Source organism: Macaca mulatta, chromosome 14 (assembly GCF_049350105.2).
Source record: "Macaca mulatta isolate MMU2019108-1 chromosome 14, T2T-MMU8v2.0, whole genome shotgun sequence".
In the NCBI taxonomy this organism is placed as follows: domain Eukaryota; kingdom Metazoa; phylum Chordata; class Mammalia; order Primates; family Cercopithecidae; genus Macaca; species Macaca mulatta.
This window is the reverse complement of record NC_133419.1, coordinates 47,680,593-47,745,128: the sequence shown is the minus strand read 5'-3', so window position 1 is coordinate 47,745,128 and position 64,536 is coordinate 47,680,593. Positions and strand designations below refer to the sequence as shown.

The following is a 64,536-nucleotide window of genomic DNA, read 5'->3' as shown; positions in this document are numbered from 1 at the left end:
TCTATGACGACCCGTGTTTCGACTCCCCGGACCTGCGCTTCTTCGAAGACCTGGACCCGCGCCTGATGCACGTGGGCGCGCTCCTGAAACCCGAAGAGCACTCGCACTTCCCCGCGGCGGTGCACCCGGCCCAGGGCGCGCGTGAGGACGAACATGTGCGCGCGCCCAGCGGGCACCACCAGGCGGGCCGCTGCCTACTGTGGGCCTGCAAGGCGTGCAAGCGCAAGACCACCAACGCCGACCGCCGCAAGGCCGCCACCATGCGCGAGCGGCGCCGCCTGAGCAAAGTAAATGAGGCCTTTGAGACGCTGAAGCGCTGCACGTCTAGCAACCCGAACCAGCGGTTGCCCAAGGTGGAGATCCTGCGCAACGCCATCCGCTATATCGAGGGCCTGCAGGCTTTGCTGCGCGACCAGGACGCCGCGCCCCCTGGCGCCGCCGCCGCCTTCTATGCGCCCGGCCCGCTGCCCCCAGGCCGCGGCGGCGAGCACTACAGTGGCGACTCCGACGCGTCCAGCCCGCGCTCCAACTGCTCCGACGGCATGGTAAGGCCGGGACCCCAGGAAGTGAGGAAGTTAGGGCGGCGCTCCGAATATCTGGGATGTGCTTCCAAGGGCGGGGAGCTAGCCTTGCGGGAGGTTTAGTACAGGATCCTTTCCAAGCGAGAGGACCCCCGTGTAATGGGCAGCTGTCACTGGGGTAGCCTAATTGTTTTGGAAGCGTGCGGGCGTGCGTTCGAGCCACCCCGTTGGGGGCGCGATTAGAACACTGCAGCGCGGACATGAAGCTCTTTTTCTGTATTTTTCCCTACTTCCAAAATGTAAATTTGCGCCCCTTGGTGACTGTCCGCCCTTGGTTTGGCCCTGCATGTTGCAGACCTCATCTCCTACCCACCCGTAATCACCCCCAACCAGGACAGGTCTGGGCCCGGAACTCGAGGCTGGGGCTAGAGTTAGGGAGGGGGCGGCTACAGGGATTGGTGTTCGGGCCCCGCGCCGTCCCGCGGGCCTGACTCAGTCGCCCTTGCTGTTTGCAGATGGACTACAGCGGCCCCCCGAGCGGCGCCCGGCGGCGGAACTGCTACGAAGGCGCCTACTACAGCGAGGCGCCCAGCGGTAGGTATTCCGGGCTTCGCCCTGCTCGCTCCTCCTCCCCATGGCCTTCATGGAGCTATCCTGGCCTCTCTCTATCTAGGACGCCCCCACCCCAACTCACACACGCCTATGTCCCGGGAGGTGGTGCAGGCGATGAAATACTAAGCAAGTAGCTCCTTCTTTCGATTGTCCCGGACTCTGACAAGTCCTCAGTTTCCAATCTGTCTCAAAGTACTGGACCCAGGGGTGGGAGGCTTGTCGCGGCCGCACCCCTGCTTACTAACCGAGCCCTCCCCGCGCAGAACCCAGGCCCGGGAAGAGTGCGGCGGTGTCGAGCCTAGACTGCCTGTCCAGCATCGTGGAGCGCATCTCCACCGAGAGCCCTGCGGCGCCCGCGCTCCTGCTGGCCGACGTGTCTCCGGAGTCGCCTCCGAGCGGGCAAGAGGCTGCAGCCCCCAGCGAGGAAGAGAGCGGCGACCCCACCCAGTCCCCGGACACCGCCCCGCAGTGCCCTGCGGGTGCGAACCCCAACCCGATCTACCAGGTGCTCTGAGGGGCGGGTGGCCGCCCACCCGCCCGAGGGATGGTGCCCCTAGGGTCCCTCGCACCCAAAAGATTGAACTTAAATGCCCCCTCCCAACAGCGCTTTAAAAGCGACCCCTCTTGAGGTGGGAGAGGCGGGAGAACTGAAGTTTCCGCCTTCTGCCACCCAGGGCAAGGACTCAGCGCGGTTTTTTCCACGCAGCACCCTTCCCGGAGATCCATTGTGATGGCCGCTCCGTGTTCCTCGGTGGGCCAGAGCTGAACCTTGAGGGGCCAAGTTCAGCTTTCTCGCGCCCTCCCCCATGGGGGTGAAACCCTCCCAGACCTAAGCCCTGCACCGGGATGCACCGGTAATTTGGGGGGCGTGAGGCCCAGGTGCACTCCTGTCCCAAATGTAGCAGGTGTAACCGTAACCCACTCCCAACCCGTTCCCCGGTTCAGGACCACTTTTTATAATACTTTTGTAATCTATTACTGTAAATAAGAGTTGCTTTGCCAGAGCAGGAGCCCCTGGGGCTGTATTTATCTCTGAGGCATGGTGTGTGGTGCTACAGGGAATTTGTACGTTTATACCGCAGGCGGGCGAGCCGCGGGCGCTCGCTCAGGTGTTCAAAATAAAGGCGCTAATTTATACTGCGGTGGCTCCAGCTTTCCCTGGGCATGGGAGTGGGATCCGGAGGAAAATCCGCAAACTGGGCCAGCTGTGCCTCAGCGACCCCTGTAGGCAGCAGGCGGATTGCAAGGAGGAAGCCTGCTGCCTGGGGAAGGAAGGAGGGGTGCAAATTTGTCCAATACGTGGGGAAGTTCCTCTGACCTTGACTACCTCACCACACACTTCCGTGGCTCTTATGGAAGGGTACACAGGTTGATATGAGTATTTTTTAAACCCATGTCTGAGCTCGCCTCCCAGAGATTCTGATTTAATGTTTCTGCCCCAGATACCCAGGGCCAGGTACTGGTATTTTTTTCAAAAGCTCCCCAGGTGATTCTGAAGTTCATTCAAGGCTGAGAATCATCCCCTCCATATACAGTGAGTGAACCCAGGTGTGATAACCAGAAGAACCACAGGAAGGTTGTGGCCCAGGCATCACTTGGGGGCCTCCTGGGTATAGAAGATGTGATAGGGTGCCCACAGCATTCTGAGGAAAAGCTAAATGAGTGTAGAGATGTGCTGTAAGCTCTCTGGCACTTACAGGCCATTAGTAATAGGTGTAAATGCAAAGAGGCAACATAGAAGGCCAGACAGGCGCAGACACCTCTACCCAGCACCCAGAGCACCCCTGCTCTATTAGATTCCATAGGACGACAGGAGCCCGGATCCTGTGAGCAGAGCGTCATGTGGGCCAGCCTCATCACAGGTGGCACAGGTACTCTTCATCAGGCTATAACTCTCTGAGAGCAGAGGAGGGGGCATTTATTTAGCCTGGGTGTTGGGGAGGGCTTTCTGGAGGAGTTGTCATTTGAGCTCTCTCTTGAGAAACAAGAGTAGACAATGCACTCACAATGCACGCACGGCGCGCACACACACACACATACACACACACAGGTACCTGTGCTTTCCCTTGGGTCCAAGGCCCCTGAGGGATGATCTGGCAAGGGTTCTTCCCCATTCACATACCACCTCCCCACTCCCAACACATGTGTGCCATCAGTACCTCAGGACCTCCTACATCCCACCCACAGATGCTCTTCCTGAAAACCCTACAGGCCCACTTTCAAGGGCTTTGTTTGCCAAGTAGGGGGCCCTCAGGAATGCACACAAGATGTGATGCCAGAAGGAATATCCTCATCACCTGTCTGAGGATCCATTCTCTGCTCTCCCCAACACAAGGTTCCTGGGGAGGTGCCCAGAGCTGTTCTGTTACTAATGATCCTCCACTTGTCTTCTGGCCACTTCCTCACATGTCCCTTGGAATTCTTTATACTCTTTTGAGACCCCCTGGGGTCCATTCATGAATTCATTGATTCCACAGATGCCAGGTCTTGTGCTGGGTGAAAACAGAGACCGTTGGATGCAGCTCCCGCCCTTAGGAAGCACACAAACATTTGGGAAGGATGGGACCCTTTTAGCAGCTGGTTACATCCTGATGAATTAAGTGCTGTACTGGAGGTGCACGTAGCAGGGGAACACCATAGAAGCAAAGGGGAAGGTTTCCTAACTAGTCTGGGGGAGATATAGACAAACAGGTAAACTTTAATGAGAATCTTGAAGGAGTTGGTCATGAAAGAGGAGCCAACAAAGGGGGCTACAAGCTGAGGAAACAGCAGGTGCAAAGATCCAGGGGTGAGAGAAAGAAGACTGCCTTTGTGGAACTGCAGATGCTCATGGGGAGGGGCCAGAGGAAGATGGAATGGCAGAGGCAGGACCACAATGGACCTCATCTGGACTTCATCTTGAGGGCAGTAGGGAGCCACACAGGAATCTAAACAGGGGAAGGATACAAATAATTCTGTATTTTAAAAAGGCCAGTTTGGGCTGGCAGAATAGGTAGGAGAGAACACGACTTGAGACAGGGAGGTCTTTCAGGAAGTCACTGGAGTTGCTTACAGGAGGTATGACATATCCTGAACTGGCCTGGGCCAAATAATGTGTTGGTGTTCAGGGTACAGCAGAGAACATTGAAGGCACAGTCTCTACCTTCATACAGCTTAAAATCCACTGGGGAAGTAGCCATGAGATGAAGAACCAAGTGAATAAACACATGTTATAAATGATGAGAAACACCATAAGGAAAGGCAACAGGTGTAAGCAGAGGTGGTAATGCCGAGTGAGAAGGCAAGCAGGTCGACAGAGGAGGCAGAATTTCTGCACCAAGGGAAGCAATTCTATACATGAAGAGGGTCCCAGGATCCTAGAGGGCATCCATGTATAATTAGAAGAAAGTACCCCTTCTTTCCTGGGACATTGCCCTGCACCAGGGATCATGACTAGGCAGGCAGAGAGCTGGCTGGACTTCAGCCCCTACTCACCTCCTCAGCTGGGTACACTTGTGTAGTAACAACCTGCGCAACTTCACAGCGCCTTGTGTGTGGAGGCCCTAGAAAGTGAAGAGGAAGGAGGAGCCTTGGATGACTCCAGGCTCTGGTTTGCTTCAGACGTGAGGCCATGGTTTGCTTCTAAATAAGTGGTGGTGCCGTTACACAGATAGGGACCTTAGGAGAAGAAGCAGGTATAGCAACACATCTATTGTAGAATACTTTAGGACAGAAACCTCATTCAAACTAGCCTAAACCCCACAAAAGGGTGTGTTGGAAGCTCATGGGGCAGCTCATACCTGGAGTTAGAGCTATAAGCACCACAGCATCTATGGACTTTGGGAGCTAGAGCTCCTCTCACACTTCTAGGCTGCCCACTTCGTGTCTCTGCTTGGCTTCACTTTCTCCTAGTCCATATTGGTTTTCTCCAGAAACTCATGGGTTACCATGGATCTTACCATTAAACCCAGTTAGAAAATTCCCAGGCTTGGCACAGTGGCTCACGCCTGTAGTCCCAGCACTTTGGGAGGCTGAGGCAGGTAGATCACGAGGTCAGGAGTTCGAGACCAGCCTGGCCAACTTGGTAAAACCCCGTCTCTACTAAAAATATAAAAACTAGCCAGGTATGGTGACGCACGCCTGTAATCCCAGCTACTTGGGAGGCTGAGGCAGGAGAACTGCTTGAACCCGGGAGGTGGAGGTTGCAGTGAGCTGAGATCACACCATTGCACTCCAGCTCTGGGCAACAGAGCAAGACTCCATCTTGGGGGAAAAAAAGAAAAGAAAATTCCCAGGGAAGAAGTCCAATTAGACCAGCTTAGGTCATGAGCCAGGATTTGAACCCAGGCAGAGGGCTCCAGAGACTGTACTCTTGGCTCCCTTGCTCTGTGTCTTCTGCAGAGGATGTCAGAAGAGAGGAACTGAGAAAAGTCAGGCAGGAAGGGAGCAGCTGGAGATTGGGTCACACCACCGAGGATAGGGTTTGAGGTCCCCTCTTAGCCTGTCCCTTACCTCAGTCCCCTCTAGGGGGGACAACTGGCTGAGCCTGACTTCACTTGCAGTGTAGATGCAACATCCTTTGCTCATGGAGCCGTTTTACCTGCGTTGGATCTGAGGAAGCACCAGGGCCATGCTCTCCACAGAGACATATGTATATGTCTTTACACATATGTGCTCATACAAAAGCACATGTGTACCCAGAGCACACCACCAGAGGCTGATAGACTGTGAAGACAATAAAGTTTAAGCTTCAGTTCCCCTCTCTCATATGAGCCCCTTCTAAGGTCCTGGGGGAAACCCTAGAAATATGTCTATATAGTGTAGCTACTTTTTAAATTTGCCCAAGTAAATCACTTTTAACAATTGGTTATGACCATTGTCTCTTTCTATTCTGACCCTTGTGTTGGGTAGCATTTATGGGGATGTTGGGATCAGTCCTATCTAAAGGTATAAATTTCATTTGGGTTTAGTGGAATACATTTTAAATAAATGAAATATAAAACTAAGCAATAATGATGAACAATGATATAAAATTAAATGATTCTGACATTGAGAAGACAATTAGAACCACAAAATTTATCTAGATCATACCAAAAAGTGGTTTATTAAAAGAAGAGAATTTTCTAATAGACATATGGAAAAGACTCTTGCATGGTTTAATAATTCCACCAGTGAATAATGGTAAATTACATGAACACATTGGGAAAATATTTAAATTTTTTGCTGATCTGTTACAAACTACTGGCATCCAGAAAGATAGCATAAAATTCATAATATGCCACTATAACAAGACCTCAACATCATCAACACAATTTTTAATGAAACTTGTCAATTAAAAAATATTTAAAATTAGTCACCACACAAGAAAACTCAAAATGCCTTAAGTTTTTACAGCCCACAGATGAAAGAAACTTGATTGAGGTTTCCTCAAATTTGACATCAATTCTAAAAATGTACATGACATTTCCAATAGACTTGTGAGCCTGAAAGAAATTTCCTTAAATTATCAATGGTACAAAACAAGTTTTGATCAACCATGTTGAAGGAAAGACTGAATAATCTCTTTATTCTCTGTATAGAAAATGATATTATAAAACCATTGTCACATGAAGAAGCAATCAAAGAATGTGCAGCCGGATGCGGGTGGAAAGAGGTAGGCAAGACTGAAAAAGGCAAGAAAAAGGAGCAAGAGGTGGAAGGTAGATGGAATGAGGAAACGAGGAGGAAGATAAAAGCAAAGATGATGATGTGATAATGATGAAAAACAAGTTGGTCCTAGCTCCGTTTTTTTTTTTTTCCCCTCTCATCTATAAGGCATTTGAAACACCCGCACTGCACACAAGTCACTCCTATTTAAAAACATTCAATGAGAGGCTGTGCAATATTTGTTTTTACATTGCACAGGGTCACTTTTGTGCAGTTAATAACTTATTTTTTCAGAGAACATGTGACAGTGGGTTTTAATTCATGTGGAACTTTCCCAGCAACAGGGGGAAGTGAGTCCCATGATATGTCAATGGCTACATAATTCCCTGGGATCTAGGCCTGGCTGTGTCATTGACCAGCTCTAAGATCTTGGGAATGGGACTTAATCCACCTGGACTTTGGCATTTACTCTGGAGTAAATTAGTAAATGTAAAAGGTATGTCTCAGTTTTGAAATTATTTCATAATTTGCTTAAAGCATTTCAAAGAAAGAAGAGATTATGAAGTAGATCTCTTACAGATAAGGGAACTGGGACCACAACAAACTGAGAAGCTTATTCTCAGCACAGACAACTCAATTATAGCCTCCTGGTTAACTGGTCCTTCTTTCTTTTACTTTTCCAAATTTTTAAATTAAGATATAATTCACAACCACAAAATTCATCCTTTTAAAATGCATAGTTCAATGGTTTGTACTATATGCACAAGGCTGTGCAACCATCACCACTATCTAATCTCAAAGCATGTTCATCACCCCCAAAAGAAACCCATATGCATTAGCCATCACTCTTCACTATCCCCTTCTTCCTGCCTGCCCCTGGCAACCACTAACCTACTTTCTGTCTCTATGGATTTGCCTATTTGGGATATTTCAGATGAATGGGATCATGTATAAAATTCATAATATGCCACTGTAACTAGACCTCAACACTTAACATCAACATCATGTTTTCAAGCTTCATCTATCTTTTTTTTATTTTTTGAGACAGAGTTTTCCCTCCTGCCCACCTCTGCCTCCCAAAGTGCTAGGATACAGGTGTGAGCCACTGCTGGAGTGCAGTGGCATGATCTTGACTCACTGCAACCTTCACCTCCTGGGTTGAAGTGATTCTTCTGCCTCAGCCTCCCAAGTAACTGGGATTACAGGCACCCACTACCACGCTCAGCTAATTTTTGTATTTTTAGTAGAGACGGGGTTTCATCATGTTAGCCAGACTGGTCTTAAACTCCTGACCTCAGGTGATCCACCCACCTCAGCCTCCCAAAGTGCTGGGATTACAGGTGTGAGCCACTGCACCCGGCCAGTTCATCTATCTTACAGCATGTAGCATACTTCATTCCTTTTTATGCTGAATAATAGTGTATTATATGGATATACCACACTTTTTAAATTCATTCATCAGTTGATGGTCACATGGGTTATTTCTACTTCTTAGCTATTAGGAATAATGCTGCTATGAACATTCAAGTACAAGTGTCTGGGTAAATGCATGCCTTCAATTTTCTTGGGTATGTATCTAAAAGCAGAATTGCTAGCTGTATCACTCCATGTTTAAATTTTTGAGGAACTGTCAAACTTTTTCCCAAAGCCGCTGCACCATTTTATATTCCCATCAGCAACATATAGGGGTTCCAATTTCTCCACATCTTTGACAACATTCTGTTATCTTTTTTATTAGAAGTAGCCTAGTGGGTGTGAAGTGGGTTTTGAGTTGCATTTCTCTAATTACATGTCGAGCATGTTTTCATGTACATATTGAGTATTTGTATATCTTATTTGGAGAAGTGTCCATTCAAATTCTTTGCCCATTTTGAACTTAGGTTGTCTTTTCGCTGTTGAGCGATACGGTTTGGCTCTGTGTCCCCATCAAGATCTCACCTAAAATTGTAATCCCCATAATCCCCATGTGTCAAGTGCAGGACCAGGTGGAGGTAATTGGATCATTGGGAGTGGTTTCCCCCATGCTGTTCTCATGATAGTGAGTTCTCAATGAGATCTGATGGTTTTATAAGTGTCTGATGTTTCCCCTGCTTGCACTCACTACATGCTGCCACCCTGTGAAGAAGGTGCCTGCCTTCTGCCATGATTCTAAGTTTCCCGAGGCCTCCCCAGCAATGCAGAACTGTGAGTCAATTAAATCTTTCTTTTATAAATTACCGAGTCTTGGGTATTTCTTCACAGCAGTGTGAGAATGGACTAATACATTGAGTTATGAGAGTTCCTTATATAATCTAGATATCAGACTCTTACCAGATATAGGATTTGCAATTATATCTCCCATTCTGCGAATTCTTTTCACTTCCTTTGAAGCACAAAAGTTTATTTTATTTTGATGAGATCCAAGTTATCTACTGTTCCCTTTTTTTCTTTTTTTGTTGTGTTTTTGACATCATATCTAAGAAACCATTACTTACTTCAAGTCCTTCTAAGAGTTTTATGATTTTGGTCATAACATTGAGGAATTTCATCCATTTTTAATTTTTCATATGGTGTGAGGATGGGATCCAAATTCATTCTTTTGCATATGAATATCCAGTTGTTTTAGCATCATTTATTGAAATGACGATTCTTTCTCCATTGAATTGTCTTGGCACTCTTGTCAAAAATTAATTGACCATAAATGTATGAGTTTATTTCTGTACTCTCAGTTCTATTCCATTGATCTATCTATCTGTCTTTATGCCAATACCACACAGTCTTGATTATTGTAGTGTGGTAGGTAGTTTTGAAATTGGGAAGTGTGAGTCCTCCAGCTTTATGCTCCTTCTTCAATATTGTTGTGAGTTTTCTGGGCCCCTTGCATTTCATAATGTATCTTTAAGTAGTCCTGTGCAGGAGGTGATTTCAGTAGCTACTAACTGTGCCTGGTACCATCTGGGACCTATAAATTAGCATAGAAATTTAAAGCAGGGTCTTGTTAGTACACAGAAAAAAATAGTTACATTGGAGGGAAGGTGATGATTTTTTAAATTTCCAGTCATATTTGATGCAGCTCGTGTAAAATAAATGTTGCATTAACTAAATATTATATTGTAATTGCAAAAAGAGTTGCAACTGTTTTGTTGGCAAACTGAATGCTTCCAAATAAGTGTAACTTATTTTAAATCATTATATAGGTGTGTTCGTGCAGTTAATAAAAATATGAAGCTTTTTTCTGTATTTTTTTTTTTGAGATGGAGTCTCGCTCTGTTGCCCAGGCTGGAGTGTAGTGGCACGATCTTGGCTCCTGTCTCAGCCTCCCGAGTAGCTGGAACTACTGGTGCCCGCCACCACGCCCAGCTAATTTTTTTGTTTTTTTAGTAGAGACGGGGTTTCACCGTGTTAGCCAGGATGGTCTTAATCTCCTGACCTCGTGATCTGCCCACCTCGGCCTCCCAAAGTGCTGGGATTACAGGCATGAGCCACCGTGCCTGGCCCTGTATTTTTAATATTTCTAGTACATGTCAGTTTTTAAAAAATTTATATTTGGTCTTGAATCCTTTTCTAAGTCTAAATAAATATTCACTTTTGTACCCAACTTTGTATTCTTTTTTGCTTTCTTTTTTAAAAGAATCACCCCCAAAACTTCCAGGCTTCAGGCCCTACACACCCTGGACCCACCTCTGCATACTGATCATGCCCACCTGTAGGTTGACATATCCACAGGTGTATGCACAGGAGAACTTGCCAGGCTCTCCCTATCAGAGGAGCTACAGAGGGAAGACCTTTAGGGTAGTCATGAGTCTCCAGCTGCTTCTGGGAGGAGAACTCAGTGTCCTCTGCACAGTCCTACTGTGAACATGCTTGCAGGAGGGCCTGCACCCACACAGCCTCCCTACCCATATGCATGCCTGACCATGTTCACCACAGCCATTATCTCATCTCACCCTTCCCAGCCTCCCTCCCACAGCCTGCAGGGAGAGGCATCCAGGCCCAGGGGCAGGGGTGCTGATGCTCTGCCCCCAGGGCCACACTGACACCCTAAGGGGCATTGCTGAAGGATGGTAGGAGCCCATGAGGGAGAGGGAGTGTGAGGGCTGGTCACAGAGGGATGAGAGTTGGGCTAGGGAGCCTGAAGGAAGGGAGAAAAGGGAAGAAGAGGAGATGAGGTACCATGTCATTTAATCCTCATCAAATATTGGTCCCCTTATGGATAATGAGGAAATAGAAGCCTAGAGAGGGAATGGGACTAGGCAACACAGCTAGTAAGCAGCAAAAATGGGATTTGTAACCAAGTCTGTCTACATCAGTGGTTCTCTGGACCGGAAGAGATTTTTACCTCCCAGGGGACATTTGGCAGTGTCTGTAGACCTTTTTGGTGATCGAGGCTGGGAAAGAGGCTTCTACCGACACCTAGTGGACAGAGGCCTGCTAAATATCCTGCAATGCACAGTACAGCACCCCACCCCAACTCTGGCAAAGGATTACATCTGATCCAAGATGTCAACAGTGCAGAAGTTGAAAAACCCTGGTCTAGACACCTTCCAAGAGTATTCTTCACCTTGGCCCCTTTCTGGACTTCCCCTGGCCTAAGCTATCTTGGAGCCCCTGCCCCAAAGTTTCCAAGAAGGAACAGCTGTATACCTCGCTGCAGTCCAGCCCAGGTTACCAGGGTCACTGTTCAAGTTACAGATCTGTAGCCAGGGTCACCGATTTCCCACTACGGGATCTCTGGTTTCAATCTTCCCTGACCATTGGAGGGAGGCGGTATGTTCTGGGGAGGGGATGCCTGCCACCCCCATCGCTTACCATCAGAGCAGGGCTACTACCCTTGAAGCCTTCTGGGTCAATACCCAGCTTAGGTTTGTTTCCAGCCATGGCCACAAGATGGCACCCCAGCCCACCAGGAGAGCTGAGGCTCTGGGCCTGGGAGAGCAGCATGGAGGATGTGCCAACCTGGACAAAAGCCTAGGGGCTGGACTTGGGCCAGTTCCAGAGCTTAGCAGGACCAGATCTAAGGCCTGCACGTGCCAGGTGGGAAAACATAGGCCAAACTTGGCTTCAGAACTCCCTTCACCATTTTTTTCAGTCCACTCCCAACACCAGCTCATATTCTAGCCTTTCCTACATGAAACTTACTGGAGCCCAGCAATCCCTTCTTGGGCCTGAACAAGAGAAATTCTAGAACTGAGGTGTTAAGGATACAGGAGTTATTATTATTACTCCAATACAACAGTAAAAAAAATGGAGGCACAGAGAAATTGAGTAACTTGCCCGAGGTCACAGCTAGTCAGTAGTGGAGCTGGGATTTGAACCCAGGCAGTCTGGTGTTAAAGTCTGTGCTCTTAGCCACTGAACATACCACCCCACCAGTAATTCACTGCTCCCACCCCCACCAGCCCCAGCTACCAAAGACCCTCTGGCACCAGACCACAAGCTTTCTTCTGCAAGGGAGGGGTAAATGGCTGCAAATAGGAGGCACTGCTCCAGAGTGGAAAAGGAGTGAGGTTTTCAGTCTAGCTGGGGGTCTGTGGTTAGTATTTGTGGGTGAGAAGCTAGGGATTGGTTAGTAATTCCTCCTTTTACTTCCCCCCACACCCTCTACTTCTGTTTTCTGGTTTTTGTTTTTTGTTGATTTCTTCTGTGTTGTCTTCTTGGTTTTCCTAGGCTGTCTGCAAATGCTAGCATTCTTCCAGTGTGAAGGGGAAGTGAGAGAGAAAAGTTTGATGTCCTGTTCAGGATACACAAGGGGGGCCATTCTTTGGGGCCTGGGCTGGGGGTGTGTTATCAGGGATCAAAGTGGGAATCCTAAAGTGGAACAGTGTGGGGCACCTTGGAAACAGCTACCCTCTCCTGCGGGGGAGCTCCTGTGTCTGAGTTTTCTCTGCTTATCTCTTGGGGGATTTTAGGGTGTAATGGGCTTTAGGGTGCAATGAATACCCTTTCACATTCCTTCTGCCTCCAACTCTGGCCTACCTCCCTCTTTCTAACACACCGTCCAGAGCCCCTAATCTCCCAACCGTCCACCTACCAGGAGCCCCTTGTTTCTCTCTGTCTCTCTGTGACCCTCCTCAACTGCCTGGGTCACACTGCAGCCCTCCTTAGTATTCGCCATGGGGTAGTGATGGAGCCCTGCACCAATTCCCTAGAAGACCCTGGGTAAGTCCCTTCTCCTGACTTGGTCTCCATTAGGGGCTCCATACTCCCACAGTCTCTGCCACTTGGGTTCTAGGATCCCAGCCTCTCTCCTAGCCTTTCTCAAATCATCTGGAACTAAGTGAGGATCTACTGTGTTCTGGGCACTCTGGAGGGAAGCAAACAAAAAGCCCTGGAGGAGCTGATGGTCTTTTTATGGAGATCAGATGAGCTATGGAGAAGATCAGGAGCCATACTCTGATCCCATGTGGTTCTGCAGGTGAGGAAAGAGGTGAAGTCCTGGAACCCTATGGCTGGTAGAATCTCAGAAGGTTTCTTGGGTGAGAAGAGGAGCTGGACATCTGGCTAGAAAGAAAGGAAGGTTTGGAGAGGCTGCTTTCTTGTCTCTCCTCATCTTGACTTCTCCCAGCTGTGTGTGTGTGTGTGTGTGTGTGTGTGTGTGTGTGTGTGTGTGTGTGTCTGCCTCTGTGTCCACCTTTTTCCCTTCCTTCTGGATTCTCCATGTATATTTCATCTTCTACCAATGTTGGGACAGAATTTTCTGAGAACCCATATTTTGGGGATCTGAATATGGGCCAGGCTGGTCCACACCAGGCCAGGCTTCCTTGTGGTTAGGAGATGGGAACTCACACTGGTCAGGGTGAAAGGGACAATCAAAAACACTCTCATCCCTGCATTACTCTGAGATTGAAGGGGAAACAGCTCCTATTTAGAGGAATCACACAGATCAATATCTGGAAGGAGGAGGTGCCATGCAGGCCCCAAACTCCAACCCTCTCTTTGTCTCCACCCAACTCTGCCTGTGTTTCTGACTTAATTTGCCTCTCTGTCTCTCCCCTTGTCCTATTACCATCTGTCAATCCTTGCCCTGCCCCTCTCCACTCCTCCAAGTCTTTTACCCACCACACACAGATTTTCCTGTGGCTAGATTGGGATTCCCCTGACCAAGTAAGGAGAGCGATGTCTGTGGCACAGCTTTGTCCCCAGGCTCACGACAGCATCTGTGGGTCAGGGTAGAGGGACAGCTGTCTGCACAGTTAGAAAGTGCCAGCAGGTAATCAGAGCCTTGTATCTTCTTAATTAAATCGCCCTTTGCCCAGCCATCCTGTGTTCGATTGGTTTGAGCTGGGATCAATAAGCCTCTTTCCCAGCCCAGCCACCCCTGGAGCTGGGCCTGACCTCCCCAGTCATGCCTAGGCCCGCCTGGCCACCTCCCCAGAAGGTTGGGAGCTTCTCGAGGCCAGAGGCTGGGTCTGATACATCTCTTGTGTCCTTGTGCCTGGGATGGATCATGAAACAAGTAAGGAGTAAAGGAGTGATTGCTCTACTGAGTAAACTGAGGCACTAGCAGCAGGCATGGGCCAGGAAGGCTTTGAGGTTCAAACTGAAACTCCCACCCCCAGGACCAACTGTGAAGCTGGAGGAATCACACAAGCAGCTGCTCCCACCCAGCCCTCAGACATAACACCAGCTCCTCCCTCCCAGCCCCCAGACATAATCACCAAGGGCAGCTGAAGCCCTAGGAAGTGCAGGGTGGGGGTGTCAGTGCTCAGGGAAACTACGAGCAGTTGCTGCTTCTGACCTCCGAGGGCAGAAGGCCCTTTTCATAAGGGGTCTCCACCTAGGGATCCAGGGTTAGTGTGGGAGAGTCAGCGAGCTTGGATGGATGTGGCATTCATGGGAGACTCCCTCTGTCTGAAGCTGGAAAGGGCCCAGGGTCAGTAAGGAGTCCAAAGGGGTTAATAGGGGTCCAGGACTGATTGTTAGTGGAGGGCGTAGAGGATAACGTGGTGTGTGTGTGTGTGTGTGTGTGTGTCTTGGGGTCCATGCAAGATATTACCCATGGAAGGAACATGGAGCCTCCAGGTTCCGCGGGAAGGGTCGGTATTAGAGGATTCCTTGGAGCGGTCAGCACTGGTCCGGGCCAGGGTGTCTCTGATGACAAAACTCCGGAGAGCTTTGTCTCACCAGGGATCAGATGGTCCCTGGTTTGGAAGGCGAGGGGAGGGTGCCAACGCCCTTCTCACCTCAGTCTGACCCGGGGGCGCGGGCCCAGACGTCTCTCGGAGCCCCCGCCGCTGGAGTGGCGTTCCCCGAGGGCGGGGCGTGGGCGGGTCCCCCGGGAGCAGCAGGAGCCTCGCGGGGCGGGCGCCCCCAGCGCCGAGGTTGAGGGAGGCCGGGCTTGGTGCGGGGCTGGGAGGGGGGCGCGGAATCAGGGCTTTTTAGGACCCAGCGCGGCGCCTTCCTCCGGGGGCGAGTGCGGCTGCGCGCGCCGTGTGCCCGTGTCCGGAGAGCGGCGGGCTGGACGCGGACCGCGCGAGCAAGCAGGCGACGGGCGAGCAGCTAGCGGAGCAGCAGCCCCGGCGGCAGCAGCGTCGCGGCGGCGGCGGCGGCCGCTCCGCGCCTCGCCTTACCGGCCTCGCCGGCCTCACCTCGCCGCGCCCGGACCCGCCACCCCCGCCTCCCCGCCCGACCTCCGCAGCCCCCCGTCTCGGCCGGCAGCGCCCACCGCCTGCCCGAAGCGAGGAGCGGAGTGCGGGGCGCAGAGGCACCGGAGCCAGTGCCGGCCGGCCCCGCAAACCAAACCTAGCCGGGAGAACCCCCGCCTGGCCCCGCGCAGCTCCGCGACCGCCGGGAGCTGTCCCTTCAGCACCGCCGCGGGAGCCCGAGTCCCAGCGCAGCCCAGCGGAGCCCCAGCTGGAGCCCGGGCGCACCGAGAGCAGCGCTCGGCGTTAGCCGCACGAGAAACACCCCGGGTGCCCCTGCCCAGGGGGCCCGCCATCTCCAGGAGGCGGGGAGAAAGAACGAGGAGGGCGGGCGGGCAGGCGGGCCCGCCGCCGGGGGGAGCAGGCAGCCAAGCAAGGAGAGAGGGAGGGGGCCGGAGCCCGCCCTGCGTCCCGAGCTGCAGCCCGGCCACGCAGGGAGGAAGGCAGGCGGCATCCATCTCCCCCGCGCCGAGAGCGCGCCGCGGCGACCACCGCACAGAGGAGCGCGAATTTCCCGGCCCGGTCTCCTCCCCTCCCCCTCCCGGGGGCTGGCCTCTAGTCCGGCCCTGGGAGCGGCTGACCTTCCCCCCAAAAGCTTTGTGCCTATTTCTCCATTTTCCCGCGGAGATGGGAACGGGAGACCGGCCCCCCAACCCTCTTTCCCCTCCTCCGGGGGCTCACCGCTGAGCCCGCCCCCCTCCCTCTTTCTCCCTCCCTCTCTCCCTCCCTTTCTCCCTCCCTTCTTTCCTCCTTTGCCTCCTCCGCTGCCGGACCAGCTCCCTCCCACATCTGGCGCCTAGAGACCCCTGGGATCCCGCACACTCCCCTGGACCGGCACCCAACAGAAAGCGCCCAGAGAGGCTTGGCTCGCTCGTTGGGGTGGCCAGAGCCGCGGACCTCTGTTCCCCCCGACGGCTGGGGGGAGGGGGGAAGAGGCCGCGCGCCCCCCTCCCCGGCGCCAACTCCCCCTGGCGGCCGCTCCCATGGGTGTCGCTGGGCCGCGCCATGCCTAAGGGGGCGCCGCGATGGGCCAAGGGGACGAGAGCGAGCGCATCGTGATCAACGTGGGCGGCACGCGCCACCAGACGTACCGCTCGACCCTGCGCACGCTGCCCGGCACGCGGCTCGCCTGGCTGGCGGAGCCCGACGCCCACAGCCACTTCGACTATGACCCGCGTGCAGACGAGTTCTTCTTCGACCGCCACCCCGGCGTCTTCGCGCACATCCTGAACTACTACCGCACGGGCAAGCTGCACTGCCCGGCCGACGTGTGCGGGCCGCTCTACGAGGAGGAGCTGGCCTTCTGGGGCATCGACGAGACCGACGTGGAGCCCTGCTGCTGGATGACGTACCGCCAGCACCGCGACGCCGAGGAGGCGCTGGACAGCTTCGGCGGCGCGCCCCTGGACAACAGCGCCGACGACGCGGACGCCGAGGGCCCCGGAGACTCGGGCGACGGCGAGGACGAGCTGGAGATGACCAAGCGCCTGGCGCTCAGTGACTCCCCCGATGGCCGGCCTGGCGGCTTTTGGCGCCGCTGGCAGCCGCGCATCTGGGCGCTCTTCGAGGACCCTTACTCGTCCCGCTACGCGCGGGTAAGTGACAACTTACCCATCAGAAGAGCGGGGCGGGAAGGCAGCTTCTTGTGCCTCCCCGCGGGCAGGGGTGGACCGCAGAACTGGCGCCTAGGGAGTTCAGAATCGAAAGGGGGTGTGTGCGCATGTGTGCACATACCAGGGTAAGAGAGAAAGGGTGTCTGCCGGGGTTCTGGTTTTCTATGTATGTCAGTCTGTGTGTTGCCAAGTTTAATATGTATGAGTATGAATGGGTGTGTTTGTGTGTATGAGTAGATTGTGTGTGCATATTTATGTAAGTGTGGTGGAGTGTATTTGGGTGGGTAAAGTGTGGAGTGGGAATGAGTGAGCATGTGTGTATGTTTGAGTGTGCATGAGCGATTGCCCGTGCACATTTGTTTCTTTGCAGAGGTGCACTGTCAAAGTATGAACTGCCCTCGAGATTTTAGTGTGGGGAGGGAAGCTGGGAGCCCTTCCTCCTGTCCAGGTAAAGGGGCATCTGGAGCCAGCCATGGTCCCCCAAAAAGGCCTGAGGCCTGCTGGGCAGCTTGAGACAGCCGCCCCCTCCTCAGGGAGCAGCCTCCGGCAATTTTGAGGAGGTGGTCAAGAGGGCATCTCATGGCTAATCTCCATGGCTTGGAAGTTGGTGGAGGGCTGGGCTGTAGGGTAGGGGTGGTCCCTCTGAGCCCCTGATCCTGAGATCATAGCCTGTCCTTCCTCCTTGTCGAAAGGGGAGGGTGTTGGAGTGGGTCACTGGGCTTATGCCAGTGCTTCCTCTGGGACATCCGGTGGTGGGGAGAGGGAGTCCTTAAGGGGGAACCTATAAGGAGAAGGTGTGTGAGAGGTGGGTGTGTCTTCATGGGCCACTCCCCTTTAGCCATACCCGCTTATTTCCAGGAAAAAAAGACACGCTGCTACTGACCTTGGTCCCTCAGATGGCCTCTCTGGATCAGTTTCCTCATCTGTAAAATGGGGGAGGGGGCCTGGTGAACTCTCAAGGGCCTTGCTGCTGGACCATAAGTGACTGAGCCCAAAACGAGGAACTGGTAGAAGCCACCCACCCTGGAAGAGGCACTCCCAGCCTTCACTGGGCTCTGTCCTTAGAGGCCTAAAGAGAGACTCTAAGGCCTGTAGGGGAAGGGTAGAGTGGAGAAGTTAAAGGAGAGCCCCTCCTGCATCCGTGAGCTGCCCTCACCCCCTACCAGGCAAAGCACTGCCTCTGCCCTGCTGTCTTTTACTTCCCATCTCTCCCCTCCTGCCCACTGGAGCCTAAGCCAGAGCCAGGGGAGAGGGCTAAGAAGCTGCAGAGGAGAGTGGAAGGGGGAGACTTGGGGGGCCCTCAAGTGCCCATGGGCAGAGAAAATCTATGTTTAGGCACAGACCTGGTAGATCTGTTAACTGAGATCAAACACAGTATGGCATGTGGGGGGTGGATAGTGGGTCAGTCTGATACCCTGAATTCTAGAACGACTATGTTTATAAGGGGAGGCAATAGGGAGAGAGCCCGGCCCGTGTTTTGCCACTGAGAACCCTGACCAAGGTCACCCAGGGAGCAAGAGGCCAAGAAGGACTAGAACTCAATTCTCCTGGGACCCTATCCTCCCCTGGGCTGGCTACCAGCTCCTGCCTTTCCCCAGAGTGGACTGGGACCCTCAGAGGGCTTCCCTCCCCTTCCCTTTCCTGTCAGAGGCCACCACAGCTAGAGGGTTATGTAACTGGAGGCTGTGGCTGAGCTGTGGGGAGGGGCTGGAGGAGGGGGATGGGAGGTTGAACCAGTGCATGTTGGGGTGGGGGTGGGCAGAGGCCTGGGTTACAGCAGCTGCCCATTCAGCCCACAGTTGACCTTGGACAGCAGCTCCCCCACCAACTTTGGCCCCAGAAGCAAGGGTTAGGCCCAATCTCCTGACTCCCAAGCAAGAGCTGGGTCTCCCAGCCCCACCCCTTGCACTCAGTGTTGGGGCTCTGATCAGTGTCCCGAGTTTCAGGGCAGGCAGGGGGCAGTGGGGCATGTTCCAATCCCCTCCCTTGGCCCTCTTCTCCCACTGGACATTTCTAGGCTGCGGGTGGCCTTCACCCAAGGCAGACAAATGGGCCAGCTAGTGTGGTTTGAGGTTCTATTGGTGTGCAAAACCATGCAGAAAAGTCTTGAAAAAAATCTATGAAGTGAATACTCATTGAAGAGCGGACTCTGAGGGAAAAGAGTGGGCGCCTGGTGGTCGGGGCGAGGCGGTACTGGGATAGGAGTTGGTGCTGGTGGGTGCTCCCCTTCAGCCTGTCTGAGCCACCTTCTCTCCCCAGTGGCCTCCGAGGAAGGTTGTGGTCCCTTCCAGCTCCCTTGGGGAACAGTTGAGGACGCTGAGGCCCGTAGGGAGAGGGACCTGCCCAAGGGCACTCAGGAGCTGAGGAGGGCAAAGCGGGATTAGAACCCCGGCTTCCTGCCTGCCGCCCGGCTGGCCTAGCTGCATTGCGCTGCCTCTCTGCGGCTCATCTGCGCAGAGACCAGCCGCCTGCCCGCCCTCCTCCCCCTCCGTCTTTGCTCTGCCGCCTCTGCTGTCACCTTTGTTTACCCCTCCCCCGCGCCTCCTCACACAGGCGGGTCGGGACTCAAGTCGTTATTCTAGATTTAGACCAGCACGTTGTGTGTGATATTGCATATGTGTATGAAGGAAAGGCTGTATGTGTGAGACAGGCTCTGTGTAAAAGAGATTGTGTGTGAGAGACTTGTGTGTGTGAGAATAAAAATGTGAGACTCAGGGTGTGTGTGTATGTGTGTGTGTGTGGTGAGACTGTGACTCAGTGTGAGCTTCCTGAGTCCTTGTGTCAGGGGTTGTGTGTGTGAGAGAGGTGGATTCTGTGTTTTGGATGGACTGTGCGTGTGTGAGAATGAGACTGTGTGGGAGAGAGTGTGTATAAGGAAGAGAGCCTGCATGTGTAAGAGAGATGCTGTGTGTGAGGTTTGAGGAGTGCATGAGAGTCGAGGTGAGCGTGTCTGCATGAGTGTGTGGCTGTGTGTGGCAAGTGTGAAACTGCATATGTGGAGCTCGTGTGTGAGGCTGTGTGTGTGTGTGTACGTGTGTACACATAAGGCAGGAGGCTGTGTGGGGTGGGGGTCCCTGTGTGTGACACACTGTGTGTATGTGAGGGCGTGTATAAGACAGAGCCTGTGAGATCATGTGTGTGACAGTGTGTGTGGCGTGTGTGTGAGACCCCACGTGTGTGTCAGTGTGCTGTGTATATGTGAGAGAAAGGTCCTGTGCATCCCGGGTGTGTGTGTGCTTGAGGAAGATGAGATTCCACAGCTGCCTCCTGCCCACTGCCTCAGTCTCTGGGACTCTGGAGTGGCCTCATTGAGGGCATTTCCTATCCTCAATAGAGATGCTGTTCTGCCCAGGCCACTGTCAGTGTGTGGGATGGGTGGTGAGGTCACCTTTCCCTGAGGAGCTGCCACCTACCCTGGGCCTTGGTGCTGGCCCTGGAGATAGGGGCTGCGTAGTCGGGGTGGGAGGGCCCATCTGAGTTCCCGAGGGGCAACAGTGCTGGCTGGGGAAGCTGCTCCCCTGGTCCCCTCTCCTGTGCTCTGGGCACCAGCCTGAGGAGATGAGGGGTCGGGGGGACGAGCTGGGACGGGATGAGCTCCACGTGTGTTCTGGGGTGGGAGGTGGTGCCCCTGACACACACAGGACAATGATGATGATGGTACAGTTTGGAAAGGCTATGAAGGGACTTCCTGGGGCCATGAGAATAAGAACTGCCCCAGAGGAGGTGATGCTGGGGCAAGCTTTGAGGGGCAGGGAGGAATTAACCAGGCAGAGGGCAGGGGGTCATAGAGGTGTGAGAGCAGGCAGGGGAGTGTTGGGGCTGCCTGGTTTGAAACCTGTCCTCCTGTCTTCCTTGGGGGCCAGCTCAGGTCTGAGGCTCTCAGCTTTAGTCTCCGATTTGCATGTCATCATCAGGGACATTGTTGTGTCCCATCAGGGCCAGTGGTGGTCCTTGTGCTGCAGGCCAGAGTGTCCTCTGTGTGTGTGTGTGTGTGTGTGTGTGTGTTAACATCTGTTCCTGAGTCACTTGACCTTCCAAATGCCAAAATAGTGCCAATGGCCCCCAAGCTGGGGAGGCCCCACCTCCATCCACCCAGCTGCCTGCCTCTCCTCTGACCCTTGTCCTGTGTCTGTCTCTCTGTCCCGTCACTGCCTCTTTGGAACTTGATAAAAACTGGTTCCCCATCAGCTCCCTGGGAAGGGAATTTACCTGGTGGCAGGAATGAAACCCCCAGCGAGAGGCTTCTCTTCCTCCCTTGGGTCCCAGCTGACACAGGGCTCTTGGAGTCGTGGCTTGGCATGCGGAGGGCTGGGGGACAGAGCTGTTATCAGGGGATTCTAGGCAGTGCACCCCCTTACCTCAGAGCCCACTCCCCCAGGCCAGGGCCCCACTTGGAGTCATGGTACCATATGAAGGACACCCATGAGCAGTGGAGAAGGGGCTGGGTGTGCTCCCCTCCCAGCCTCCCCAAGGGCCCTCCACCACAGTGTGCCCCTGCTTCCCATGATCCTTGTGCGGGGGTCCTCAGGTCTTTGAATGGTTCCTCCAGCTTCCCCCGACCCCATCCCAGTAGTGACAATCATAAACCAAGCGCCTTCTGGTCAGAGCCCTGCAGCCCCTTCACCGCTAAATGGAAATAATGATAGAACCGACCTCACAGGGTTGGTGTGAAGATAACTGAGATAATAATGCTTGGATAGCCCCAAGCCACAGGGTCTGGCATACAGTAAGTGCTCAATAAATGTTGGCTATTATTATTACTACTGTTGGTTGTATTATCATTTCCCCTCCTGTAGACTCTCTCTTCTCCCTCCACCTCCATGTTCACCATCCTGGCTCAAGCTGCCATGGTTCCCCTCAGGCCCACCTCCCCAGCAGCCCCCAAGCTGCTCTCCCACCTCCAGCCCCTGGCTGCTCAAGTTTATCCTCCACCTGGCAACCACAGGGGTCTTTTCAACTCACAGACCTGTCAGATCACCCGAGCCTGCTTAGAACCCTTCAGTGCTTCGCCGGCCCATAGCCCATACCGTGGCCTCTCAGGCCCTGCCTGTCCCTCCAGTCTCCTCTGGCCTGACTGTCCCCATCGCTTACCAAGCCCCAACTACCCAGCCTCATTTCAGCTTCTTGCATGTGCCAGGTTCCCCTGCCTCGGGGCCTTTGCACATACCCTGCCCTCTGGAGCACTCTTTCCTCTGGCTCACCCCTCTTTAACCCCCACACCCCACCTCAAACAGCAGCTCCTCAGTGATGCCTTCCCGGGCCCCCAGGCTGAGTTGAAGTCAGAACCAGGGCCCTTCCTGGGAGAGAAGCTCTCTGATTTGTAATAAAATGTTCATTAGCATCCTTGCTTGATTTGGGCTCATCTCTCCTCTATACTGTAAGCCTCTGGCATACTCTGTAGAATAGGAGCCGTTATTATGACAGATGAGGAAATTGAGGCCCAGAGAGGAGTGTGCTACCTGAGGCCCCTTGTGAGCGGGTTAGCTGAGGGCTGGCTCGGAAACTCCTGTCTCCTGACTACTGGCTCACTGGTGCTTCGTGTCACATTGCCTCAGTGCGTTTGAAGTCTGTACTCCTTGACTCTGAGCAGGAGGCCTGGCCTCTGCCAGAAGCTTTGGAGGGGATTGGCTGGAGTCTCTCAAGGAGCAAGGTGGGGGTTGTCTCAGAGGTGGGGGAGGGGGTTCATCAGGGGCTCATTCCAGGGTCCACTGCCCGGGCTGGGGATCTCAAGGCCTCCACGACAGCTGAATATAGTGCCTCTGGCTATTCTGAGAGGTCTCATGACCAGGGGATTCGCTCTGGACCAAAAGGTCAGGGCCTTGAGCCACTGCCTCCCATCAGCTGCGGGCCCAGCCTGGCCACCACCCCAGCCGGAGCTCCTCACTGCTAGATGCAAGCTTAGAGGAGAAGGAGGGCCTGACAGGCTGCAGGGGTGCTTTGCTGTCCAGTCCTTGTTCAGGGGAACCATTTGGGTGGTAGGGACCACTTCACATATGCTTGGGACTATTGCAGGGAATGGGCGCACCCGGGCTACCTCTAGTCAATATTTTCATCCAGTGAAAATAAACAGGCTCAGAGAGGAAAAGCTACTTGCTCAAGACCACACAGGGAATCAGTGAGACTCAAACTCACAGCCTAGGCCTCTGGTCCTAGGGCCTGACCATCTGAATTTCTTTTGGCTCTCAGTTTTACAAGAACACCAAACCCCACCTGGACATGCTGTTCTTCTCTTATCTACTCCCATTAATTTCCTTCCTGGGAAGGTGGAATAAACAGATACCTGCACTCCAAGGACACAGTACAGCTGATTGAGACCTTCTCAGATCAGCCAACCCAGACTTGACCCAAATCCTTAGGATTCCCAAGCAGGATTTTCCAGAACCCCCTTCCTTTCTCGAATCACACAGTGTCACACACTGTCTTAAGGATTTGATTTATATATCCTCATTTATTAATAATTCTCCCAAGACTTGCAAGACTGCACTATACTGCCACACTAATGACACAGACAAGGCTGCAGAGGCTCAATGAAGTTAAATAACTTACCCAAGGTCACTTAGCTCATGAGCAGTGGAGCCAGCAGTTGGACCTCAGTCTGTCTGACCCTGGTGCTCTACCTGTAACCATTACACAGCACTGCCTCCTGTCCATGTTCCAGGGATGCTGAGGCCTGTGACTTGCTGTGCCCCAGGCTTGAATTTCCGTCTGGGTCTCTCCCTCCTGACCAACCACTCTTTCCCAACAACCTATCCAGAACCTGTCAGCAAGTTCCGGCCCCTGGGTAATGGCAAGTGAGGGCCCTGCCTGGCCAGGCCATGGGGCTAAGAGGGTGCTCTATCAGTCCCAAGGAAGAAGGTTTCGTGACAATGCCTCAGTTGTCCTCCCACTCCCATCCATGCAGGCCCTGGGACTCCATATGGCCTGAAGAGAAATGGCAGGAGGATTGGGAGGATCAGAAGCTCCCTGTGCAGGGTGACACATGGTGGGAACGCTGGCTGCCCCTCAGCTCGGCACTCCGAGGCCTTCTGCCCTAGAACCCAGCCATTGCTCCTGCAGCTCCCTTCCGCCAGCCTCCTCCATGGTCCTCATCGGCAGCCCTCATTTTAACCTCTGGGGCTTTGGTCATCTATTCCCCTCACTTCGGCTTTGGTCATCTATTCCCCTCACTTCGGTGTCCTCCCTGCTTTTTGCTGAATGTGAAAATCCATCCCTCAAGGTTCCTCACACTTAGCCCGGCTGCTCCTGCCCTCGCTGACCTCATTTTTTTGGGAGTGAGGGGTATGGTTGGGCACTGAGTCACCCAGTTTGTGAGATTTGAGCTGGTGGTGTGTGGGTCAGTTCTGGAGACTGGGGGCTGGGGACAGGCAGGCCCTCAGGATTAGGGACCAGCCCAGGTGTGTGGAGAGATGAGAGCACAGACAAGACCCAGGTTGCAGGCATCAGACACCTGGTTTAGAGAGGAATCTAGCCAGGCCTCGAAACCAACTGGGCTACCTTGAGCAAGTGCTGTCACCCCTTCGTCCTGCCGCCCCTTCGTCCTGCAGTTTTTCCAGCTGTAAAATACAGAGGTCGTTTTAAGTGACCGCTAAGGCTCTTCCCAACTCTGACATTCTGGGAGTCCAAGAATTCTAGGCTTCAGCTTCCCAGAGGAGCTGGGGGAACCAAACAAGTCCTGCCCTATTTCTCCTTCCCTCTCCCAGCCCAGCTCCTCCCCAGGACTCGTGTGAGCAATCCTGACAAAGGTCCTGGCCTAAAGCAGGCAGGAGCCCAAGGGGAGGGGGTCTAAAAAGCTTCCTCCTACATTCATTCAGCCTGCCTCATCCTGTCCTCAGTCATTCATTCAAGGCATAGTGATCACGCCCCTGCCTGACGGGCTCCCCAGCCCTCTGGCAGGCACAGACCTGGGGAGGTCACCTCTTTTGGGGGTGCTTGCTCAGGCCTATGGACAGCACCTGTTGCCTACTTCTCCAGGCCCTTCTCTTGGCTTCCTGCCCTCAGGGAGCTGCAGAAACGCCCACTCAGAGCTACTGTGTGCCAGGCTGTGGGGTCTGGAGCAGGGGCGATGGGGCCAACTTCTATGGTGTAGGGCTGCTGTGGGGAGGGGTGCAGGGGATGGGTGCCATGCTGGAGGGGCCAGGGCTAAGTAAGGGTGTTTGTGATGGCTGCTATGGGGGATGGAGGGATGGCTGCTGGAGGACTCCCACCCATGCCTGACCCTCAGAATTACCTGGGATGCTTAAAGTTCGTACTTCTGGGAAACTCGATTCTTAGATTGGGGAGGGGGAGAATGTTCCCTTCACCCCTCAGCACAGCTGAGGTCACTGCTGAGTGAGGGTGCATCGCTGCAGTGGGGCCTGAGAGGTGTGGGCTCCTTCCACTCAAGGTGTGGTCCTCTGACCAACAGCAACACCATATGGACACTTGTTAGACATGAAGCCTTTCAGGCCTCACCGCCAGCCCTGAAACCGATTCAGAATCTGCATTTTCACTCCCCAGATGATTCATGCACTCTGGAGTCTGAGAAGTGCTGATGCAGGCAGCGGCTCCAGTCGAGGGCCAGCCTCAGGACACAGAGGGCTAGATGGGTGTGTGCGGGTTGGCAGAGTGTCACAAGCAAGCCAGTCCTTCCTGAGGCCAAGGCTTCGATGGCAGGGGGACTGGGCCTGGGGTGAGGCCCCATCACAGCCATGGCCACCGCATCCATCCAGTGGCTCTCACTGGTAGACCTTGGGAGTCATCCTGGACTCCTCTCTCTCTCAGACATCAACCAACCCTGTTGTCTTCATGTTTCAAATACACTCGGAATCCGACTGCATCGCACCCCTCCATGGCTACCTCCTGGTGGAAGCCCCTGCCTTCTCTTGCCTGAGTTCTTCTCTCAGCCCCGGCTGCCCCTGCCCCGCCCTTCTCTCAGGGCAGCCAGGGCCAGCCTGGCAAAGTGCTATTCAACAAAGTCAGCCCTCTGCTCCATCTCACGCTGGGGTCTGGGCTTCCTCAGAGGGTTCAGGGTTCACTTGAGTGCCCCACACCCAGCATCTCCCTCTGCTGTCTGCTTCTCTCTCCCTCCCTCCCCCAGCCTCCATGGCTTTCTTCCCCAGCGCTGCCCATGCTTCTGCCTCAGGACCTGTGCTGTGCTGGTCCCTCCACCTGGCATGCTTTTCCCTTGGGTATCAGCTTTCACACCCCCTCCAGGTCTATACTCAGACATCATCAGTCCAGACGACACTCCTCTGGCCCCTTGCCCACTTCGTGCTTTGCTCTTTTCTCCTTGGCATTTACCACCATTTAATGTACTATATAGTTTACTTGTTTGCCTTGTTTATTGTCTGTTTCCCCACTAGACTATACAGTCCGTGAGGGTAGGGATTTTTGTCTCTTTCTCCAATTGCTCTATCTCTAGAAGCTAGAGTAGGGCCTGGTATATAGTGGGTGCTAAATAGATATTTACTGAAAGAAAGAATAAGCAAATGGGGTTCAACGCCGAGGGTAGACATGGGTACCCTGCATTTGAGCCTGTTCCTAGCTGAGCCTTCCTTTCTGGCCTCACGTGGGAGCACAATCCTTCCATCCCCTGAGCCTGGAGCAGCGATGAACAGGCAAAGGCTGGGGCAGCACTAGTAGGGGGTCCAAACCCCAGTCCAAACCCCAGCAGGGGCCCACTTGCTGCTGTCACCACACAGGCCCAGATGAAGCTCTTCACAGCTTAACCCTCTGTCTTTTCAAACTCCTTCTCTGCGCTGCATCAGCCCAGCCACCATCCACAACCACAGCTTCAAGGCCACAAAGCTGTTTTCCAAAACTGACATGCACAAGTTCCCAGGTCCCGCTTGGTCCAGCCCAACCCCTGAGTCTGACTTCTCCTGGACTCTGTTCCTCCCGAAGGCCAGCCAGGCTCTTTTCCTACCTCTCCTTCCCCATCTCCTTCCATGTCTTCCCTTCCCTGTCCCCTCCTTGTCCCCTTTCCTCTGTAGCTGTGCTTGTGGAAAGTTCTAGGCATTAGTCACTGGTTTTCAAAATGAACTTCTCCCCTCCAAAGTCTAGGATAGTTTCTGTCCCAAATCCCCGGCTTTGGGTCTGCTTCTGCGTTCAGTAGAAAGTGTATGGACTTTGCATCTCCCCACCCCGCACTGCTTCCTAGCTACATAATTTTGGGAGTATGACCTGGAGCCCCTTTCTCTGCTAAGAGCATAGCCCCTTGAACCATGAGGCCTTCGATCGAATCCCAGCCCCACTGCCTTCCAGCTGTGTGACCTTGGATAAGTTTCCTAACCTGTCTGTGCCTCCAAAGAGGGATATTAATAGCACCTGACTCATAGGGAAGTTGGGAGGACCGAATGTGTTAAGCCTTTAGCCCAGAACCCAGAACATAGTAAGTGCTTAATTGTTGTGCATTCCATCATCTTTTTACCAGCTTTCGGCCCTGCGAGATTCAAATCGTCACCTGTTACCCACCTGTTTCCTTCTTTTAGCACCTGGCTCTACTGCCAAATGCTTCTCCTAGGGGTCACCTCACCAACTGTGGCCCCTGGGGCCCCTTCTTCCAGTCTGTCTCCCAGGGGCAGACTTCAGAGGTGTCACCCTGGGAGTCAGGCATGGATTCTCGCTTGGTTCTCCTGAGCTCCCTGTGTGTCCTGGGCAGGTCACAGCCCCTGTGAGCCTCAGTCTCCCCATCTGTGGTCATGGGCCGCTTGTCCCTGCTCTTCCTCGATCCACAGGTGTGGCAGGGTATGAGAGAGAGGATGATGGAACTTCCGCCTATCAGGGGAGAGGGAGGGAGGGCTGCTGACATCAGGCCTTGGTTGGGAGCCAAGCACAGGGACCTCAGATGCCGACAAGTGTGCCAGTGTGGTAGGGCTGGCGGGCGGAGGCCATGCTTTACAGCTCAGGTCATTGGAACATCTCCTCTTTAAAGGGGCTGCTCAGGCACAGGGAGAAACCTGGGGGCTAAGGCTGGGGGCTCCTGTTGGGTGCCCATGGGTGGTGCCCACTCTGAAGCTGGGCTGCTCCGCCAGGCCGACGCCAGCCTGGGTGGGGATGAGCTAATATTAGCTGGGGCAGCCCCAGACAGCTGAGCTCAGGGGGGCTCAGGAGCCAGCCTCGCTGGGTCAGGCTCAGATGCTGCCTCAGTGTGAGCCATGGCAGCAAAATGAAGCTTTCTCTCAAGCCTCTGCAGGGCGTTGGATGCCCCTTCCACCCTGGCCAGCCCCAGCCCTTCCCTGTTGGCCTGGCAGCCTGGCTGTGGCACCCCTGCTCACGATGCCACTCACCTCACCTCTTCCTTCCCCAGTGCAGCACAGAAAGTATACAACTCCTCTCCCTACACTCCCACTTTGCACATAAACACAGTCCGTGAGCCATTTCCCTGCCAGGGGCTGCTGTCAGCACCAATTCATCCATCCAGCCAACAAGTGTTTGTTGAGCATCTACTATGTGACAGGTGCTGCTTCAGAAGCTGGGAATAGGGCAAAGAACAAAACCACCAAAAATCCCTGCCCTCAAGTTCTTATATTCTAGCTGGACAGGATGTGACAGAGGCAGGAGCCCAGGGCGCGCTGGAGTGGGCAGTTTTAACTTGTGTGGCAGGGAAGGCCTCACTGTGAGCACGGGTCATATTTCAGCAAAGATTGAAGAAGGTAAGGAAGGAGGCCACATGACATCTGGGGAGCAGAGGAAGTGAGATGTGCAAAAGCCCTGAGCAGCTGTGTGCCCAGGGTTCAAGGTGCAACGAGGAGGCGTAGCTGGGCTGGGCTCAGAGCCAAAGGACAGTGGTATATCAGAAGGGGTGGTGCTTGTTCCACACAGACAGAAAGATGGAGAAAATGGACTCTGGGGACTCCAAAGAAGGGAGGCTAGGAGGGGGATGACAGTTGAAAAATTACCTACTGGGTGCAATTCCAATATTTGAGTGATAGGCACACTGGGCGCCCCCATACCCACCAGTATGCATGTAATGCCCATGTGGCAAACAAGCACATGTACCCCTTAAATCTAAAATAAAATAATTTTAAAAAGAAAGAAAAATCCACCCCTAAAACGTGCAAAGAAAGAGTCGAGCTACCCAGAACCCCACTGGCTCCTGACAGTGGGGTCTGCTCCTGCCGGGGCCTGCCTCATGGGTTCCCTGAGTGTTCCAGCCCAGGGCAAGGCCGAGCTCAGTTCGCACTGCCCTCTGCTCCCCTCCTGCAGCCACAGGGGCCTGCACAGGGTGGGCCTGCACGGAGGAGGCTCCTGCCTGGCCGTAATGAGGGGCCTCGGTCCTCTTCCTGAAGGCCAGTGGTACCCAGCAGGAGATGGTGGTTCCCATACATGGTTGCCACCATGCTGGAGGACAGGCAGTTCTCTGAGCTGGGTGTGGGGCTGGAGAGAAGTTGGTGAGAGAGCCAGAGGGTCAGGGGCCCTGCCGGGGAGAGACCATGTGAGCTCTTTCCAGTCACACAGGCCTCCGTGGTGCTCACAGCGTTCTCACTGCAGGTGTGCCAGGAGAAGATGGCTAGTGGCATGGGCACAGGCCACATTGGAGCCAGACTGCCATTGGAGCCAATCCTGGGTCTGCTAGTTCTTAGCTGTGTGACCTTAGTAAGTCTCAGTCACCTCAGCTATAAAGAGGGGAGAACGAGAGTCCCTACTTCAAAGGGCTGCTGTGAGAAGGCAATGAGAGAAGTCACAGAAGGCCTCCGGCTCACTGCACTGCGCGCATTGGTGCGCACGTGATGCCCAGGATCACTCACACCTCTTGCAGATGAGGCATCTTTGTAGGATGCTCTGCAGACACTCGCCTCACCCCACCTGGGAGGGTCTGAGAATATGAATCTAATGCCTGACAAGGGGGCTGCCATACCTAGGGAGGCTTCGATGGGGACCAAGCCCTGCCAGGTGGCTCCCTGGGGACCTTCTCTGCCCACATAGGTGGTGGGGCAGAAGAACATGACTTCCTTGGGCCTTATCACCAGAGCAAGGTAGTGAACACGCCTCAGGCCACAGCCACCCGCCAGGGCCGGTGTCTCGCCACTTAGAGATGAATGTTTGATGCTCAGCCTCAGGGGCTCTCTGAGCAGCAGTGAGGAACACGGCCACCTGCTGGGCCACCTGGAGCGAGAGCTGGAGCCCTGGGTTAAGGGGAGAGGGCTGGGCCCTGTAAACCCACGTGTGTGGCTGTCATCTGCTGAGGGCCAGTGCTATGCAGTGAGCTCCCTGCAAGCTGCCGTGGGTGGTTCTGCCCCGACCCCTGTTCAGCCCCCACACCTGGAGCAGTCTTGCCTTTTTGGGCTCAGCTTCTTCATCTATAAAGTGTGCATAATGGCATCACCAGCCTCTCAGGGGTGTTAGGAGAATCCGTCAGACCAGAGGCAGAAAGAACATTAGGGAGAAAATACAGTTCTCAGTGCCACGTGCAGGAAGAGGCCACCATCTCAAGTGCAAGATGAGTGTAGGGAGGGGACAGGCTAGAGGAGAGGGTACAGGCCTTTGGGCCTTGCCAGGCCTGGGTTCTGATCCTTCCTCTGCCTCAGTGTGGACTGAGGCGGGTGGTGTCTGGCTGAGCCTTAGTTTCCTCGTGTGTAAAATGGGATGATAGTTTGTACTTCACAGGCTGTGGTGGGTCTCAGAGGGGCAAAGGCCCCAGCACCGTGCCTGGCACATGGGAGACACTTGCCAAGGGCTGAATCTGGTGACCTGGGGTGCCACTGTCAGCCGGTCGTGGGTTTGGATTTTCCAGGGTATAAGGAGGCCCTGGCTGAGCCACAGAGGCAGGGAGGGAGGCTGTAGAAGCCTCAGCCGGTTGCTCCACAACCTCAGGGCCAGAAGCCACCGTCACCAATGATATATTTAGAGGCACAAAGGTCAGAAATACCAGGCGCTGGCTTCCCTTCTAGGCGGCAGGAATCGTATCTCCCGAGGCCTGGCTGTCACCAAGCAGATATTTTTTTCCTGTCTGGCAGTCTGAAGATTGGAGTAAAAGCCTGGAATTTAGGAATCACAGTGGTTTGTGCCGGCTTGCTGAGACTTTCCATGTCCCCAGCCCTTTCCAAAGCCTGTGGTGCGACCCTTGGGAGCCCCACCCGCCCTGCTATTCCAGATCACCCGGGGCCCCAGTGTGCATGATCCATTCCCAACGTGCTCCGGCTCCCTGCCCCTCTGCCTTTGCTTATTCCGTTGCCTCCACTGAGAATGCCCACTCCTCCTCCTCTGCATTTCTGAAATGGATGCATCCTGCTAGGCCAGCTCTGATGGCTCCTCCTTTAGAGAGCCTTTCCTGACACCCTCTACCTCCTGGAAGAGCCCGCTCTGCCCTTCATGCTTCCAGAAAACCTTTTCTGTCTGACTTAAGGCCCTTGATCCACTGACCTATGGTTCTGTGTCTCTCAGACTCAACCACAACCTCTTGGAGGACAAGGGTCAGCTTAGGCAATAGTAGTGCCTGTTATATAATAGGGAATCAATTGATCTTTGCTAAAGCTGTGTGCCCCACACCAACCCTGTGAGGTGGAAGGGTTAGATAGTATACCCCTCTTATTGATGAGGGAAAAATGACTCCCAGAGAGATTCATTTATTTGTCCAAGACCATCCAGTTAGCAAGTGGTAGAAGAAGGATTCAATCCCAGGTCCTCTTTTGAAAATAAATCAAGAAGTTCAGCTAGAGCCATGCCAGTGTTCCTCCTGGCTCTAGTATGCTGTGGTTCTCTGGTTAAAAATGAGGTAGTGGGAGGGACAGATGAGTAATGGACGAATGGATGAAAGAATGGATAAAAAGATGGATATGTGGATGGATACAGGTGAATGGATGGAAGGAGGGACATATGAATTGAAGCAGACACAGCTGGGTGACTCAGTGGATGGGTAAACAAATGGATGAGAAGGATGGATGGAGGACCATGGATATGTTTCTCCTTGCATGCCTTCAAAGCAGATGTCCCACCTCTCACGGGATGAACGTATCCTGGGCAATGGGACTCGGAAGCATGGACTTCAGGGTAGTAGGCTGGGTGGAATGACCCAGCACATGTGTGCAGAAAGTGGGATTGCCAGATGCAGGAGGTGGGATGGTTTGTGGAGTTTGTGGAGTGAGAGAGCTGGGAGCTGGGGACAGAGACTGGGCTGAGAGACTGGCCCACTCTCAAAGGTGAGAGTCCCTGATGGCAGAGAAACAGGACCAGGCTGGAAAGAGTTCCAGGCAGAGCCATGTGGCTGGCAAGCCCTCAGGACCTGTGGTTTTCCAGACCTTCCTCTGGCCGAAGCCTGAAGGGCAGTTAGTGAGTGGGAGATTGCCCTTTGAACCCCAGGTTGTAGGAGACAGTCTGTGGTTTCAGTCTGCTCCAGAGTAGGGAGGTCTGTCTTCCTCCTCAGGTCCCCAGCCTTGGTGAGTGAGAACCTCTGATAGCTCAGGCAGGGTGTGTTCAAGGAGGCAGTGCAGCTTCACCAGCTGCAGAGTGGGTGCTGAGGAGGGGGCCCTCCTGAGGCCGCAGAAGACCCTGGCTCAGGTATACCAGGATCGACCATCTTCCCACTGCTTTTTGCTATCAACCCCCAGACATTAGCCATGAACTCCAAGCCTTTAGTTCTAGTTGCCTAATGGACCAGTGGAGGGACCACAGGCGTAGGTGGCCAGTGTTGATCTTGGTGGAGCCTGGATGCTTAAATGCTTCTGGCCTGGAGCAGATTCTTCCAGCCGGAGATGTCTCTCCATTTGCACAAGGCACAGCACTGTGAGCTCCAGGCTCCTTCCAAAGCCCTGATCTAGCATTCCCCAGCACCAAGCTGCACCCCCCTACACACATACACTGGCCCGGCGATCTCCCTGGGAAACCAGGTCCCAATGAGAGTGCCTGGTGTGCCGCTAACTGCTCATTACAGTCACGGCTGCAGCTAAGTATAGCTCCAGCACACACAAGACTAAGACAACAAGGGAACGTCTTCCCATAAAAAAAGCTCCACATGCAAACACACAGACATCTGCACACACAGGCTCCCCACCCTCATGCAAACCCATGGCCTTGCACACACATGAATACATACTTGCACCAATGCAAAGCTTTATCACTTATTTACTCGTTAATTCAATACATGTTTGTTAGGGGGCCAGTAGAGTGGTTAAGTGCATGTGTTCTGGTGTCGGACAAAATTGGGTTTCAAATTCTACCTCCCTCACTTCCTAGTTGTATGACCATGAGCAACTTAACCTCTCTGAGCCTCAGTTTCCTTCTTTATAAAATTGGGGCGGTGGCCACAGTGTGGACCAGTGTGGACCAGTGGTGTAAAGGTAAATGAGATGGGGGCATGTCAGAGCGCTTAGAATAGGCCTGGCTCAGAATGTGTCAGTACGTGGTAGCTGCTTTCATCATTACTGTTGGGTACCTACTGTGTGCCCAGTTCTGCACTCTTATTTCTGGAGATGGTTGTGGAAAGTAGTGCCTGGTGCATAATAGGCATTCAGTAGATATTTGATGATGGAATGAATGAACAAATGAAAGAAAGCTGCATAGATGGGTGGCTGGAGGTCCTCAGAGCTTTCTTCTCTCAGGAGGAATTCACCCTCCCTTGACTTGCATGCAGGCTGTGTCTCTGATAAGATCTAGATGTTCTTGTGGGTAACACAGGGATTCCAGAGATAGAACAGGAACCCGAAAGTGTCTGGGACACCCCTCATTTTGCAGATGGGGAAATGGCAGTGCAGAGAGGCAACAGGGAGCAGGCATTGCCCCATGCCAGTCAGCAGTCAGTGGCCGGAGCCCAGGGCTGCCACCTTGAGCCATCCTAGCACAGTGGCCTAGCATAGCAGGCGGTGCCTGGTCAAGCTGCAGCCCCTGAGCCCTAGGCAGCTGGAGTCTGGAGCCTGGAGACTGCTCAGGCTGCTCAAGTCCTGGTCCCGGCTTGGGCAGACAGGAATCATGCAGTCACGCATCAGTCAGATCCCTGGCTAAGCTGTCAGTCAGGCTGGGGCCTCTGGCCGGCACCAGGCAGGGTTCCATCTGCCAGAGAAGGGGCTTGGGTCTAGCCTGGGTACAAAACCAGCTTCAGGATTTGAAGGTCCTGTCACTGTTCCCGACCTTTGAATAAACCAGCCGCTAAACTGCCTGGGCCATCTCCTCCCATTGCGCCTCTTCAAAAAGAAACTGACATTTCCTGGTGCTTTTTTAAGCCCAGGCTGGCTGGGCCAGGCCCCGGCGTGGGGGGTGGGGAGGGGGCGGGTGGCAATGGGAGTCACACAGCCTGAGTCTCTCCTCACCTTGAGTGATCTCAAGACGCTGGGAATAGACATGGTCTCATCTCCTCACCATGTGTCCCAGATTCCAATTCCGATGCCCAGATTCCAGATTCGCCACTCCAGTGCCCGCATCCAGGTTTTGAATTCCACAATCCAGTGCCAGTTCTGCCCTGTAGACAAGACTCAGGCTGTTGGACTCCATCATGAGCACCTTCAGCTGGCCTGCCTGCTGGGAGGGAAGCATGTATCTATCCCTCTCTGGAAAGGAACTCTGTGACCTTGTGCGTACTCTCCATGAATGACATGCGTCACTCATGTTCATGGCTGGTGGGGATTCAGGTCTTTGTTCGCTGACTGTGCCCATTGTCAAGGAGCTGAAAGTGATTGTGCCTGCTGCCAGTGTAGACATGAGTCTGCTTTCAATGAATGCACTCATTGCCAGTGTAGATACGGATCTGCTCTCAATCACTGTGCCCACTGCCAGTGTAATAAACACTCTTTGCAAAGATCAAGGATGCCTGTTGCCAATGAGAGCATAGCTGAATGATTAGTGATCATGTCTGTGGCTAGCTGAGTCACAGATTGGTGGATGGAGATTATCTTTTTACCAGTGTAGATCTGCTATTAGTGCGGTCAGTGCCCATGGAAATGCAACTCTGAAATCAACGATTGTGTACATTGCCAGTGTAGACGCAGATGTGATATCATTGAATCAATGACTGCCCATGTTGACAAGGGGCAGCAAGCACCAGCCGGGGCTCACTTCTGAAGGAGGCTGCAGGGAGTAAACTATTGTGCCCATTATGCAACTAGAGGGAGTGAGGCGAGTGGACACAGGACCCATATCCATGACCTTCTTTCCACAGAGGAAAGCTGTGCTCGTGCTCCCCATTTCCTGGGGAAGGGGCCTCCTTTCCCCTGCTAGTTGGAGTATTTGGCTGGGCCTTCGAGGCAGGGCCACCCTGACCCTCAGATTCAGCCACCTCATGGACCTTACATTCTAGAGGGGGAAGAGAGTCAAACAACAAACATGAACACCAAGTAAATTAGATAGTGTCAATGCCAACACAAAACCAACTGGATACTTACAACAGAGACCTGATTTCAAATCCTGCTGCCACTTCTGAGCTATGTGGGATTTTCTTGCACGTCTTAACCACTCTAAACATCAATTTTCTTATTTTCTTGTATGTAAATTATACCTTGATAGAGCTGAGGAAAGATAGCATGTTAGATGATCTGTGCTGGGGGGAACAGCAGATTAAGGAAAACCAGATTTTCCTTACTGGAAGTGTTGGTTGAGACTTGAAATAGGGTGGTCAGAAGCACGCTACTGGGGTGCCATGAGGCAGTGAAGGGATAAGCCACAGGGGCACCTGGGGAAAGGCATTATAGGCAGAAGGAACAGCCTGTGCAAGAGCATGGAGGCAGGCGTCTGTCTGGCATATTTGAGGACCATGTTTGAGGAGGTAGATATGAAGGCGATGGTAGTAGGAAGAAGTTTGGGGAGATAGTGGATGACCAGATCAAGTCGGATCTGCAAGTCATTGAGAAGACCTTTGCTTCTCCTCTGAGAGAAATAGGGCACCAGTGCAGGATTCTGAGCAGAGAAATGACACAGTTAGATGCATGTTTTAAAAGCTGTGTTGAAAACAGTCCTAGCGCACCAGGAATGTTGGAGCCTGTTAGACTAGTTAAGAGACTGGTCTATCACCATGCCCCTGGGGGAAAGGATGATGGCTGGGACATGGGTGGTCAAAGCAGTGATGGGAAGGGCTCAGATGCTGGGTCTATTTTTCAAGCAGAGCCACCAGGATTTCCTTACAGATTAAATGTGAGATGTGACAGAAAGAGATGTGTCAAGGATGACTCCAAGGTTTTTGGCAAGAATGTCCTGGAAGGATGGAGACACTCTCTCATGAGATGGAGAGGCTGCAGGGGGTGGGGGTGGCACAGGAGTTCAGTTGACGTGTTGAGTTTGAAAGAGCTGGTAGAATTCCATCTGGAGACACCAGGGAGTTGGATGCTGGAGTCCTGAGTTCAGGGGAAGGGCTGGGCTGGAGATAAGCCTTTGAGAGTGTGCTGTTTATGGGTATTTGAATGATGGTGGACTTTAAGTCATAAAACTGGGTTAACCACTAAGGATGTGAGTGTAGATGAAGAAGAGGAGCAAGGACTGAGCTCCAGGGTGCCCCGATAGTTAGAGACTGCGAAGAGGAGTTGGCAAAGGACACCAAGAGGGAGCAGCCAGAGAGGTAGGAAGAAAATCCAGAGGCTGTGCGGTCCCATGAAGTACAAGAAGAAGGAGGGAGGGATCAGTGGCATCAGATGCTGCTGGTGAGTCAGGAACATGAGACCTGAGCAGCGCTCCCCTTCTCTCTGCCTAGAATGTGCTTCCTTGCACCTTGCACTTCCGTAGTTGATTCTTATCCATCCTTCCAACCTCTGCACAGTTGTCACTTCCTCCTGGAAGCCACTCTAACCTCAAGACTTGTTGTTAAAGGCTCACCAAATGCCTCTGCGTTCCCCTTGATGCCCCTGTCACCTCACATAGGTACATATTTGCTTGTATGGTTAATTGATAAATGTCAATGTCCCCCTATCCTACTCCTCCCCCCAGAAAATGTGGCTGTTTTTGCTCACCCTGTACCAAGTACCCTGTATAGGCCTGGAGTAAGATGTAAATATTCGTTGGAGGGATGCAGGTGGGCAGTCAACTGTGGTCCCACCTGGGTTGTGTTCATTACCCTCCCTGAGCCATTTTTATTCCCTTCCCTCTAAACACACACACACACACACACACACACACACACACACACACACACACGCATGCATGTACATACCTACTGGGAGTCAGGACCCTTGACTCAATACAAACACACAAGTGGGCATAGGAGGGAAATTTCCTAGTGAATTCCAAGTGGACTCCATTCCTAGCTCCTCCATGGAGGTTGGAGCCTCCATTTTCTCATCTACCAAATGGAAGCCATCAAGACTGTCCTGCTGATGGCCCAGTTGGTGTGTGTGTGTGTGTGTGTGTGTGTGTGTGTGTGTGTGTGTGTGTATGTTGCACATATAAGATCCAAAACATGAAGATATGCTATAAACTGAAGAGGGCTGTGCCTATTGTCATCATAATGGGAAGATAAACATCTTTCTCCCAGGACTACCTGGGGGATGATGTGAGAAAGATTTGTAAATGGAAGTAATAAGAGCATAGTGGTTTTGGAGTCAGAGAGACCTGGTTTCAAAGCCCTCCTAACACTTTCGAGCTATGTGAGAGATTTTTGCACATCTTAACCACTCTGAACCTCAGTTTTTTAATCTGCAAAATGGAGAAAATGATGGCTTCCTTAGAGAAGCTTTTAAAGATAAATGAGATAATGTTTGTAAAGTGCTTGACCTCTGGTGAGCATGCTATTATTACTGTATAGCAGAGGACAGAGAAGCTCAACAAATGTAAATACTCCTATGGCCAAGGTGGTTATGAAGATTAAAAAGGGTAAAATGTGCCATCCATTTAGCCACACACAGTGGGTGATGAACAAAAGCAGACTCTGAAGCAAGTCAGGGGAGATGGTGCAAGGAAGAGAGGGTGAAGGAAGCCTGAGGAAGCCTGGCCTGCAGGAAAGATGTCTCAGGGGCATGTCCTGAGGCTTATCTGCAGGTATAGGCAGGGCCATCACAGGAAGGAAGAGGAGCAGGTGTCTTCTGGTGACCCCAGAGGGCAGACCTGTGATTGCCTGGAAAATGAGACAGGAGGTTGACTTACATGAGAAATAAATGCATGTCTCTCAGACCGGTTCAAAGACAGAATTAATGGCCTCGTGAGCTTCCCATCACTGTTGGTGACCAACAGAGACATCCGGTTCAGGGTCACTGCAGATGAGATCATTGAACTGCCCCCTTGAGAGGCCTATACAGGCATACCTCGGTGATATTGTGGGCTTAGTTCCAGACCGCAGCAATAAAGTAAATATCGCAATAAAGCAAGTCACATATTTTTTGGTTTCTCAGAGCAGATAAAAGTTACATTTATACTATACTGTACACTATTAATTGTGCAATAGCATTATGTCTAAAAAATGTACACATCTTAATTTTTTAAAAAAATACTTTATTGCTTTAAAATGCTAACAATCATATGAGCCTTCAGTGAGTCATAATCTTTTTGCTGGTAGAGGGTCTTGCCTCAGTGTTGATGGCTGCTGACTGATCAGCGTGGTGATTGCTGAAGGTTGGGTGGACATAGCAATTTTGTAAAGTAAGACAACAAAGAAGTTTGCTGCATCAATTGACTCTCCTCTTCACAAAAGATTTCTCTGTAGCATGTGATGCTGTTTGACAGCATTCCATCCACAGTAGAACTTCTTTCAAAACTGAAGTCAGTCCTCTCAAACCCTGCTGCTGCTTTATCAGCTGAGTTTATGGAATATTCTAAATCCTTTGTTGTCATTTTAACAATGTTTATAGCATCTTCACCAGGAATATATTCCATCTCAAGAAACCACTTTCTTTGCTTATCCATAAGAAGCAACTCCTCATCTGTTCAAGTTTGATCATGAGATTGCAGCAATTCAGTCACATCTGCAGGCTCTACTTCTAATTCTAGCTCTCTTGCTATTTTCACCACATCTGCAGTGACTTCCTCCACTGGAGTCTTGAACCCATTAAAGTCATTCATGAGAAGTGGAATCAACTCCTTTCAAACTCCTGTTAATGTTGCTATTTTGACCTCCTCCCATGAATCACAAATGTTCTTAGTGACATCTAGAATGGTAAATTCTTTCCAGAAGGTTTCAATTGACTTTGCACAGATTGATCAGAGGAATCACTATCTATGGAAGCTATAGTCTTATGAATGTATTTCTTAAAGAATATGACTTGAAAGTCAAAATGACTCCTTGGTCCATGGGCTTCAGAATGGATATTGAGTTAGCTGGCAGGAGAACAACATTCATCTCCTTGTACATCTCTATCAGAGCTCTCAGGTGCATTGTCAAAGAGCAATAAAATATTTTGAAAGGAATCATTTTTTTCTGAACAGTAGGTCTCAACAGTGGGCTTAAAATATTCAGTAAACCATACTCTAAACAGGTGTGCTATCATCCAGGCTTTGTTGTTCCATTTCTAGAGCACAGGCAGAGTAGATTTAGTCTGATTCTTAAGGGCTCTGGGACTTTCAGAATCATGAGTATTGGTTTCAACTTAAAATCACCAGCTGCATTAGCCCTTAACCAGAGAGTCAGCCTGTCCTTTGAAGCTTTGAAGCCAGGCATTGACTTCTTCTCTCTAGCTATGAAAACCCTCGATGGCATCTTGTTCCAATAGAAGGCTGTTTAATCTGCATTGAAAAATCTATTGTTTGGCGTAGCCACTTTCATCAGTGATCTTAGCTAGATCTTCTGGATAACTTGCTGCAGCTTCTCCTTCTCTATCAGCATTTGCTGCTTCACCTTGCACTTTTATGTTATGGAGAGAGCTACTTTCCTCAAACCTCATGAACCAACTTCTGCTAGCTTCAGACTTTTCTTCTGCAGCTTTCTCACCTCTCTTAGCCTTCCTAGAATTGAAGAGAGTTAGAGCCTTGCTCTGGATTAGGCTGTGGCTTAAGGGAATGCTGTGGCTGGTTTCATCTTCTATCCAGATCACTCAAACTTTCTATCAGTAGTAAGGCTGTTTTGCTTTCTTATCATTCATGTGTCCACTGGAGTAGCACTTTCAATTTCCTTTTAGAACTTTTCCTTTGCATTATTCAAACTTGGCTGACTGTTTGATGCAAGAGGCCTAGCTTTTGGCCTGTCTCAGCTTTCGACATGCCTTCCTCACTAAGCATAATCATTTCTAGCTTTTGATTTAAAGTGAGAGACATGAAACTCTTCCTTTCACTAGACCACTTAGAGACCATTGTAGGGTTATTAATTTGCCTAACTGCAATATATTGTGTCTCAGGGAATAGAGAGGCCTGAGGAGAGAGAGAGAGATGAGAGAATGGCCAGTCAGAACACAGATAACATTTATCAATTAAGTTTGCCATCTTATACAGGTGTGATTTGTGGTGCCCCAAAACAATTACAATAGTAGCATCAGAGATGAATGATCACAGGTCACCATAACAGATATAATAATAATGACAATTGGAAACATTGCTAGAATAACCAAAATATGACACAGAGACACAAAGTGAGCATATGCTGTTGGAAAAATAGCACGGGTTGCCATAAACTTGAATTTGAAAAAAAATTGCAATATCTGTGAAATGCAATAAAGCAAAACGCAGTCAAACGAGGCATGTCTGCATATCCTATATGGAGCGCCTTCCTACTCACTGCCTAATCTGGGAATCTTATTCACGTATTTCTTATTCCAATCTGTGGCTTTCTCAAAAAAATGTTTGAGGCACCTAAGACACACCTACAACAGAACCCTTAAAAATAAAGAAGAAAAAATACATGTAGTATAATGAAGAAAAGAAATAGCTATACCCCAAACCCAGGTACAGGATTCTCCTAGAATTGAGCACTAAATTTAGCCGAGCTCCCTGGCAGTCATAGCAAAAGAGAAAATGTGAAGGGTTTTATGACTCATCATTTACTAACAGAAATGCAGACAGGCGTACTAGGAGACACCTGCTTGTTCTAAGCCCTGAAACACAAGAGGAATTTCCCACGTGGGATCCTGGTATTCCTCCAAGTCTAAGATGCTAATGGGAGAAGGTGAGAGGAGACCCCCATTAGCCTCTGTGTTTATTTACTGTCTGCTCTGCAGGAGGAACTCTCAGTCCACAGGAGCAGGTGCGATATGGGCTCCCGATTGGTCCTTCTGGGGGCCAACACTCAGGCTTCCTGGCCTGTGGGACTGCAGGGGGCACTGTGGAACAGCACACCACACTCCCTAAGGCCTCCCCTAGGGCCCTCTGTACCTGCTGGTGGCCAAGAAAGGTCAGAGTCGCCAGATCCGGCTACAAGGGCACTTCCATGCCACCTTGCGCAGTGGGGCCTGTGCACGCGCCGCCTGCTGCTTAGGGGGCTTATGAAAGGCGATGAAGTCCATTGCTCCCGAGGACAGAGAGACTGATCCAGTGCTGAGACCTCAGGCAAGATTCTATCCCTCTGAATCGCAGCTCCTCATCTAGAGAGTGACGTGATAACACCGCACTGGGCTGGCATGGGGTTTAAACGGGACAGTGCATGGAAAGCCCTGGAAGCAGGGCCTGCCCAAGACTCAGGAACCTGTTGTCATCTCTCTTCTTGTTACCAGAGTTAGGCGGGAAAGTAGGCAGCTCTGGCTTGAGCCCCACTCATCCTGCGACCTTGGGTGTCCTTTCCCTCCTGAGCCCTGAGGCAGGCAGGGGTCCACGTGGAAAACCCTGCAAGCATGGGGACAGGAAGTCCCCCTCACCTCGAGGACCGTGTCTCTCACTGACTGGAGGCCACAGTACTGGGTCTTGGACACACTTGGCCTCGTCCACAGGAAGCTGGCTGTGCGCCGCACCGGCGGTTCCCACCAGGCTGTCCTTGGCTCCTGGTCCCATAACAGGCAAGTGGTAGCAGAAGCATAAAGATTTAGAGAGAAAGGCCTAAAACCGAACACATTTCTCCCTTTAACTATTGCTCTGCTCACCTTCCCACCTCCCTCACCTCTTGGTAATTTGTGAAAAACAAAAACAAAATTCTGTGTTTGGATATTTGATGTTTGTGCAGGGCCGCCTCTACCAGCTCCCAGAATGCCAGTGTGCAAGGGAGCCAGCAGTCTTGGGATTTTGCCCTGGATCTGGGGAAGTCCTAGGCACCTGGCCTTTTCCTCCACACCCCTCAATGTTGTCTTACTTCCTGGGGTGTGTTATTACAGTCCCCATTTTAAGAATGATGGAATTGCATCTTCAAGAGGTTACTAGCCCATAGTCTTATGGTTCGTGGCTGAGCTGGGATTCAAACTCAGGCCTCTGAAGCCAAGTCCAGGCCTCCCTTCCTTCCACCATGCCGCCTACTTCCCAGCACCTACAGTGGTCCATTATGCATCAGACCTACCTAGCATGTGGGTCTCATCTGGTCCCATGGATCCGAAATGTGAGGATTGGCTGGTGGCATCGGAGCCACCTGGGGCACAAATTAAAGGTGAATTTCTGTTCCCACCCGTAACTACTGAGCCAGAGTCTCTGGGCTCTGTGCTTGGATCTCCCCTCAGTCACTCTCCCCAGAACTCTCCCTCCCCTGCCATCCTGCCCATCACACCAGCCTCTGCCCACTCCTGCCTCTTTTGTTCCCCACCAACCACCTCCAGGGAAGGGTTCTTACTCCCAGCTCTCCTTACCACCCTTCCGGGGGCATGGGTTTAGCCCCCACCAGGGCCTCCTTGTTGCTAAATCCAGAGATAGCTCCACCAGCCCCATCCCATGGGATCCCTCTGAGGCTGTCTCCTCAGGGTGACCCTCCCCCCTTTTACTGCAGGACAAGGGTTGGCCATCACTGGACATTGGTCACCTGCTGCTGGACCAAGCTCAGCCTCACTCACATTGCATGGGCTGAGCATGGGAAGGGACAGGTCTCTGAAGGACAATAGTGGCGTTTTGTGCCTTAAACTCCCAGGCACCTCTCAGCTTAGCAGTTCCCATTCCATGACTAGAAGATTCTAGGCTTTTCTACATCAGAGACACTTTGATCCTAAACCTTTGGACAGGACCAGGGCGGGAGGGTCCACCGGAGCTTCAAGGCGAGAGGCTCTGTGTGGGGGCTCAGCGGTGTGTCTGAACACTTCCTTCTTGCTCTCTGTGTATTATTTCAACTCACTGTTACAACCACTGGGAGGCAGACAATGAAGGCTCGGAAAGGGACAGTGACTTGACTACGGTCACCTGGTTGAGTCAGGCCTAAAATGCAGGCGGGTGTGACGTCACGGTCCTGCCGTTTCTGCTCCAGCCACTGCCTCCTCTGATGGGACTCCAGCTGCATTGACTGGATCTCGAAGGCAGGTGAGCCTGAGGGATCAGAGGGGCCTGGAGGGCTGGAGGGATACTGCCTGAGCCAAGACTTGATGAGGAAATTGCCACACTGGAGCCCAGTGCTGATGCTCCTGGAGAATGTGGTTCCCTCTCTGGTCCTGCTGAGCACTCTGCACCCCTGGGCTACTCCCTCCCCGCGCTGCGCCTCTGTCTCTCCATTCCCACCCACCAGGCAGCTTTTGCAACCTCCTCTGAAGACCTCCTCCATCAGTGCTCTGGGCTTCTAATGACCAGGTTTCCACAAGCCCAAGGTGCCACCGATGTAAGACATGTGTGGATACAGGAAGAAATACCATTTCAGGATGTGTGCATTTTATGTGTTTCAACTTTCAAAACAAAGATATGCATCTTGGGATGAAAGTACCATGGGAACCCCTGCCACCTCAGGATGGGCCAGCCCAGCTGTTGTGGGGGCTCTTTCTGGATATGACCCAGGACTATGGTCCAGAGAATGAATTCAGTGACGGGGGCATTGTCTCTTTGGCTGTCTGCGCTCCCTGAGGCCGGGGCGCTGCCTTTTCTGGCCGAGGCTCTTCCCTTTCTCAGATTGAATCCTGGGATGGAAAGTGTCAGTGTGGAGATGCAGGGGACTCCTGAGCTGGGCTGGCTCAGCCCCCCACTCTGCCTATCACCTTCCTCCGGGTCCAGGACAGTCCCAGGGAAAGGGGCACACCCCTGGGGTAATGAAGGAGTGACCATCTCTGGCATGGAAAATGGTCAGGGCCTTGGGTTGAGTCTCGGCTCAGAGAACACGTGCCCAGAGTGCCCAGCCAGACCCTGGTTCCCTGGGAGATGGCCCAGACACGCACATGCACACACTGACACCCATGCACAGCACCCCCCAGCACACTCCCCACACATGCAATGCACACACCCACACCCACGCACAGACCCCCACACCACCCCACACACGCAACACACGCCCACACCCACAGACCCACACACACCACCCCACATATGCACATATACACACCCACACACACACACCCCCACACCACACCACACGCAATACACATCCACACCCACAGACCCCCACACACCACTCCACATATGCACATATACACACCCACACACACCCCCACACCACCCCACGCACACAATACACACACCCACTCACAAACCCCCACACACCACACATGCAATACACACACAGACCCCCAGCCCCCCCCACATGCACATATACACACCCACACCTACACACACCCCCACACCACCCCACACACGCAATACACACCCACTCACAAACCCCCACACCACAGCACACATGCAATACACACACACAGACCCCCACACACATGCACATATACACACCCACAACAGACCCCCACACACCACCCCACACACACAATACACACCCACACACCGATCCCACACACCACCCCACACACACAATACACACCCACACACCGATCCCCACACACCAACCCACACATGCTCATATACACCCACACACACCCCCACACCACACACATGCACATGTACACACCCACATCCACACACAAACCCCCACACCACACCACACACACAATACACACACACAGACCCCCACACACCACCCCACACACATGCACATATACACGCCCACACACACCCCCACACAGCACCTCACACATGCACATGCACACACCTACACTTGCGTAGCCCCGCACACGCCACCCCACATGTCTCCATAGATACACATACACACCCCACAAACCACATATAGCCCCATATACACACACACAACACAAACCACACATAGCCGTGTAGACACACATATACATACACACCACACATCACACACCACACATAGTCCCATACACACACACACCACCCCACACACGTCTCCATACAAACACACATACCACACCATAGCACCATACACGCACACACATAAACACACATGACAAACCACACAAAGCTCCATACACACACTCACACATACCACTCCATACCTGCCTCCATACACACAGGCAAACACTCCATATGTGTTCCCCACACACCCCATACATGTCCACATACAAACACACCCCATGTATGTCCACACACATACACATGAATCACATACAGCACATGTAGCGACCATTTACACAAAACTTGTGCACAGGCCTAGAGTCAGGTCATGTAGACAGGACACACCTATCCCACACTGCCACTGCCCACCTCCCTAACACTCCCCGCAGTGCAGACTTCCCCAAGCAGGCTGCCACACAGCCGTGTTCCTAGAACATGCTCACATACACTCTACTCACACCCTCCACGGAGCACCCTGGGGAGCTCCTCCCGTCCACTGCCCCCTGTGCCAGTGCAGCATCTGACACCCGACACCGCGCTCAGGGGCCAGGCCTCCTGGGCCTGATGGTGCAGGCATTTATTGACAGAACAAAAAAGAGACTGGACCCCTAACCATCCCATTTCCTCCCTGCCCTCCCTCCCAGCCCCCAGCTGGCCCAGCACACTGTGGGCATTCCCAGCCCGCGGAAGTCCAGATGAGGCTAATTCAGTTTCTAAACCCAACTCAACTGACAATTTATTTAGGACAATTGGCCATCCCGCCTGCTCTGCATCACTGACTCCGCATGGATTAACTCAAAGGCTGCACACCCCCGCTGGGCAGATTTAATTAGGCGGAAAAACTGACCTGAAGCCTCTGGGGGCCTGGGGCCTGGATGTCAGCCAGGGCTCCCCTGATTAGTTATCACATGCCCCCAGTGCCTGCAGCCCTACCCTGCCTCAGAATCCTCAGAGAGGACCAATCCAACCCTCACTGTACCCATGATGAAACTGAGGCCCAGAGAGGGGAAGGAACTCGCCAAGGTCACACAGCAAGTGAGCAGCTGCACCGGAATGTTGGTCCCTGCACCACATTACAGCCATCGCCTTGTTCCTGAAACGCCAGACTGCATGAACACAGCTCCCCAAGGCGAACCCCTGAACAGCTCTGATCCGAAAGGCAAGCACAATTTTCTAAAGATGACTGTGGCATAAATAATTCATAAATGAAAGTCATGGCACATATTGGTCATTTTAATAGATAGTAAATTGCCTTTCTGATTTATGGTTTCAGGGGTGGGGTTATGATAAAAATAACGTGGTGATTTATAAAACATTTTCTTAAGTCAACAGATCGTTAGTAGGTTTGTCTGACTTTACAGCCAACAGCTTCACCACCCTGGTTACCATAGAAATGGGATGCCTTGCTCTGTTGCCATGGCGACCACTTTCTAGAACACAATTGGTGGGTCTCTCATGGTTTGTGATTTCGTTTTGGGGGAAAAAAAAACGCCAGAAACTACCAGCTTGGGTTTATGCCGCATTGTCAGACGATCTCGCCTGTGTTGTCTTGAAATTCTACAGGGTGGCAACTGCCATGGCCAGGCTGGGTGACAGTTGCCCGAGGACTGCCCAGCAGAGCTCCCTCTGTGCCCCCTGTCAGACCAGCAGCCCAGGAGAGACTGGCCTCCCTGCAGGCCTGGATCCTGGGTGTGGTGGGACTCAGCTGCTGCAGGCATGGCATGTAGAAGGGAGACAAAGTCTGGCAGGTCACACAAAATCAGGATGCCCACGGGTGACAGGCACAGCCTAGGGTCGGGAAATCCGGGAGATGGCAGCCTGAGCAAGGAAGGCAGAGGAGGCAGAGGCAAGGTGGGCTGGAGCTGCCTGTCCTGTGGCAGGGGAACAGACACTGAGTCAGTTACACCTGGGGTCAGGAGAGAGAGGTCTGCAGGGAGCTGCCGGGGCACAGCCGGGGCCTGCATGTGCTCACAGTGCATATGCTGTGCTGTTATCTCTGCTGCATCGTCTGTGTGTGCCGAGTGTGTATGCACGAGTGGTGCGTGTGTGCGCCTTGCGGTGCAGCACCCGAGTGTTTCTGGTGGCGTGTGGCGATGTGTCTTTGCAAGTGCTATCTGGGCTCCTGTGTTTACTGTGTGGTGGGGACATTGTTGTAGTTTGTGTGCCATGTGCACAGTGTCTGTGCTTAGGTAGTGGATGAGACGTTTGCTTTGGGTCACTGTGTGTATTTGTGGTCTGTGGGTGACTCTTCCATGTCTCTAGGTGGCTTGGATTGGGAAGCAGATAGCTCATGTGGGAAGCAGCCCCCTACTCCTGCCTGTGACCCTACAGCCCCCGGGGATGACAGCCCAGGGTTGCCACATAGGCTTTTCTGAGGCTTACTAGGCAGAGGGTCCCTCTGCTGTTGACATTATACCTTGCTAGACAGGGGCAGTGTCCCCACCCAAGGGGCTGCTCTTGCCCTAGTTGCTAGCAGATTCTGGGCAATGAGGCCTAAGAAGCATTTAGATGTGGCTGGCTCCAGTCTTTGGATCCAGGTAACCCTGCTCTATCACTGGGCATAGGCACAACCTGCTCTTAGGGATTCTGGGCTGTGCCTGTTAAGCTCCTAGACAGAGCCATTTAGACACAATCGGGGGCAGCTCTCCAGTGGGTGGGGCTGCAATTTTAGCTCTAGGAGCTTTGGCGACTCTGGAGGCAAGAGCTTAGGTTCTAGAGCTCAATACACTTGGGAGGCCTAGTCGGGTGAATCACCTGAGATCAGGGGTTCGAGACCAGCCTGGCCAACATGATGAAACCCCATCTCTACTAAAAAACACACACACAAAAAATTAGCCAGGCGTGGTGGCGGGCACCTGTAGTCCCATCTACTCAGGAGGCTGAGGTGGAGAATCGCTTGAACCCAGGAGGCAGAGGTTGCAGTGAGCTGAGATTGCACCATTACACTCCAGCCTGGGTGACAGAATGAGACTCTGTCTTTAAAAAAAAAAAAAAAAAATAGCCGGGTGTGGTGGTGCAAGCTTATAATCCCAGCTACTTGGGAGGCTGAGGCGGGAACCCAGGAGGCGGAGGTTGCAGTGAGCCAAACATGCCACTGCACTCCAGCCTGTGTGACAGAGCAGGACTCCATCTCAAAAACAAAAACAAAAGAAAAACACCTGGGTCCAAGTCTCAGCCTCATCACGAGTGTTAAAACCTTGGCTTAGTCCCCGAACCTCCCTGTACCTGCATTTCCTCCTTGACACAATGGGGATATGACCCTGTCTCACCAAGATGGTGTGAGGACTGAAGGCGCATAGTAGGTCCTCAAGCTTTGGGAGCTTTTTCCTCTCTCCTTCCTATGCACAGCCAGCCCTGGAGAATGGACACAAGGGACCTCGGGCTTCGTTGCTCTTGCTCCAGCTGTGCCTGTGGCTGACCTCCTACTGGTTGAGACTTAGGAGGACACTGGGGTCTGAGCAAGCTGGGGCATCTTCCCCCGCAACCCTCTAGGGGTCCCTTGGGATTTGATGTTGCTGGGGCTCTGCCTGTAACAGAGAAGATCAGGCCTCACAGTAGCAGAGGACAGGAAGGCAGGCGCCCAGGGAGCCTGAGCAGGGCGAGAGGCCTGGCCTCCACCTCTACTGACTCTCTGGGGAAGGGGTCTTTGCACCTGGACCTGGCTTTTGCTGCCTGCTCCCCATCCTCCACTCCTTGGGCACTGGGGCCCAGAGAGGAAAGAATCTAGACAGGCTGTCCATTGATCCCTGAGAAACAAATACTTTTTACCCTAATCTTATAAGGCCTGTGTTTTCCGATAGGGATCTGAACTGAGAGAAGCACTTGAGATGAGAGCTCTGAGGCCTGTGGGGGCGCCTGGGAGTTACCAAGCTCCTGGGACATCAGTGCCCTCTCTGGGCTGTTCCCGTGAGCCTCCCCAGGCACTAAAGAGCTGGAGTTGGAGATGGGCTTGCTGCCTCCCTAGGGTGCATTTAGAGATTCCTGGGGATTCCCTTCAGTTGCTGCCTCCTGTGGGCCACGGCTGTGAAGGGGAGCCTCAACTCAGGGGAAGGTCCACTTAGTAGGGCCCTGAAGGATGAATGGGATATTTCCAGACAGAGACTGACAGGAGCACTCTCCAGCAGAAGGAACAGCAGGTACAAAACCATGGAGGTGGGGAGACACTCTATGGTCAGAAATGGCAGAGGTGTGCACATGGCAAGAATGTTGGGTGCAGGCAGGGAGAGGACCCTGGGAAATTAAATGAGGCCAGGGCGTGGAGAGCCTCATGTGCCAGCCTGGGAAATTTGGGCTTTCTTTGTGGGCTGCATGGGCAGAGCTGGGATTCCAGTTGACAGCATCCTCTGGTAGCCAAGACTGAAGTCTAAAACATGCTTTGATGGCAGTGACCCTGCCCGGAGAGCGTCCCATATGAACAGAGGGTACAGTGGAGAATGGATGTCGGGGGGCGGTTTGGGAAGGGGATGTCCTGGCTGATAGGGCAGTGAGGAGGGGAGGTGCCTCCGGCCTCCAGCCAGGATTGAGAGCCAAGTGAGCAATGGGCCCTGCCTCTTGGCACCGTTCGGTCACCCACAGTGTGCTTGTTCCTCTCCTCCCATACAAAGGCCAGGGCAGGGGGTGCAGCTGGGGGGGGCCTGCCCTGCCCTCAGGGAGTCTCTGGGCTGTGAACACCAACCTCCAGGATGGGGCCTTCTAGGGGGACTCTGAAGCCAGATACCCAGCAGACCAGGATGTGTGTTTTAGCTCCAAGAGCCTTGGCGACTCTGGTGATGGAGAGAGCTCTGGAGCTCATTAAACTTGCAGCCAGAGTGGTGGCCTCTTCCTGTTGCTTCCACGTTGCTTTCCTGGTCTACCTCTGCGGTGCCCAGGTCTGGTCTTTCTGGATCTGGAAGTCATGGCTTTAAACCTCTACCCTGCCTCTCTCAAGTGCACACAAATTACTCTGACCTTTTTCCAGTCTCCTCTAGTTCATAAGGCTGAGGATTCAGCTTTTCAGTCCACTGCATTGTACTTGTCTCTGAACGTATCCTTCACCTGAGCTAGGTAGGGAGCTCCCTGAGGCTGGATTGAGGCCTTATTCAACTCTGCCAGGCAGAACTTGGTGCCTTGTGAGGAATGGATGGATGGGTGCATGGATGGATGGAAGGGAGGGAGGGAGGGAGGGACACAGGAAAGAGGGAGGGAGAGAAAGAAAAACAAAAAAGGAGGGAAGGGAAAAAGAATGAATGGATGTATAGAAGGAAAGAAGGGAGGGAGGGAGAGAGAAAAGAAGGGAGGGAGGATGAGTGGATGGATGAGTGCATGAATGGATTTAAGAAAGGATGAATGGATGCAGGGAAGGAGAGAGGAAAGGAGGAAGGGAGAATGACGCGCTGGTGAAAGAAAGGAGGGATAGGCCAGGTGGGGTGGTTCTTGCCTGTAATCCCAGCACTTGGGGCAGTCAAGGCAGGAGGCTTGCCCGAAGCCAGGAGTTCAAAACCAGCCTGGACAACATAGAGAGACCCTATCTCTACAAAATATAAATAAATAAACAAACAAATAAACAAACAAATAAATAAATAAAATTTAAAAACAGAAAGGAGGGACAGATGGATGGAAGGAAGAAGGCATATGGACCACACTTGATAGTGGCTCAGGAGACAGTTTTCTGAAAATTGCACAATGCTCTGAACCAACAGGACTAATAGTGTCCCCTTGGCATAGCTTAGGCAGATCTCTTCCTGTTTCTAGGCCTCAGCTCCCCATTCGTAGCACGTGGTGTCTACAGACTGCTCTCACTCCGTCATTCTGCGATGCCAGCTTTGTCGCTTCCCTTTGCTCCCAACTTCCCCCAACACAGAATGTGGTTTGGAAGGTCCACATACTTCTTGGTTCCCAGATCCCTGCCAGGTTGAGTGTCAGGCCCTGTGACCATGGTTAATCCAAACAAGACTGTTCTGGGACTTCCAGGGCACCCCCCTGGGTCGGGGAGGGGCATCACTGCAAACAAGGAGGCCCCTAGAGGCAGCATAGCTGCCTCCTGCTGCTGACACAGGGTGCAACCTCGGCCCTCCTCCAAGTGATCTATGAGGGCAGGTCAGAGAACAAAGGTGTCACCCCTTACAGACTATAGCCCAGAGCTGCCTCCTGGAGATGGCACTGCTTTGGCCATGGCTAGGTAGGGAGAAGGGGAACCCAGAGGAGTGGGGTACAGTGAGGACATGCAGGCGGGAGTGACTATCTAGGCCCCTGAGGGCTGACTGGCAGGGGCCCATCCGCCCAGGGCAGGGCCAAGGGAGGGCACAGTATGTTAGAGTCCCGGTGGGCCTGGTAGGAGACTGTGAGAAGAGACCTTGCCCCAGGATCCAGTCTGAGCAGGAGGATTTGAAACTCAGAAAGCTGCTCGATTCTGTCTCCTCGGTACCCATGCCTGCTGCAGGCTAGAGAAACCCAGGGGGTCAGTAGATGAGACCTCCAAACCAAACCAAAGGGTCTCCCGAACCTCTTTGCAGGGGGCCCAGGGCCAGAGCAGGTGGTTCTGGACAGGCATTCCTTTTCACTGGTGCTGTCTGAGAGAGTAGGAGCCCACACATGTTTGGGAAGCCCCAGGCCTCCAGCAGCTTCTTCCTCCCTCCCACTCACACCCTTACCCTAGGGCTGGAAAAGAGTCAAGTAGAGCCTATGGGTTATGGTGCCTTTGGAGATCCCTGGTGCAATTCTCCTGATGCCTGAACCCTCAAACAGTCGCTCTCACAAAAGATCTTTCAGCCTCTATTTGAGTACCTCCAAGGACAGGGAATTCATTACCATGTTGTGGTGCAAGTTCCTAGGAAGACAGAGAGAGGGGGTACATTTTAAAAAGCTGTCTAAGACTATGGGGAAGACATACATTTTTTTCAGTTCTAGGCAGGATAGAACCTGAAAGAGACCACATGAGGGAGGTACAGACTCATGAAAAAGCAGCAAAGAGCCTGGAGTTGGGAGAACAAATGGAGATCTGGCCTCTGAGGGGCTTCATTCCACTCTAGCTATCCCCTCTTATTTCTTTGCAAACTTCAGCCCCAGCAGGCTGGGTCACTTTTATTGGGCAGGGTGTAGCTAAATGCCTTAACCAATCAGTTCCAAATCACAGTGGCTGAACACAATGGGAGTTTATTTCCCACTCAGGTCTAACAGTTCAATGTGGGTATTTGGCCGATGTCTTTCTTTTCAGGGACCCAAGCTCCTTCCCTCTGTAGTTACGCTAGTTCTTGGGGCTTCCACATTTAGCTGGCAATAGGGAAAGAAGAGAGCATCAATAGGGGGAAGAAGAGAGCATGGAAGACAGAGTAGGAGGGTTTTAGAGCCTGCCCTGGCGGTCGTGCAGGTCCCCCGTGCCCTGAGGAGAGAAATGTAGCACGTTGTGATGCAGGGGGCCTAGTGCAGGCATCTCTCCCAGCCTGGCCCTGGGACTGGACAGAGGCAACCCAGGCTTCTCCACTCTGGGTGGGCCTCCCCCTGACACTGTGTCTTTATCCCCACAGTATGTGGCCTTCGCTTCCCTCTTCTTCATCCTGGTCTCCATCACCACCTTCTGCCTGGAGACCCACGAGCGCTTCAACCCCATCGTGAACAAGACGGAGATCGAGAACGTTCGCAATGGCACACAAGTGCGCTACTACCGGGAGGCGGAGACGGAGGCCTTCCTCACCTACATCGAGGGCGTCTGTGTGGTCTGGTTCACCTTCGAGTTCCTCATGCGTGTTGTCTTCTGCCCCAACAAGGTAGAGTTCATCAAGAACTCGCTCAACATCATTGACTTTGTAGCCATCCTGCCCTTCTACCTGGAGGTGGGGCTGAGCGGCCTGTCCTCCAAGGCTGCCAAGGACGTGCTGGGCTTCCTGCGCGTCGTCCGCTTCGTGCGCATCCTGCGTATCTTTAAGCTGACCCGCCACTTTGTGGGCCTGCGGGTCCTGGGCCACACGCTCCGCGCCAGCACCAACGAGTTCTTGCTGCTCATTATCTTCCTGGCCCTGGGCGTGCTGATCTTCGCCACCATGATCTACTACGCCGAAAGGATAGGGGCACAGCCCAACGACCCCAGCGCCAGTGAGCACACGCACTTTAAGAACATCCCCATCGGCTTCTGGTGGGCCGTGGTCACCATGACGACCCTGGGCTACGGAGACATGTACCCGCAGACGTGGTCCGGCATGCTGGTGGGGGCCCTCTGCGCGCTGGCGGGCGTGCTCACCATCGCCATGCCCGTGCCCGTCATCGTGAACAATTTCGGGATGTATTACTCCTTAGCCATGGCTAAGCAGAAACTACCAAAGAAAAAAAAGAAGCATATTCCGCGGCCACCGCAGCTGGGATCTCCCAATTATTGTAAATCTGTCGTAAACTCTCCACACCACAGTACTCAGAGTGACACATGTCCGCTGGCCCAGGAAGAAATTTTAGAAATTAACAGAGCAGGTAGGAAACCTCTTAGAGGCATGTCGATCTGACCTTTCACCTCCGCCCCTTGTAGCGATGATTCCAGATCCAGTCAGACTGCTTCCTTAGTTCCGTGGGTGACCCCGGACCCCGCACTCAGTCTCGAGGTGTGGAGCCTGAGGGCCCAGGGAGATGCTGGGCGGCCAAATTCAGAAGGCGAGAGCCTGCTAGAGGAACCTCACTGGTGCCCCTGGGTAAGGAGGTTGACGCGGTTGGTCTCCTGATGTTCTGAAGAGACAACGCGGCCCGCCAGGTTGCTGAGGACTAACTTAGCAGGAGCCGGGGGGCTCTGCTCGGCGGGGCAGGAGTCCCGCGTGAGGCTCTGACTCAGGCCACTGACCCGGTGTTGGGACAGGGCAGGGGCGGGTGTGATTTGGAAATGCCAGACAGCCTTTGATCTGGTCCTTACCACAGCTCCCTTCAGGCTGTGTAGAGGGCAGAGATGGTGCATGGGATCTGGGCAGGAGGGTCCCTTGCAAAGGCAGGAGCAAGGGTTCTCACCCCCAGCAGAGCCTGTCTCCATAGCTGAGTAGAATTCCTGCCCTGATTCGGGCTGCCCAGCTCCAGATCCTTCCCAGGAGACACCTGTAGCCCTCCGTGACAAGCTTACTTACCCCATAGCATGCCGAACCAACTCATCTTCTACCACCACTCTAGAGTTTAGCCTTTATCTTTAGGAACCTGTTGGAGTGACTCTAGCTTTCACGTTGTCTGTTTGGGTTGATGGTCGAGTGGGAGTTTCCGGTGACCTGATGGAAGCAGCTGCCGAGCAAAGGACTAGAGGGGGCCGCCACCCTGGGCAGCTTAGATGAAAGCGCTACAGACCAGCAACAGCCTCCCACCAAGGGTTCTCCCCATTTCCAGCAGTAGGGACTGCAGCAGCAATATAGACATCCCAACCAGCGTACAACCACTTTCCCGAGAATTCACTGGGGGCCGGGAGGGGGGAGGGGGGCATGAAACAATACTAGTCACCGTGGGATATATTCTAATATTCCATGGCTAGTGGTTCGTTATGGGACTATCTCAGTTTTATGAGAACCTGCACATAGCACATAAAGTTGATCATGGGGCTCTGGTCCGAAGATATAAAGCCCATAGTCTACCTCTACCCATGGAATACCATCGACTTATTCTGTGGACACAGGGATTTCAAAGGAACAGATGACCCAGAGAAGAATGACAGCACTGAGTAAGAAGGAGTGCCGGGTGAGCGGGAGGTTGACATGACAGTTAGGTGGCATTTAGTCTATGAAGGACCTCCCCATGCCCAGGTCTGGCAGGAGGCTGCGTGGCTAGCTCAGCCCCAGGTGGGGAAGTTTCCCCCTGGTTTGGGTGGCCTCTCCCAGTGGACGAATGATTTTCTTCCCTGCTATCACGCTCTCTGACCCACCACCCCATCCCGATCCTCTCCTGGCTTTATCCCACAGCTATGCTGGCCTGAGCACTACGCCCAAGGCCCATTTCTTTGCCCATGGGGGCTTCCCGGCCCTTTCACCCTGCCTCATACCCTCCCCTTCCTGGGATTTCTGTAGGTGCCTGAGAGGAACATGGCCAGGGGTGGGCAGGGGTCTCTGAGGCTGAAACAGCTCCGAGCTCTCTGCTTTGGATTAGCTAGTTACTTGATTTCAGGAGCTGCCAACAGGGCTCTGGGCCTCTAGGGGGAAGGTGTGGGCTGGCCAGGCCCCAGCTTCCATGTGGGCCTAGCAAGAAGAGCTCAGCCTGAGTGGCATCACTGTGGCACTACCTGGTCCTTCCTTTGCATCCTCCCCAACACTGGATCTTTCAGGATTTTTGCCCCAAGCACGGTTGCCCCAGGCCAGCCAGTCAAGAATCCCCACTGCTCTCCAGGCAGGCCCAGATTCCTCTGTACTCTTGGACAATGACAGTATTATCCTGTGCGGAGTCCCCCTGCCCCCCAGGGAGTGCAGATGTGTTTGTTCAGACATGCACACCAGCTAATCCCAGGACACAAAACCTGTAAAACCCATGCACTCCTGTGGGATTGCCCCTGGGCTCCACAGTCTCTCCCCAGCCCTGCTTTTGGGAGCCACCTTGCCCTAGTCTCAGGTTTCAGGGGCCCAGAAAGTTCTGGCTTGGACAGTCTCTGTGACTGAGGAAGTATTTGGGGCCCTCCCAAGTTTGCCCACTGGAGCTTGGATGCCTGGATCCCTCCTGCCTCCCCAGCATCCCAGCTGTGCTCCCAAGCCCTTCCCAAGCACTCACTTCCCAGTGGTGTTGGTGCTGTCCTGATATCCTGACCCCTGAAGCTCCAGCCTCATCCCTCACCAGAATACTTCTCCCTCCAAAAGCTGGCATGTGAGACCTCGGCTATCCACCACCAAGAGGAGCTGTGGTCTTTAGGGGCGTCGTCCCCACCTCTGCACCCCGGAGTTCTTCCCATTCGCCTTTTTTCCTACTTGCAGCCATGCACCTAGATGGGCAAAGGGTTGGGGTGAGTTTGTGGGAGAGTGAGGGGGAGGCCAGGGGCAAGGAGGGTAAATGTGGCCCCACGGGAATTGTGAGAGATGAGATGCAGCCCCCCAAGACCTTTATAGCCTCACTGTACCCCCAAGGAAGTCTAGTGGCCTCGCCAAAACCTGAGGTTCTCCAATTCCACTTTTAAAACCAGAGTTAGGGGCTGTGTGTGGCATGCTGGGTTCTGAGGGCATCCCTCCCGCTCCCCCAGGCCAGCCCCCAGTGGTGCCAGCAGCACCTGCCCCTCACCTCCACCTCTTGGTCTCGCCTGAAGCCTCAGTCTGTGTGTCTGTCCCAGGGACAATCTGGTCTCCTCCTCTGTGCTGTGGCTGGCATGGCCTCAGTGTCTGAGGTCTTGTCCTGGGAGGGGTATCAAGAATCCAGTTCTCACCTGGTTGTAAGACCTCTTGGGGGATGCTAGGAGGGTACCCTGGCACAGCCAGGGATTGCCTGGGGCTGAGGGGCCTAGGAGAAGCTACTTCTCTCCCAGAAAGGGGCTCCCTCCTGCATCTGCATTTGGACGCCCAGACCGCCCGCTCTGGACAGCCCACAGTGCCTCCTCCGTCCTGCCATGCCCATTCGCATGTGTCTTGTCCATCTCTGCTCCTGTGATGTGGGTCAGTCCTTTGTGGTGCCGCGTCCAGGGCTGCAGGGTCCCACGTTGGTGAGCAGGGGGTGGCCAGGAGGGAGGGGTGGTGGCTGGGCTCCCTTCCTGCCCAGGGCACCTAGAACAGCCGCGAGGTCCCAGAGAAGCCCCTGCCTGGGTTCCCTGGGAGCTAATCCTGCAGCCTCTGGGTTATCTTTGGCCAAGGGGTCTAAAGTCCCCTATCCCCAGCCCCTCTACTTCCCCTGCTGGGCTGCAGTGGCTGCCCAGTGAGTGGTGCTATCCATGGGCAGGGAGGGTGCTGGGCAGAGCTGACTAGGCAGCGGGTGGGGCTAAAAGAGTTTCTGCAGGGACCCAGCTGCAGGGTCAGCAGCATGGGCCCTGAGTGGGGTCCTTGTTGTCCTCAGGTGGGCTGTGGGGGAAGTAGCGGAGAAATGAAGTGACACTGCGGGCCAGGCATGGGTGTTCTTCTCCGTGTTGTTCACATTTTCTCTCTTTCTCTCTCTCTCCACTAATGTTTTTCTCTCTCTCTCTCTCCTCGTTTTGTTGCATGACTTGTGCCGGTTCTCGTGATTGTTCCCTGCTCGTGTCTCACAGACTGTCCCCATTTAGCCTGGGACTTTTTTCCTGAGTCCCCAGCTGGGCAGATCCCTTGGGGCTAAACCCAAGGAAACGCCCAGCAACCCCCACCCCACCCCAGCCCCGCGTGCGCCCCTCTGGTGCCCGCAGCTGGTGTGAACAGTAAGTACTTTGGCGGTGCCTGGAGACCAGGGCAGAAAAGCCAGCTCTGCTGACTGAGGGCCCAGCCTCGGGTTCTCCTTGCTCCAAAGTTTAAAAAAAAATGACCCTCTCGCGGATGCTCATCTCAGCCCATTTCAAGCCTGGAAACCATCTCTGAGACGCTCTCCATGCTGCCATTTCATCACTGCAGGCCTGTGGGTCTAGTGGGGGCCTGGGGGCCCTGGGCTGGGGGAGGCAGGGCCCCCAGCCTCTAGAAAGCAGGTGGGAACGGAGGCTCCTAGCCACTATCTCATCCAAAGGACGGGGCAGGGGCGGGGGCTTACACCTTTGGCCTTCTTCACGGGTTTCCCAAATTTATACAGTTGGCCCCTCCTTGGTTTCTCTTTCTTCCAGCCACCCCTCTGGAGTGGGGGAGGGAGAATGCCCCAGTTTCTGAAAGCATCTTAAACCACAGATAGACTAACAGCCAGTGGGACTGGGCCCATTCACAGAGCAACGCTTAAACTTCCCCACCCAATCATTAGCCCCTCCTCAAAGGTTAGGGTTGAGAGAAGCACGCCCTAGAGGTGTCCCAGGAATCCCCCAGGAGGGAAAGGTGCCAGGCTGTCATCCCTCTAGGGATCCCTGATGGATGCTGCTTGTCCCCTGCCCAAAACCATCCCCAACTTTGGGCCCTTTAGAGATTGTGGGAGCTGGGAGCCCCCAGGGCCTGGGGGCTTGTGGGCAGAGCCAGTGGGCGGGGGCCCAGCATTCAGAGCCAGAGAAGGGTCTCAGGTGGCACCATCTCCGCAGAGGCAGACGCAGAGGCAGAGAGAAGGCACCCCCCCACTCTGACCCATCCCCCCCAGGCAAGAACTGCAGGCTGTGGACACCTCCCCTGGCAAAGGATGGCCAACAGAGACTCCGAGAGTCCTCACTCCCCGCCCAGAAGGAGACGCTGCCTGGAGGACCCACTGTTCTCCCCTTGAGGAAAATTCATGCAGGGTGCTATGGGCCTCAACCCCCACATCGTCATACGCATCCTCTCCATAATGTTTCCCTCCCCTCTCCCAGCACCCTCCTCCCTCAGCCCGGAGACCCTTGGATGGAAGACGGGGCCAGCCAGAGTGGGAGGCAGAACCAGCGTGTCTGTGAGCACATGTGTGTGCCTGCAGACATGCCCCCAGACCCCAGAGATGCCCCGGCCCCAGTCACATGGTGTCAGAGTTACCTTGGCAACTGGCCTTTTTGGTTCAGAGTAAATTGGGAAGTGAAGCCCCTGGGATTTGTCAAGAAACGCACTGTACGTGAAATGCTTTGCCATCTTGTACGAAAGACTTTTTTTTAAGTTCCAAAATTATGATGGGATTTTTTTGGATTTGCTTTACGAATAAACCTGATTGGTCCATTTCTCTTTTGACTGACTGCCTCTTTGTAGTGACATGATGTGTACACGGGTGGTGATCCCACCCACGTGCACGCCCAGTGTGTGCACGTGGGGAAGGATCACTTCTGCGTGTAGTTACATGATGTGAACAGGATCACGGGAGAGTGTTCAATCGGGTGGACATTGTCTCCAGCCTTTTCGCCCTGTCTACTCTTTCAGAGAGCCTCCCCTAACGTGGTCATGCCCAAGTTGGTTTCCCTCTTCCACAAAAGGGCTTGTGCTTGAGGCTGTCACCCTAGATGAAGTATTGGAGTTGGCTCCACCCTGGCCAGGAAGATTCTGCTTTGAGGGCAGAGAGTTTGGGGCAGGTTCGGTCCTCAAGAGTGATGGGATGGGGGCAAAGACCAGTTAGGGCTACCTCTGTCAGCTCCAGAGGCTTCCACGGCTCTGCTCCAAGATCTTGGAGAGACGGGGCTCCTTGCTCTGGCCACATTTTGCCCCCCACCAAATGTGCTCCCAGACCTCCTCCCAGGCTTCTTCTCAGGCTGCCACAGAGGTCAGAACTCCAATTTCCCCCACCCAAGTCCATCAGCCGCTGTTGTCTTCTACACCTTCATCTGCCTTGCTTTGCCGGGGACACTGACCAGAGGGGACAGAGGAATGGGAGCCCCTCCCAAATCCATGTCCTGCTGTCACAGCCTCATGCATACATCCTTGTGGTGCCTGTGCAAGCTGACCAGGCCTGCTGGGGGCAGCATGGAGTGGAAGACACTGGCTTGATATGTGTGGGGACCAGAGCAGACCGAGTGATCAGCTTGGGTCTGTCCGTGTGGGGGATGGAGCAGATGGAGTGGTCAAATTGGGTTTGCATGGGCAGAGAGGAAACTGTGTGACCAGGACTGGTCTGTATGGGGGTCGGGGCATACAGTGACTGGACCAGGTCCGTGTGGGAACAGAGTAGACTGTGTGACCAGGCTTAATCTGTACGGGGAACAGGGCATACAGAGTGACCTGCTTGGGTCTGTACGGGGTTGGGCGGGGCGGGCGCAGGCTGAGTTATTAGATGGGGAGTGGGGGCGGTGTGAACCAGGTGATCAGATGAGATCCAAACGGGAGATGGGGTAGAGTAGATGAGGTGGTCTGGGCGGGGCTAGGGAAGCCCAAGCAACTGGCTGGCTGCGGACGGGAGGCAGCCGGGCTCTGGTCAGCAGCAGAGGGGTCCGGAAAGGCCCCTCTCTGGGCTGGAGTGTTTCTGCGTGTCAGTGTCTGTCTTCTCCCTGAGCTGTGTGTCTGGCTCTCCCCCATGACTGCATCCACACCATCCTGTTTCATCGGCCCTGCCTGGGGCTCGGGGCCGACCCCCAGCACCACACCTGCTGGGCCCATCACCAACTCATCTTTTTGCAAACTTTGAGCAAACCCAGGAGTCCCCACTCCCAGCACTGTGGGCAGCCCGAAGGCTGCCTGAATGAGCTGAACTCCCCCAAGCCCCCTGCCTTGTGCCTTCCTCCCTCCACAGCCCGCCCGCTTTTCCGTCCTCAGGGACACTCGAGCTGCCCTCTGCCACTACCCCGCTTCTGGCCTGTCCCCCCCTGCCCCCCACTAAACAGTTTTCAGTGTCTCAATAGCTTCTGCTTATATGTTTGAAGATTCCAAACTGAATGGGGAGGTGGCGAAGGCCGCGCTGGCGAACGAAGACTGCCCCCACATAGACCAGGCCCTCACTCCCGATGAGGGCCTGCCCTTTACGCGCTCGGGCACCCGCGAGAGATACGGACCCTGCTTCCTCTTATCAACCGGGGAGTACGCGTGCCCACCTGGTGGAGGAATGAGAAAGGGTATGTAGAGGAAGCTGGAGCACTGTGCATCGTCCGGGCCGCCTCGCGCTCCTGCAGATGGGTGGGCAGGGCGGCGGGCAAGGGCGCTGAGGGGCAGGCAGGCACACCGAGGGGGGCAAGGATGGAGGGAGTCTGCCAGGGTCGGCCCCTGGAGGGCTGAGGTCCTTTCCCCCAAGTGAGATGTCAGGCTCGAAGAGAGAACCTGAGGCCCTGGCAGCTGTGGGTTGGTATTGAGCTGGGAGTTGAGAGGTGACTGGACAGGTTGACTTTAGGCCATGACCCCAAGGCAGGGGGTATCCAGGAATGCAGGAGGAGCCTTGACTCCCCTAGGTTGCTCTGGCAGATGGCAGGTCAGGTCCCAAAGGCAAAGTGATCTCTCCTCTCCCCTGGTTGAGGAGGGCAGTGGAGTGGGCCAGGACCCTGTGAACTTAACTACCCAAGATCCATGTTCTTGGCATGGAAGAGGTATCCTTGAAAGATAATCAACCCACAGGCCAGAGGGAGGAGAGGCAAGAAGAGAGATGTCTTCAGGGCTTGGGGGTAAGGCCATTGTCCTTGTAGTCAGAATATTGCCAGTGGCAGATCGAGAACTTGCCAAGAGAAGGTGGTTGAGCAGGACGGTGCAGCGCCTTCCATCCCCAGCACCTGTGAGCTTCTGCCCTGGGTGTGGTCAGCACCCTCTTGTGGTTGGTGAAGGCTGAGGCCACTGGTGGCCTCTGTTCCAGGTCTCCTTGTAGTCAGAACGCTAGGCTAACCCCACTGGAAAGAAAGGCTTCTCCTAGAGCTTCAGCACGGGCTGGGGAGAGGCTTGGGGTGGGGGCCCAGGGCGCCTGAGCTCAAGGCTCCAGGTACTGGCCCAGACCTAGAAGGCAGAGGACGCCTTTCTTGGTGCAGCAGACTGGCTGGGCAGCTCGTGCATGTCTTGAAGCGCCTCACATGCGCACACAGATGCATGCTGACCGGGGTGAGCAGGCTGGGTCAGAAAAGGAGTTGGGTTTTTGAAATCAACAGTTGGTGCAGCCTATGGTCACTCACAACTGCTCCAGTATTTGAAGTGATTAAACCATATGCAGGAGAAAACACAGAATGCAAAAGCAAAGGCAAACCGAGAAGAGCAGAGGCAGCCCGCACAGAGATGAGGGAACGTGGTTCTGGTCACTGGTGCTTAGTTGTGCCCACCTGATCTAGGCTGGTCTCTGCTTCTCTGCCCTGCCCAGCGGTCCTTTGGGCCCTGGCACGGTATGCAACTCCCTGCATGGTGCTGCATGGCGGAGGGCTGCCAGCCTTCAGGAGGGTCCCATTCTTGGCACCGGCCATGGATGGGCCTGATGTTCCCCTTTGCGACTGGCTTTTTCCCAGTTGGAGGTGCTAGAATCCCCAGAAGCAGAATACCCAAAGAGTGAGGGGAAAAGCAGGTAGATGGTTTCCAGTGTCCGTGCCTGCCCAGGAAGCTCTCGTGGGCTTTCTGTCTCCGTCATCTTGAATGTTAGACCAATTGGTGTGGCCCCAGAGAGCAGGCAGGACAGTCTCTTTACTGTGCTGCCGGAAGCCCAGGGAGTGTGGGACAGGAGCAGACCCCCTCCCTGCAGTGGCTGGGAGTCCAGTGGTAAGCACGGTCCATAGGAGATACCCATTCCTCAGTCCCACCGAGGCTTAGGTGCCAGAGTCTTTGGGAGGCACTAAGGGTGAAGTGTTCCCACCCACATCCATTTGGCCCGCGCTCTCATGGAGCCATGACAGCCGCCGAGGACTTGTTTTTCTCAGGCTAATTCTGAGCCACAAGGCATGCAGGTGTGTGAGTCAATGTGCAGAGCAGAAGTAGGGACTCATCCCATTCCCCCAGGAGAGAGAGAAAGAGGCGTGCTAGGCTGGCTCAGTGCATGGGCAAACCAAGCCAGCTGGAGAAGAATCTGCCTGCCTCTGCATGCGGCTGTTCTGTCTTTCCTCCTCCTCCTTAAAAACTAAGTACCAAGCGGGATGGGAGAGCCAAGAAGAGAAGCTCAAGTGTTAATTGTATTCTTTACATACAGATCTTTGCAAAGAAAGCCCTGTCATTGCTAAGTATATGCCGACAGAGGCTGTGAGAGTGACTTGACCAGGCGGCTTGGCCGAGGACACTGGTGGCTATTAAGCATCTGGGTGGATCTGCAGCCCCTCCTCACCCTCGGACAGAGTAAATTCACGCCATGCAGGTTTGCCGGACGAGTCCGAGTGGCCCAGGCATTGTACTAGGACGGACGTAGCTTTTTCTACGGCCAAATGGTAACTGACCGTAGAGGATTTCTTTTCCTTCTTTTCATTTTTTAAAATTTTATTTTATTTGGGGAGGGGGGGTGGAGGGGCTCCTTAGCATGACTTGCATGAAGTTAAACAGAAAACCCAGCAAACCAAACCCACCAACCCCGTGCAACTGTATGATTACCCTGAACAACAATAACGAAAAGGAAAACATCAAAAGCCCTCTATTTTCTTTCAAAGCTCTTGACTTTGACACATGTTGTTGGAGCCAAACTGTAACAGCGTTCGGTAGAAACCTGTACATTTCTGGGGGTGAGGGGCGAGGGGAGGAGGGACGGAGATGGGGAATGGATTGCTTCCTTTTTGTACACAAGATCGAGAGGAAAGCTTCCAAAAAGGGCAGTTGGTCAGTCATCGGTCATATTGACCTCACCTTCATAGTTCATCTCTCACGTGGAAACTGAGAACTTTGCTCCAAATAGAATTGTGGAAACTCGCACGGCTGCCTTCTTCCCCGTTTGGCATGCTTGTGACCCAGCGGACATCTCCCCAAGACCCCTGACAGCAGCTAGTCTAGGTTGATTCTCTCATCTTATCGGTGTAGATCCAGTGTGACCAACTTTCATAACAAATTGTTCATAGTAAATAATCACCACATATGGATTTTCCAAGTGTTCCATTAAAACCAGGATGTAGAGCACCAAAAGATCAGGACCACGGGAGGAGCACCCTCCTCCACCTTTACTAAGGCACAACCTGGCATCGTATGCAATTTAGTACTTCAGAGTAAAAACCTGCATGCCCAATGTTATGCAAAGCGATTCTAGCATGAAATAAATTTTGTATCACGGTTTCTGTATAGTCTAAAGCAGATTTGTTTTCCTGAAGCAGTCGGAGGTTTGCAGAGACACACTTCTGCATCTCGAATAAATATAGTATTTTCCCAACAGAAACAGAGGACAGTAGCTTGGCTTTGGTCTGATTCTAAAATTAGTGGGGTGGGGGGGAAGGATGATATTTTTGAAAAACACATGCTTGAGTTGAAAAAAATGCAACATCTCGAGCTTTCACTGCAGCTCACAACATTTCCTGGAAAGAGAGCAATGATGCTTTAGCTCAACGACCTCCCCTCCCTGGGCCCTGGCCCCCGATAATAAAAAACTGACTTTTGAGATGAAGCATGAATTTGGGTTTTTATTGCCTTCAGGCAGTGTCGTGGTTCTGGTCTGGGCCTCTGGTCCCCTGTGGCTGGGCTGGGGTAAACCTGGGCCCTGGCTGCTCTCGTCTCAGGTGCTTGTCGTCTCGCTGGGGGAAAGTCAGGCCCTAAGGAAGAAGTTGCCCTCTACAGCTTGGTTGGGCAGGGTGGCCCCTTGGGCTGCAGATCCTGTTGGGTCAGGGGAGGGAGGCAGCTTTCAAAGCCACAGGGCTTATAAGGTCCTAAGACCAGAACATCCTCTAGGGGGTTCACCTGACCAGGAAACTTCTCCATGAATCATGCCATACTGATGGGCCATGTTAGAGCTCCCAGCCCCTTATGCAGACATGGTCACCTCACTTCTAAGGCCATTTTTGATTCTGATGAAGCCAGAGGTAGGGTTTGACTGTCAGATCTGGGTGCCCTACCCAGCAGCACCCTTGCCAGGCCAAGTCTGATGGATGCCCTCATCACATACCCCTCTCTCGGCCTGGAGGCATCTTGGGAGGGGTAAAGCCCTCTCCTAGGGATCTTGACTGTCTTGGGTTGTTCACTTGGTTTTGGTGGCAAAGTGGAGGTTTGGGGTTCCAATTCTTTTCTATCCATTAGAGACTCCAGGAATGCTTAGGTGGAAAGAGTCCATAATGGCCAT

At 53.2% G+C, this 64,536-nt stretch overlaps 2 protein-coding genes across 3 annotated transcripts in view; both read left to right on the top strand.

The window, feature by feature from the left end:
- Nucleotides 1–2,270, top strand: part of MYOD1 (myogenic differentiation 1) — a 2,587-nt gene extending 317 nt beyond the window's left edge. Inside the window, exons 1-3 of the mRNA XM_015114759.3 lie at nt 1–545; nt 1,037–1,115; nt 1,397–2,270. The exon at nt 1–545 is cut by the window's left edge and continues 317 nt beyond it. Of these exons, the coding sequence (XP_014970245.1) occupies nt 1–545; nt 1,037–1,115; nt 1,397–1,647 (875 nt within the window). The 3' untranslated portion in view covers nt 1,648–2,270. The remainder of the gene's footprint in view (nt 546–1,036; nt 1,116–1,396) is intronic.
- Nucleotides 2,271–15,175: 12,905 nt separating this feature from the next.
- Nucleotides 15,176–63,865, top strand: KCNC1 (potassium voltage-gated channel subfamily C member 1). 2 transcript variants are annotated; one of them, NM_001193822.1, is given in 4 exon segments: nt 16,347–16,974; nt 52,470–53,403; nt 60,263–60,451; nt 62,482–63,865. In NM_001193822.1, coding segments are annotated over 4 exon segments (1,758 nt in total). In that variant the 5' UTR covers nt 16,347–16,404; the 3' UTR covers nt 62,547–63,865.
- The last annotated feature ends 671 nt before the right edge of the window (nt 63,866–64,536 follow it).

Coding starts and splice junctions, on each gene's coding strand:
- KCNC1 (XM_077960390.1), top strand. CDS start 16,405: ATGGGCCAAGGGGACGAGAGCGAGCGCATCGTGATCAACGTGGGCGGC. Junction 16,975..52,469: donor ACTCGTCCCGCTACGCGCGG/GTAAGTGACAAC, acceptor TTATCCCCACAG/TATGTGGCCTTCGCTTCCCT. Junction 53,404..57,103: donor TTTAGAAATTAACAGAGCAG/GTAGGAAACCTC, acceptor CGTGTCTCACAG/ACTGTCCCCATTTAGCCTGG.